The 71,491-nt window shown below is 48.7% G+C and overlaps 1 protein-coding gene across 1 annotated transcript; it reads right to left on the bottom strand.

Annotated features, from left to right (window-relative positions):
- Positions 1 to 23,633: 23,633 nt before the first annotated feature.
- psmb9a (proteasome 20S subunit beta 9a) lies at positions 23,634 to 48,549 on the bottom strand. Its single transcript, XM_043677902.2, has 6 exons — positions 48,228 to 48,549; positions 38,670 to 38,737; positions 34,551 to 34,682; positions 33,037 to 33,166; positions 27,985 to 28,126; positions 23,634 to 23,806 (listed from the first exon to the last, which is right to left on the bottom strand). The coding sequence occupies exons 1-6, from the start codon at positions 48,279 to 48,281 to the stop codon at positions 23,679 to 23,681; spliced, it is 654 nt and encodes a 217-aa protein (XP_043533837.2). The 5' UTR covers positions 48,282 to 48,549; the 3' UTR covers positions 23,634 to 23,678.
- Positions 48,550 to 71,491: the final 22,942 nt, after the last annotated feature.

The raw sequence follows: 71,491 nt of genomic DNA, 5'->3' as shown, positions 1-71,491 counted from the left end.
TCACAACATCTTTCCGATAGGAAGGAGACCAGAATTGCATGCAATATTCCAACAGTGGCCTAACCAATGTCCTGTACAGCCGCAACATGACCTCCCAACTCCTGTACTCAATACTCCGACCAATAAAAGAAAGCATACCAAACGCCTTCTTCACTATCCTATCTACCTGCGACTCCACTTTCAAGGAGCTATGAACCTGCACTCCAAGGTCATAAGTTTGGCAGGCACTGTCTGAGGATCTTTGGTGAGTTTCTGCAGTGCCTCTTGTAGATAGTATACACTGCTGCAATTGAATGTTGATGGTAGTGGGAGTGGATATTTGTAGATGTGTTACCAATCAGGCGGACTGCTTTGTAATGGATGGTGTAACATTGTTTTGAGTTTTGTTGGTGCTGCCCTCATCCAGGCAAGTGGGGAGTATTCCATCACACTCCTGACTTGTGCCTTGTACCTTGTATTGTGGACAGGCTTTGGAGATTCAGGAAAGGACCAATGCAGGATGTCTAGCCTCTTGTAGCGATGGTGTTTCTGTGCCAAATCCAGTTGACTTTCCATCAATAGTAATCCGAAGGATGTAATAGCGAGGGATTCCAATTAATGTCAAGGGGAATGGTTAGATTGTCTCTTCTTGGAGGTGGTCATAAGCTGACATTTCTGTAGTGTGAATGCTCCTTGCCATTTGTCAGTCCAAGCCTGGAGATTGTCCAGAGCTTGTTGCATTTGAGCATGGACTGCTTCAGTATCTGAGGAGTTGTGAATGGTGCTGAACACAGTGCAATCATCGGCAAACATCCCTTACTTCTGACCTTAGGATGGAGAGAAGGTCACTGATGAAGCAGCTGAAGATGCTTGCGCCTAGGACACTATCCTGTGGAACTCTTGCAGAGATGTCCTGAGGCTGAGATGACTGACCTCCTATAACCTTGACCACCTTTCTATGTGCCAGGTATGACTCCAAACACTGGAGAGTTTGCCTGTGATACCCATGGATCGCAGTTTTGATAGGGCTCTTTGATGCCACACTCTGTCAAATACAGCCTTGATGTTCAGGCCGTAACTCTCACCTCGCCTCTGGATTCAGCTCTTATGTCCATGTTTGAAGCAAGGCTGGAATGAGGTCAGGAGCTGAGTGGCACTGGCAGATCCCAAACTGGGTGTCACTGAGCAGATAACTTTCAGATGGCACACAGAGAGGCAGAAGGTAGTCTGGAAGAAGCGAGGGAGGCTGCAGATGGATTTGGACAGGCGAGGTAAATGGGCAAAAAAGTGGTGGATGGATTACAATGCAGGCAAGTGTAAGGTAGGAAGAACAGAAGCATTGACTGTTTTCTAAATGGGAAAAGGTTTTGGGAAATTGAAGCAAAAAGAGACTTGGAGTCCTTGTTCAGGATTCTCTTCAGGTTGACATGTAGGTTCAGTTGGCAGTTAAAAAGGCAAATGTAATGTTCACCTTCTTTTCAGGAGGGCTACAAGAGCAGGGACATACTGCTGAGGCTGTATAAGGCTATGCTCAGATTGTATTTGGGATACTGTGACCAGCTTTGGGCCCCAGATCTAAGGAAGGGTATGTTGGTGTTGGAAGGGGTCGAGAGGATATTTACAATAATGACCCTGGCAATGAAGGTCTTGTCACTTAAGGCGCGGTTGAGGATTGTGGGTCAGTGCGAGCTGGGGTTTAGAAGGATGGGGGCGATCGGATTGAAACTTACAGAGTACTGTGAGGCCTGGAATGGAGAAGATGGTTCCTCAAGTAGGAGAGACCAGGACCCGAGGGCACAGCCTCAGAATGAGGGGACAACCCTTTAGAACGGAGATGAGGAGGAATTTCTTCAGCCAGAGGGTGGTTCCTGTGTGGAAATCATTGCCGCAGACAGCTGTGGAGGGCAAGTCATTTAGTGTATTCAAGACAGAGTTAGATCAGGTGAGTAAGGGGATCAGGGGTTATGGGGAGAAGGCAGGATAATGGGGTTGAGAAACATCAGCCATGATCAAACAGTGGCACAATCTCGATGGGTTGATGTGTCTTATGGTCTTACGCTCTAACAGCTGTGTAGGTGTCTTTTGATAGTTGTAAGCAAAATTCGTTCCAACACTCGGCTTAGATTTTAATGAAAGTGATTAGATTAGATTAGATTAGATTACTTACAGTGTGGAAACAGGCCCTTCGGCCCAACAAGTCCACACCGCCCCGCCAAAGCGCAACCCACCCATACCCCTACATTTACCCCTTACCTAACACTACAGGCAATTTAGCATGGCCAATTCTAATATTGGTTCTATTATTGTTATTTCCTTGAGGAGTTAAGGAGATCTGAAGGATTGATAAAACTGGTTCAATTGAGATGTTGGGGAAGGTACCTGGAATCGGTTGATTTAAGGTCACTGAAGTGGTACTATGAGATATTTTTTAAAATAAAGACTCTTACTGGAAGTTGCCGGGTTGAAGCTAACATCTTCACCTACTGGAAGTCACATGTCTAAGCTGATAGTTGGCAGGAGTGTGGCACTCGTATTGTTTGGACTTGGGATGTAGCCCATGAAGAAATAAGAGCAGCAACCCTGCCTTTGCTAGCTCTCTGAGATTTGTGGAAGGCCTCCTCTCAGCGTCCTGATCAAACAGTGGCTAAACACATTCCAGAAGGACATCACATGTGACTGGTGTGTCTGGTGACCGACCTATGTGTGCAAGGACTCCATACGGAAAATAATAGAGTTGTAGAGACCTACAGCATGGAGACAGGCCCTTCAGCCCAAACTGCTCCATGCTAACCCCATTCCCCTGCCCTTGGCCAATATCCCTCTAAACCTTTCCTACCCGTGTATTTGTCCAAATGCCTTTTAAATGTTGCTAATGTACCCGCCACAACCACTTCCACTGGCTGCTTATTCCATACAGGTACCACCCTCTGTGTAAAAAGGTTGTCTCTCAGGTTCCTTTTTATTCTTTCCCCTCTAACATTAAACTGATGCCCTCTCGTCCTCAATTCTCCAATCCTGGGAAAAAGACTGAGTGCATTCACCCTATCAATGCCTCTCATGACCTCTCTAAGAACTCCCCTCAGTTTCCTACGCTGTAAAGGAAAACCCTCCTAGCTTGTCCAACCTCTCCCTATAACTCAGACCATTGACTCCTGGCAACATCTTTGTAAATTTCTTCTGCACTCTTTCCAGTTTAATAACATCCTTCCTATAGCAAGGTGACCAAAACTGAACACAATACCCTAAGTGCGGCCTCACCAACATTCTGTATAAGTGCAAAATGACTTCCCAATGTCTGTACTCAGTGCCCTGACTGATGAAGGCCAGTGTCCACTGTCTTCACTGCCCTGTCTACCCGTGACTCCACTTTCAGAGAACTGTGCACCTGAACTCCAAGGTCCCTCTGTTCCACCACACTCCTTAAGGCCCCACCCCATTCACCATGAAATTCCCACCTTGATTTGACTTTCCAAAATGTAAGGTCTCCCACTTTGCCATGTTAAACTCCCTTTGCCAATTCTCGGCCCACTTCCCCAGCTGATCAAGGTCCTGCTGTAATTTCTGATCACCTTCCTCACTGTTCATGATATCGTCTATTTTAGTGTCAGCTGCAAACTTACTAATCACACCTCTACATTCTCATTCAAATCATTGATATAGATAACAAACAGTAATGGGCCCAGTGCTGACCCCTGAGGCACTTTACTCGTCACAGGCCTCCAGTCTGACAAGCATCCTTCCATTATTACCCTCGGCTTCCTACCATCAAGCCAATTTGTATCTAATTTGCCAGCTCCCCCTGGATACCATGCGATCTAACCTTCAGAGCAGCCTGCCATGTGGAACCTTATCAAAGGCCTTACTGAAATCCATATAGACTATGTTTACTGCCCTGGCCTCAGCAACCTTCCTGGTCAGTTCATCAGAGAACTCTAACAAACTTGTGAGGCATGATCTCACAAAGCCATACTGACTAATTCTAATCAAACCCTGTCTTTCCAAATGCATTTATATCTTCTCAAGTCCCCCACCACAGATGTCTTACTGTCTCTAGTTCCCAGGTGTTTCTTTGCAGCCCTTCTTGAATAATGGCACAACATTATTCAATTATGTTACCTAGCATGGTGACGAAATGTCTGAAAACAAACCTTCAAGCACAACGAAATACCTTCTATTCTTATCATCAGGCTGAGCTACAGGTGGGCGGCACGGTGGCAGTGGGCGGCACGGTGGCACGGTGGTTAGCACTGCTGCCTCACAGCGCCAGAGACCCGGGTTCAATTCCTGCCTCAGGCGACTGACTGTGTGGAGTTTGCACGTTCTCCCCGTGTCTGCGTGGGTTTCCTCCGGGTGCTCCGGTTTCCTCCCACAGTCCAAAGATGTGCAGGTCAGGTGAATTGGCCATGCTAAATTGCCCATAGTGTTAGGTAAGGGGTAAATGTAGGGGTATGGGTGGGTTACGCTTCGGCGGGTCGGTGTGGACTTGTTGGGCCGAAGGGCCTGTTTCCACACTGTAAGTAATCTAATCTAATCTAATCTAATCTAATCTAATCTAATTCACTACCCTCCAACTTTCTGGGACCACACCCGTGGCTAATGATGATGCAAAACTATCAGCCAGGGCCTCCACAATTTCCTCTCTCACCTCTTGCAGTGTTCTCGGATATATCTGGTCAGGACTAGGAGATTTTTCCACCTTCATACATTCTAATAAATCCAACACCTCCTCCACTGTGATATTGACTGTCCCTAAGATATCACCACTAACTTCCCCAAGTTCCCAAGTCTTCATGTTTTTCTTCACAGTAAACATAGAGGAGAAATATTCATTAAGAACCTCATCCATCTCCTGCAGTTCATGTCCACTTTGGTCCTTGACAGGTCCTATTCTTTTCCCTTTAATTTACTTAAAGAACCTCTTTGGATTCACCCTAATTTTCTCAGATCTCGTGCCCCCTTTTCGTCCTTCTCATTTCCTTCTTCAGTAAACTCCTGTATTCCCTGTATACCCCCAGGGATTCCCTTGATCCCAGCTGCCTGTACCTGAGCCATCCCTCCTCCCTTTTTTTGGTCAAAGCCTCAATATCTCTTGTCATCCAGGGTTCCCTATTCCTGCCAATCGTGCCCTTCGCCCTCACAGAGCATATGGACACGACCCACTATAGTCCCCATACGTATAGACAAAGAAGGACACCAGAACTCCATCCGTAAACACATCAACTTAGATCCTATCTACCTTCCCTTGAAAAACCAAACCGGAAATGACATCACCCACCTTAGGAAACCAAGACCTATACAGAGAGACGTGGGACATACCACCAGCACTTCACCAGAGACTCTCACTGATTATGTTACCTAGCATGGTGACGAAATGTCTGAAAACAAACCTTCAAGCACAACGAAATACCTTCTATTCTTATCATCAGGCTGAGCTACAAATCTTCTCAAACATTGCTCACCTTGACCTCAAGCTAATTCACTTTTTAAGGCCTCCCACTTGCTGGAGGTCCCTTTACCTGCAAACAAACTACTCCAATCAACCCCTGCTGCCTAATTCCATCAAAATTCACCGTGCCCCAATTTAGAACATGGACCAGTTTTGTCCCTCTTCATAACTATTTTAAAATTAATACAGCTATGGTCACTGGTCCTAAAGTGCTCCCCCATTGTCACCCCTGTCACTTGTCCTGCTCTATTTCCCAAGAGTAGGTTGTGTTTTGCTCTGTCCTGAGTAGGACCCTCTATATACTGCTTGAGGAAACTTCCCTGAATGCACTGAACAAATTCCACCCTATCTAAGCCCTTAACGTTCTGGCAGTCCCAGTCTATTTTAGGAAAATTAAAATTAAAATCCCCTACTATGACAACCCTATTGCTCCTACAAGTCTCCCCAATCTCCCTGCATATTTCTTTCTCTAACTCCTGTTGACTATTTAGTACAATTCCAATAACGTCACATCACCTTCATATTTCTTAGCTCCACCCGCAAAGCTTCACTGGATGATTCTTCAGTTATTTCATCGTGATCACTGCTGTGACACTCGCCCTAATCAAACATGCAACGCCTCCTCCCCCTTCCACCACCTCTGTCCATTCGAAAGCACCTATACCCAGGCACATTAAGTTGCCAGACCTGTCCCTCCCTTAGTCATGTTTCTGTAATGGCTATAATATCCCAGTCCCACGTACCTATCCACACCCTGAGTTCATTGGTCTTACCTGTCAGCTCTCTTGCATTGAAGTTGATGTAGTTTTATCCGACAGGCATTTCTGGCTCCCTGGCATGTTCTAGCCTGACCTGTCGCTTCAGCTTACTATTTCTAATTACTGTATCAGCTTCGCACTTGCTTCCCTGCTGTTAAAGATCCCATACTCCTGTCAATCTTAAAGCAATTCATAGCTTGTCGTATAAGAACCAACAACTTTTTTTGTCCAAGTATTTAGTTTTTTCAATTAGCTCTGTAGAGAATTTTGTTTTTTTAAAAAACTTGCATGTATATACATTGGGGTTTTATAGAAGGGTAAATATTTATATCTTAATCCGGCAAACTGTTAGCTAACCCTGTGTTCTTGGTGAAGAAACCTTGTTATTAAAAAAAAGGTTTTGTTGTTTATTAAAGAAACCTGCCTGATAGATCTTTTTATTCGGAACTTGACAGAGAAAACACAGAGGAATATAGGGGCAGGTGTAAGCCTCTAGCTTGTTCTGTCATTCAATGAGATTTTGGTTAAGCTGCAGTCCAACTCCACATACCTGCTTCGGCCAATGTCCCTTAATACCTTCACTTAATTTTAAATCTGATATAGCACCAATTGCTGTTTGTAGAAGAAAGTTTCATCCCTCTCCCACCCTGTGTGTGTAGAAATGCTTCCTAACACCTCTCCTGAATGATAAGGCATATTCTCAGGCTTTGACCAAAGTAGTGGAATATATAACCAGTGGAAAAAGTTTATCTCTATCTACCCTGACTTTTATTGCTAAGATCTTGAAGACCTTTTAACCTTATAAATTCAAAAGCAAACAGGCTTTATTTGTAATTTCTGGTCATAACTTAACTCCTCAAGTCCAGTCACCATTCTCGTAAGCCAAAGTTGCACTCCCTTCAAAGCCAATATATCCTTCCTAAGGTGTGGTGCCCAGATCTCTCACAATTCCTGATGATGGACTTTTGCCTGGAACGTCGATTCTCCTGCTCCTCGGATGCTGCCTGCCCTGATGTGCTTTTCCAGCACCGCACTCTTCGACTCTCACAATGTGGTCTAACCAGGATGTTGTGTAACTAATTGGCTATATCAGTAAATGTGTGAAACCTTTAAATTGATGCAGTGACCAGTGGACGGGTAAGACCATAGGACCATGGGACAAGACAGACAGTGCATTCCAGATCTCCGTTGTAATATAGAACTGAGAATCAATAAGTGGCCCAGTTGGAGTTGTCCTTTTTTTTTGTGTACAGGACATACCTGGGCAATTTTCCCCATTGTCGGGTAGATCCAGTGTTGTAACTGCACTGGAAGGGCTTGGCTAGGGGAAGCAACGGGTTCTGGAGCACACATCTTCAGTACTGCTGCTGGAATGTTGTCAGGACCTTTGCATAATCCAGTGTCTCCAACAATTTATTGATATCATGTGGATTGAATTGAACGGGCTGCAGGGGACTACTGGAGGAGGCCAAGGTGGATCATCCACACAGCACCTCTGGCTGAAGACCTTTGCCAATGCTCAACCCATGTTTGGACGTGATGCCTATGTGATTTTACAGGGCTGGGAGCCAATGATGACCATATACCACTGGATGGTGAGTGGCTTGGAGGAACACTTGCGGGAGGTGGTATTCCTGTGTATCTGCTGTCCTCGTCCTTCTTGGTGGAAGTGGTCATTGGGTTTGGAAGATAGCCATGGAGAGTTCCCAAAGTGTAGACACAAAACTGCAGGCGAGTTTGAGCCATTGTTTTATACATATTTAAGATAACAAGCTTCAGCAATCTGGACCCCTCTCTATAAACACCAGCACCGTGGATGTTTATTAACCACTCTATTGACTTATCTCACCACCTTCAATGATTTCTACTTATATAGCCCCAGGTAACCATCCTAGATTTAGAATCAAGAGGGTTTTTGCTGTTTCTAGTTTCCCTCTCTCCCATTGTCAGTCATACTCTGTCCCCAACCTCACCCCAGCACCACTGGTAGGCCCAGTCCTGACCCAATCCCCTGAATGGGCTGCCCTATAAGGCCGAGTGTGTCAGGGTGAGAGTGAGCTGCTCACCCAGTGAGGGAGAAGGCAGTGTGTTGGGTTGGGAGAGAGATCCTGAATAAATTTGGTGCTGCTTAGAGATGAGGAAAGACAGTGTCTGGAGTGGGGCCAGGAGTTGTTTACAGATTGAGAGGAGTGTTACGATCCAAAAGCCAAACCAGTTTCAATTGGCAAGCCGTGTGAGCAGGGAGACAAAATGGGTGCCAGAGATGAGGGTTTGACAACGTTGGGAGTCAGCGCTGAGAACAGAAAGCTGCAGAATGCCGGGTTGAAAGACAAGGTGCTGGGGAGAATCACCTTTCCAGTGAAAATCCCACTCTCAATTTCAGATCGTAGTGTGGGCTCGTCTGTTGTTTCGGACTTTAGCCCTGCAACACTCCCTTTGGCACTGTATCCCTAACGCTTTGTCACTTGATCTCTGATCTTTTCAAGCATTATCTTTCATGCATGCATCCGCAAAATGAGTCACGGTCAGCTATTTGACTGCAGAAGCATCGCCAGGCAAGCCTGATCTTGTCCCCCTGAGCATCTCATAACTTTGTCTCCGGTTGAGCTAAACCAGAACACAAACCGGGTTCCTGGGAGCATTCCTATCCGGAGATTGGGACACAGCGATGCTGGATGAGAACATCTGGGTGGGGGGACACAACAGCAAATGGGTGTTTAAACAGAAGTGCAGTTGGGATGAATTATTTCTTCCAGTTGTACATCACAAACTTACTGCAACTGAGGTCACATTGTCAGATGTAAAAATTGTCAGGAGCCCTCAGAGAGTGAGGAGCACGAAGGATAATCTGGGAAAGTGATGGCGGAGGTGATCTTGAGAGAGGGAAAGAGAGACCAGGAGGGGGCAGATCTCAAAGAGTGGAGAGAGATCGGAGAGAGTGGAGGATGATCAATGAGAGTGGGGGTGATGTGTGAGATTGGGGGTGATGTGTGAGAGTGGGAGTGATGTGTGAGAGTGGGGGTGATGTGTGAGAGTGGGGGTGATGTGTGAGAGTGGGAGTGATGTGTGAAAGTGGGAGTAAGGTGTGTGAGTGGGATTGATGTGTGAGAGTGGGTGTGATGTGTAAGAGTGGGGGTGATGTGTGAGAGTGGAAGTGATGTGTGAGCGTGGGAGTGATGTGTGAGAGTGGGATTGAAGTGTGAGAGTGGGAGTGATGTGTGAGAGTGGGATTGATGTGTGAGAGTGGGGGGGAGGGGGGGGGATGTGGGAGAGTGGAAGTGATATGTGAGAGTGGGAGTGATGTGTGAGAGATGTGTGAGAGTGGGGGTGATGTGTGAGAGCGGAAGTGATGTGTGAGAGTGGGAGTGATGTGTGAGAGCGGAAGTGATGTGTGGGAGTGGGAGTGATGTGTGAGAGTCGGGTGATGTGTGAGAGTGGGGTTGATGTGTGAGAGTGGGGTTGATGTGTGAGAGGGGGGGTGATGTGTGAGAGTGGGAGTTATGTGTGAGAGTGGGAGTGATGTGTGAGAGAGGGATTGATGTGTGAGAGTGGGAGTGATGTGTGAGAGTGGGTGTGATGTGTGAGAGCGGAAGTGATGTGTGAGAGTGGGAGTGATGTGTGAGAGTGGGGTGATGTGTGAGAGTGAGATTGATGTGTGAGAGTGGGTGTGATGTGTGAGAGTGGGGGTGATGTGTGAGAGTGGAAGTGATGTGTGAGAGTGGGAGTGATGTGTGAGAGTGGGGTGATGTGTGAGAGTGGGATTGATGTGTGAGAGTGGGTGTGATGTGTGAGAATGGGGGTGATGTGTGAGAGTGGAAGTGATGTGTGAGAGTGGGATTGATGTGTGAGAGTGGGAGTGATGTGTGAGAGTGGGAGTGATGTGTGAGAGCGGAAGTGATGTGTGAGAGCGGAAGTGATGTGTGGGAGTGGGAGTGATGTGTGAGAGTGGGGTAATGTGTGAGAGTGGGATTGATGTGTGAGAGTGGGTGTGATGTGTGAGAGTGGGGGTGATGTGTGAGAGTGGAAGTGATGTGTGAGAGTGGGAGTGATGTGTGAGAGTGGGATTGATGTGTGAGAGTGGGAGTGATGTGTGAGAGTGGGATTGATGTGTGAGAGTGGGGGTGATGTGTGAGAGTGGAAGTGATGTGTGAGAGTGGGAGTGATGTGTGAGAGACGTGTGAGAGTGGGGGTGATGTGTGAGAGCGGAAGTGATGTGTGAGAGTGGGAGTGATGTGTGAGAGCGGGAGTGATGTGTGAGAGTGGGAGTGATGTGTGAGAGTGGGGTGATGTGTGAGAGTGGGATTGATGTGTGAGAGTGGGTGTGATGTGTGAGAGTGGGGGTGATGTGTGAGAGTGGAAGTGATGTGTGAGAGTGGGAGTGATGTGTGTGAGTGGGATTGATGTGTGAGAGTGGGAGTGATGTGTGAGAGTGGGATTGATGTGTGAGAGTGGCGGTGATGTGTGAAAGTGGCAGTGATGTTTGAGAGTGGGAGTGATGTGTGAGAGTGGGAGTGATGTGTGAGAGTGGGATTGATGTGTGAGAGTGGGGGTGATGTGTGAGAGTGGAAGTGATGTGTGAGAGTGGGAGTGATGTGTGAGAGCAGAAGTGATGTGTGGGAGTGGGAGTGATGTGTGAGAGTGGGGTGATGTGTGAGAGTGGGGGTGATGTGTGAGAGTGGGGGTGTTGTGTGCGAGTGGGGGTGATGTGTGGGAGTGGAAGTGATGTGTGAGAGTGGGGGTGATGTATGAGAGAGGGGGTGATGTGTGAGAGCGGAAGTGATGTGTGAGAGTGGGAGTGATGTGTGAGAGCGGAAGTGATGTGTGGGAGTGGGAGTGATGTGTGAGAGTGGGGTGATGTGTGAGAGTGTGGGTGATGTGTGAGAGTGGGGTTGATGTGTGAGAGAGGGGGTGATGTGTGAGAGTGGGAGTGATGTGTGAGAGTGGGAGTGATGTGTGAGAGAGGGATTGATGTGTGAGAGTGGGAGTGACGTGTGAGAGTGGGTGTGATGTGTGAGAGCGGAAGTGATGTGTGAGAGTGGGAGTGATGTGTGAGAGTGGGGGTGATGTGTGAGAGTGGGATTGATGTGTGAGAGTGGGTGTGATGTGTGAGAGTGGGGGTGATGTGTGAGAGTGGGAGTGATGTGTGAGAGTGGGAGTGATGTGTGAGAGTGGGATTGATGTGTGAGAGTGGGAGCGATGTGTGAGAGTGGGGGTGATGTGTGACAGTGGGAGTGTAGTGTGAGAGTGGGGGTGATGTGTGACAGTGGGAGTGATGTGTGAGAGTGGGGGTGATGTGTGAGAGTGGGGGTGATGTGTGACAGTGGGAGTGATGTGTGTGAGCGGGGGTGATGTGTGAGAGTGGGAGTAATGTGTGAGTGTGGGGATGATGTGTGAGAGTGGGAGTGATGTGTGAGAGTAGGGACGATGTGTGAGAGTGGGGGTGATGTGTGTGAGTGGGGGTGATGTGTGAGAGTGGGGATGATGTGCGATAGTGGAAGTGATGTGTGAGAGTGGGGGTGAAGTGCGAGAGTGGGAGTGATGTGTGAAAGTGGGAGTAAGGTGTGTGAGTGGGATTGATGTGTGAGAGTGGGTGTGATGTGTAAGAGTGGGGGTGATGTGTGAGAGTGGAAGTGATGTGTGAGCGTGGGAGTGATGTGTGAGAGTGGGATTGATGTGTGAGAGTGGGAGTGATGTGTGAGAGTGGGATTGATGTGTGAGAGTGGGGGTGATGTGTGAGAGTGGAAGTGATGTGTGAGAGTGTGAGTGATGTGTGAGAGATGTGTGAGAGTGGGGGTGATGTGTGAGAGCGGAAGAGATGTGTGAGAGTGGGAGTGATGTGTGAGAGCGGAAGTGATGTGTGGGAGTGGGAGTGATGTGTGAGAGTCGGGTGATGTGTGAGAGTGGGGGTGATGTGTGAGAGTGTGGTTGATGTGTGAGAGAGGGGGTGATGTGTGAGAGTGGGAGTGATGTGTGAGAGTGGGAGTGATGTGTGAGAGAGGGATTGATGTGTGAGAGTGGGAGTGATGTGTGAGAGTGGGTGTGATGTGTGAGAGCGGAAGTGATGTGTGAGAGTGGGAGTGATGTGTGAGAGTGGGGTGATGTGTGAGAGTGGGATTGATGTGTGAGAGTGGGTGTGATGTGTGAGAGTGGGGGTGATGTGTGAGAGTGGAAGTGATGTGTGAGAGTGGGAGTGATGTGTGAGAGTGGGATTGATGTGTGAGAGTGGGTGTGATGTGTGAGAGTGGGGGTGATGTGTGAGAGTGGAAGTGATGTGTGAGAGTGGGATTGATGTGTGAGAGTGGGAGTGATGTGTGAGAGCGGAAGTGATGTGTGGGAGTGGGAGTGATGTGTGAGAGTGGGGTGATGTGTGAGAGTGGGATTGATGTGTGAGAGTGGGTGTGATGTGTGAGAGCGGAAGTGATGTGTGAGAGCGGAAGTGATGTGTGGGAGTGGGAGTGATGTGTGAGAGTGGGGTGATGTGTGAGAGTGGGATTGATGTGTGAGAGTGGGTGTGATGTGTGAGAGTGGGGGTGATGTGTGAGAGTGGAAGTGATGTGTGAGCGTGGGAGTGATGTGTGAGAGTGGGATTGATGTGTGAGAGTGGGAGTGATGTGTGAGAGTGGGATTGATGTGTGAGAGTGGGGGTGATGTGTGAGAGTGGAAGTGATGTGTGAGAGTGGGAGTGATGTGTGTGAGTGGGATTGATGTGTGAGAGTGGGGGTGATGTGTGAGAGTGGGATTGATGTGTGAGAGTGGCGGTGATGTGTGAAAGTGGCAGTGATGTTTGAGAGTGGGAGTGATGTGTGAGAGTGGGAGTGATGTGTGAGAGTGGGATTGATGTGTGAGAGTGGGGGTGATGTGTGAGAGTGGAAGTGATGTGTGAGAGTGGGAGTGATGTGTGAGAGCAGAAGTGATGTGTGGGAGTGGGAGTGATGTGTGAGAGTGGGGTGATGTGTGAGAGTGGGGGTGATGTGTGAGAGTGGGGGTGTTGTGTGCGAGTGGGGGTGATGTGTGGGAGTGGAAGTGATGTGTGAGAGTGGGGGTGATGTATGAGAGAGGGGGTGATGTGTGAGAGCGGAAGTGATGTGTGAGAGTGGGAGTGATGTGTGAGAGCGGAAGTGATGTGTGGGAGTGGGAGTTATGTGTGAGAGTGGGGTGATGTGTGAGAGTGTGGGTGATGTGTGAGAGTGGGGTTGATGTGTGAGAGAGGGGGTGATGTGTGAGAGTGGGAGTGATGTGTGAGAGTGGGAGTGATGTGTGAGAGAGGGATTGATGTGTGAGAGTGGGAGTGACGTGTGAGAGTGGGTGTGATGTGTGAGAGCGGAAGTGATGTGTGAGAGTGGGAGTGATGTGTGAGAGTGGGGTGATGTGTGAGAGTGGGATTGATGTGTGAGAGTGGGTGTGATGTGTGAGAGTGGGGGTGATGTGTGAGAGTGGGAGTGATGTGTGAGAGTGGGAGTGATGTGTGAGAGTGGGATTGATGTGTGAGAGTGGGTGCGATGTGTGAGAGTGGGGGTGATGTGTGACAGTGGGAGTGATGTGTGAGAGTGGGGGTGATGTGTGACAGTGGGAGTGATGTGTGAGAGTGGGGGTGATGTGTGAGAGTGGGGGTGATGTGTGACAGTGGGAGTGATGTGTGTGAGTGGGGGTGATGTGTGAGAGTGGGAGTAATGTGTGAGTGTGGGGATGATGTGTGAGAGTGGGAGTGATGTGTGAGAGTAGGGGTGATGTGTGAGAGTGGGGGTGATGTGTGTGAGTGGGGGTGATGTGTGAGAGTGGGGATGATGTGCGATAGTGGAAGTGATGTGTGAGAGTGGGGGTGAAGTGCGAGAGTGGGAGTGATGTGTGAAAGTGGGAGTAAGGTGTGTGAGTGGGATTGATGTTTGAGAGTGGGTGTGATGTGTAAGAGTGGAAGTGATGTGTGAGCGTGGGAGTGATGTGTGAGAGTGGGATTGATGTGTGAGAGTGGGAGTGATGTGTGAGAGTGGGATTGATGTGTGAGAGTGGGGGTGATGTGTGAGAGTGGAAGTGATGTGTGAGAGTGTGAGTGATGTGTGAGAGATGTGTGAGAGTGGGGGTGATGTGTGAGAGCGGAAGTGATGTGTGAGAGTGGGAGTGATGTGTGAGAGCGGAAGTGATGTGTGGGAGTGGGAGTGATGTGTGAGAGTCGGGTGATGTGTGAGAGTGGGGGTGATGTGTGAGAGTGTGGTTGATGTGTGAGAGAGGGGGTGATGTGTGAGAGTGGGAGTGATGTGTGAGAGTGGGAGTGATGTGTGAGAGAGGGATTGATGTGTGAGAGTGGGAGTGATGTGTGAGAGTGGGTGTGATGTGTGAGAGCGGAAGTGATGTGTGAGAGTGGGAGTGATGTGTGAGAGTGGGGTGATGTGTGAGAGTGGGATTGATGTGTGAGAGTGGGTGTGATGTGTGAGAGTGGGGGTGATGTGTGAGAGTGGAAGTGATGTGTGAGAGTGGGAGTGATGTGTGAGAGTGGGATTGATGTGTGAGAGTGGGTGTGATGTGTGAGAGTGGGGGTGATGTGTGAGAGTGGAAGTGATGTGTGAGAGTGGGATTGATGTGTGAGAGTGGGAGTGATGTGTGAGAGCGGAAGTGATGTGTGGGAGTGGGAGTGATGTGTGAGAGTGGGGTGATGTGTGAGAGTGGGATTGATGTGTGAGAGTGGGTGTGATGTGTGAGAGCGGAAGTGATGTGTGAGAGCGGAAGTGATGTGTGGGAGTGGGAGTGATGTGTGAGAGTGGGGTGATGTGTGAGAGTGGGATTGATGTGTGAGAGTGGGTGTGATGTGTGAGAGTGGGGGTGATGTGTGAGAGTGGAAGTGATGTGTGAGCGTGGGAGTGATGTGTGAGAGTGGGATTGATGTGTGAGAGTGGGAGTGATGTGTGAGAGTGGGATTGATGTGTGAGAGTGGGGGTGATGTGTGAGAGTGGAAGTGATGTGTGAGAGTGGGAGTGATGTGTGAGAGACGTGTGAGAGTGGGGGTGATGTGTGAGAGCGGAAGTGATGTGTGAGAGTGGGAGTGATGTGTGAGAGCGGAAGTGATGTGTGAGAGTGGGAGTGATGTGTGAGAGTCGGGTGATGTGTGAGAGTGGGATTGATGTGTGAGAGTGGGTGTGATGTGTGAGAGTGGGGGTGATGTGTGAGAGTGGAAGTGATGTGTGAGAGTGGGAGTGATGTGTGAGCGTGGGATTGATGTGTGAGAGTGGGAGTGATGTGTGAGAGTGGGATTGATGTGTGAGAGTGGGGGTGATGTGTGAAAGTGGCAGTGATGTTTGAGAGTGGGAGTGATGTGTGAGAGTGGGAGTGATGTGTGAGAGTGGGATTGATGTGTGAGAGTGGGGGTGATGTGTGAGAGTGGAAGTGATGTGTGAGAGTGGGAGTGATGTGTGAGAGCAGAAGTGATGTGTGGGAGTGGGAGTGATGTGTGAGAGTGGGGTGATGTGTGAGAGTGGGGGTGATGTGTGAGAGTGGGGGTGTTGTGTGCGAGTGGGGGTGATGTGTGGGAGTGGAAGTGATGTGTGAGAGTGGGGGTGATGTATGAGAGAGGGGGTGATGTGTGAGAGCGGAAGTGATGTGTGAGAGTGGGAGTGATGTGTGAGAGCGGAAGTGATGTGTGGGAGTGGGAGTGATGTGTGAGAGTGGGGTGATGTGTGAGAGTGTGGGTGATGTGTGAGAGTGGGGTTGATGTGTGAGAGAGGGGGTGATGTGTGAGAGTGGGAGTGATGTGTGAGAGTGGGAGTGATGTGTGAGAGAGGGATTGATGTGTGAGAGTGGGAGTGACGTGTGAGAGTGGGTGTGATGTGTGAGAGCGGAAGTGATGTGTGAGAGTGGGAGTGATGTGTGAGAGTGGGGTGATGTGTGAGAGTGGGATTGATGTGTGAGAGTGGGTGTGATGTGTGAGAGTGGGGGTGATGTGTGAGAGTGGGAGTGATGTGTGAGAGTGGGAGTGATGTGTGAGAGTGGGATTGATGTGTGAGAGTGGGTGCGATGTGTGAGAGTGGGGGTGATGTGTGACAGTGGGAGTGATGTGTGAGAGTGGGGGTGATGTGTGACAGTGGGAGTGATGTGTGAGAGTGGGGGTGATGTGTGAGAGTGGGGGTGATGTGTGACAGTGGGAGTGATGTGTGTGAGTGGGGGTGATGTGTGAGAGTGGGAGTAATGTGTGAGTGTGGGGATGATGTGTGAGAGTGGGAGTGATGTGTGAGAGTAGGGGTGATGTGTGAGAGTGGGGGTGATGTGTGTGAGTGGGGGTGATGTGTGAGAGTGGGGATGATGTGCGATAGTGGAAGTGATGTGTGAGAGTGGGGGTGAAGTGCGAGAGTGGGAGTGATGTGTGAAAGTGGGAGTAAGGTGTGTGAGTGGGATTGATGTTTGAGAGTGGGTGTGATGTGTAAGAGTGGGGGTGATGTGTGAGAGTGGAAGTGATGTGTGAGCGTGGGAGTGATGTGTGAGAGTGGGAGTGATGTGTGAGAGTGGGATTGATGTGTGAGAGTGGGTGTGATGTGTGAGAGCGGAAGTGATGTGTGGGAGTGGGAGTGATGTGTGAGAGTCGGGTGATGTGTGAGAGTGGGGGTGATGTGTGAGAGTGTGGTTGATGTGTGAGAGTGGGATTGATGTGTGAGAGTGGGAGTGATGTGTGAGAGTGGGATTGATGTGTGAGAGTGGGAGTAAGGTGTGTGAGTGGGATTGATGTTTGAGAGTGGGTGTGATGTGTAAGAGTGGGGGTGATGTGTGAGAGTGGAAGTGATGTGTGAGCGTGGGAGTGATGTGTGAGAGTGGGATTGATGTGTGAGAGTGGGAGTGATGTGTGAGAGTGGGATTGATGTGTGAGAGTGGGGGTGATGTGTGAGAGTGGAAGTGATGTGTGAGAGTGTGAGTGATGTGTGAGAGATGTGTGAGAGTGGGGGTGATGTGTGAGAGCGGAAGTGATGTGTGAGAGTGGGAGTGATGTGTGAGAGCGGAAGTGATGTGTGGGAGTGGGAGTGATGTGTGAGAGTCGGGTGATGTGTGAGAGTGGGGGTGATGTGTGAGAGTGTGGTTGATGTGTGAGAGAGGGGGTGATGTGTGAGAGTGGGAGTGATGTGTGAGAGTGGGAGTGATGTGTGAGAGAGGGATTGATGTGTGAGAGTGGGAGTGATGTGTGAGAGTGGGTGTGATGTGTGAGAGCGGAAGTGATGTGTGAGAGTGGGAGTGATGTGTGAGAGTGGGGTGATGTGTGAGAGTGGGATTGATGTGTGAGAGTGGGTGTGATGTGTGAGAGTGGGGGTGATGTGTGAGAGTGGAAGTGATGTGTGAGAGTGGGAGTGATGTGTGAGAGTGGGATTGATGTGTGAGAGTGGGTGTGATGTGTGAGAGTGGGGGTGATGTGTGAGAGTGGAAGTGATGTGTGAGAGTGGGATTGATGTGTGAGAGTGGGAGTGATGTGTGAGAGCGGAAGTGATGTGTGGGAGTGGGAGTGATGTGTGAGAGTGGGGTGATGTGTGAGAGTGGGATTGATGTGTGAGAGTGGGTGTGATGTGTGAGAGCGGAAGTGATGTGTGAGAGCGGAAGTGATGTGTGAGAGCGGAAGTGATGTGTGGGAGTGGGAGTGATGTGTGAGAGTGGGGTGATGTGTGAGAGTGGGATTGATGTGTGAGAGTGGGTGTGATGTGTGAGAGTGGGGGTGATGTGTGAGAGTGGAAGTGATGTGTGAGCGTGGGAGTGATGTGTGAGAGTGGGATTGATGTGTGAGAGTGGGAGTGATGTGTGAGAGTGGGATTGATGTGTGAGAGTGGGGGTGATGTGTGAGAGTGGAAGTGATGTGTGAGAGTGGGAGTGATGTGTGAGAGACGTGTGAGAGTGGGGGTGATGTGTGAGAGCGGAAGTGATGTGTGAGAGTGGGAGTGATGTGTGAGAGCGGAAGTGATGTGTGAGAGTGGGAGTGATGTGTGAGAGTGGGGTGATGTGTGAGAGTGGGATTGATGTGTGAGAGTGGGTGTGATGTGTGAGAGTGGGGGTGATGTGTGAGAGTGGAAGTGATGTGTGAGAGTGGGAGTGATGTGTGAGCGTGGGATTGATGTGTGAGAGTGGGAGTGATGTGTGAGAGTGGGATTGATGTGTGAGAGTGGGGGTGATGTGTGAAAGTGGCAGTGATGTTTGAGAGTGGGAGTGATGTGTGAGAGTGGGAGTGATGTGTGAGAGTGGGATTGATGTGTGAGAGTGGGGGTGATGTGTGAGAGTGGAAGTGATGTGTGAGAGTGGGAGTGATGTGTGAGAGCAGAAGTGATGTGTGGGAGTGGGAGTGATGTGTGGGAGTGGGGTGATGTGTGAGAGTGGGGGTGATGTGTGAGAGTGGGGGTGTTGTGTGCGAGTGGGGGTGATGTGTGGGAGTGGAAGTGATGTGTGAGAGTGGGGGTGATGTGTGAGAGTGGGGGTGATGTGTGAGAGTGGGAGTTATGTGTGAGAGTGGGAGTGATGTGTGAGAGAGGGATTGATGTGTGAGAGTGGGAGTGATGTGTGAGAGTGGGGGTGATGTGTGAGAGCGGAAGTGATGTGTGAGAGTGGGAGTAAGGTGTGTGAGTGGGATTGATGTGTGAGAGTGGGTGTGGTGTGAAAGTGGGGGTGATGTGTGAGAGTGGAAGTGATGTGTGAGAGTGGGCGTGATGTGTGAGAGTGGGATTGATGTGTGTGAGTGGGAGTGATGTGTGAGAGTGGGATTGATGTGTGAGAGTGGGGGTAATGTGTGAGAGTGGGAGTGATGTGTGAGAGTGGGATTGATGTGTGAGAGTGGGGGTGATGTGTGAGAGCGGAAGTGATGTGTGAGAGTGGGAGTGATGTGTGAGAGAGGGGGTGATGTGTGAGAGCGGAAGTGATGTGTGAGAGTGGGAGTGATGTGTGAGAGTGGGATTGCTGTGTGAGAGTGGGGGTGATGTGTGAGAGCGGAAGTGATGTGTGAGAGTGGGAGTGATGTGTGAGAGAGGGGGTGATGTGTGAGAGCGGAAGTGATGTGTGAGAGTGGGAGTGATGTGTGAGAGTGGGATTGCTGTGTGAGAGTGGGAGTGATGTGTGAGAGTGGAAGTGATGTGTGAGAGTGGGAGTGATGTGTGAGAGTGGGGGTGATGTGTGAGAGCGGAAGTGATGTGTGAGCGTGGGGATGATGTGTGAGAGTGGGAGTGATGTGTGAGAGTGGGGGTGATGTGTGAGAGAGGGGGTGATGTGTGAGAGTGGGAGTGATGTGTGAGAGTGGGATTGATGTGTGAGAGTGGGAGTGATGTGTGAGAGTGGGATTGCTGTGTGAGAGTGGGAGTGATGTGTGAGAGTGGAAGTGATGTGTGAGAGTGGGAGTGATGTGTGAGAGTGGGAGTGATGTGTGAGAGTGGGATTGATGTGTGAGAGTGGGGGTGATGTGTGAGAGCGGAAGTGATGTGTGAGCGTGGGGATGATGTGTGAGAGTGGGAGTGATGTGTGAGAGTAGGGGTGATGTGTGAGAGTGGGGGTGATGTGTGAGAGCGGGGGTAATGTGTGAGAGTCGGTGTGATATGTGAGAGTGGGATGATGTGTGAGAGTGGGAGTGATGTGTGAGAGTGGGGATGATGTGTGAGAGTGGGGATGATGTGTGAGCGTGGGGGTGATGTGTGAGAGTGGGAGTGATGTGTGAGAGTGGGGGTGATGTGTGAGAGTGGGGTTGGTGTGTGAGAGTGAGGGTGATGTGTGAGAATGGAAGTGATGTGTGAGGGTGGGAGTGATGTGTGAGAATGGGGATGATGTGTGAGAGTGGGAGTGGTGTGTGAGCGTGGGGGTGATGTGTGAGAGTGGGAGTGATGTGTGAGAGTGGGGGTGATGTGTGAGAGTGGGGGTGATGTGTGAGAGTGAGGGTGATGTGTGAGAGTGGGAGTGATGTGTGAATGGCGGTGATGTGTGAGAGTGGGGCTGATGTGTGAGAGTGGGAGTGATGTGTGAGTGTGGGGGTGATGTGTGAGAGTGGGAGTGATGTGTGAGAGCGTGAGTGATGTGTGAGAGTGGGAGCGATGTGTGTGAATGGGAGTGATGTGTGAGAGTGAGGGTGATGTGCGATAGTGGGGGGTGATGTGTGAGAATGAGTGTGATGTGTGAGAGTGGGGGTGATGTGTGAAATTGAGGGTGATGTATGAGGGTGGAGTTGATGTGTGAGAGTGACGGTGATGTGTGAGAGTGGGTGTGAGGTGTGAGAGTGGGATTGATGTGTGAGAGTGAGAGTGATGTGTGAGAGTGGGGGGGATGTATGAGCGTGGAGTTGATGTGTGAGAGTGGGGGTGATGTGTGAGAGTGAGGGTGATGTGCGATAGTGGGGGGTGATGTGTGAGAATGAGTGTGATGTGTGAGAGTGGGGGTGATGTGTGAAATTGAGGGTGATGTATGAGGGTGGAGTTGATGTGTGAGAGTGAGGGTGATATGTGAGAGTGGGTGTGAGGTGTGAGAGTGGGGTTGATGTGTGAGAGTGAGAGTGATGTGTGAGAGTGGGGGGGATGTATGAGCGTGGAGTTGATGTGTGAGAGTGGGGGTGATGTGTGAGAGTGGGGGTGATGTGTGAGAGTGGAAGTGATGTGTGAGAGTGGGAGTGATGTGTGAGAGTGGGATTGATGTGTGAGAGTGGGAGGAATGTATGAGAATGAGTGTGATGTTTGAGAGTCGGGTGATGTGTGTGAGTGGGGGTGAGGTGTGAGAGTGGGAGTGATGTGTGAGAGTGGGAGTGATGTGTGAGAGTGGGATTGATGTGTGAGAGTGGGAGTGATGTGTGAGAGTGGGAGTGATGTGTGAGAGTAGGGGTGATGTGTGAGAGTGGGAGTGATGTGTGAGAGTGGTATGATGTGTGAGAGTGGGAGTGATGTGTGAGAGTGGGATGATGTGTGAGAGTGAGGTGATGTGTGAGAGTGGAAGTGATGTGTGAGAGTGGGGGTGATGTGTGAGAGTGGGATGATGTGTGAGAGTGGGATGATGTGTGAGAGTGGGATTGATGTGTGAGAGTGGGAGTGATGTGTGAGAGTGGGCGTGATGTGTGAGAGCGGAAGTGATGTGTGAGAGTGGGGGTGATGTGCGAGAGTGGAATGATGTGTGAGAGTGGGAGTGATATGTGAGAGTGGAAGTGATGTGTGAGAGTGGGAGTGATGTGTGAGAGTGGAAGTAATGTGTGAGAGTGGGGGTGATGTGTGAGAGTGGAAGTGATGTGTGAGAGTGGGGTGATGTGTGAGCGTGGGTGTGATGTGTGAGAGTGGGAGTGATGTCTGAGAGTGGGAGCGATGTGTGAGCGTGGGATGATGTGTGAGAGTGGGGTGATGTGTGAGAGTGGAAGTGATGTGGGAGAGTGGGAGTGATGTGTGGGCGTGGGGGTGATGTGTGAGAGTGGGGATGATGTGTGAGAGCGGGTGTAATGTGTGAGAGCGGGGCTGATGTGTGAGAGTGGGAGTGATGTGTGAGCGTGGGGGTGATGTGTGAGCGTGGGAGTGATGTGTGAGCGTGGGTGTGATGTGTGAGAGTGGGAGTGATGTGTGAGCGTGGGGGTGATGTGTGAGAGTGGGAGTGATGTGTGAGAGTGGGGGTGATGTGTGAACGTGGGGCTGATGTGTGAGCGTGGGGCTGATGTGTGAGCGTGGGAGTGATGTGTGAGATGGGAGCGATGTGTGAGCGTGGGAGTGATGTGTGAGATGGGAGCGATGTGTGAGCGTGGGAGTGATGTGTGAGCATGGGGGTGATGTGTGAGAGTGGGGGTGATGTGTGAACGTGGGGCTGATGTGTGAGCGTGGGGCTGATGTGTGAGCGTGGGAGTGATGTGTGAGATGGGAGCGATGTGTGAGCGTGGGAGTGATGTGTGAGATAGGAGCGATGTGTGAGCGTGGGAGTGATGTGTGAGCATGGGGGTGATGTGTGAGAGTGGGAGTGATGTGTGAACGTGGCGCTGATGTGTGAGAGCGGGATTTCCATTGGCTACCCCAGCTGTCACAACCCCACAGTTTCAGCTTGTGACCCCTGTTAGATACGAATCCACCCCCTCCCCAACCGAGGGAGCCTTTACCGTTGTGGATGGTGTGTGTTTGTAACTGAGGAGCCCAGAGGCCTGGGAGAGAGATCGGCGACAAACATGTGTTCATCGCTTCTCAGGAATAACCAAGCATGGTCTTACCGAATGGCCTCCTCTGCGCCTGATATTCACAGTCCTATCCCCTCTGGTGACTCCCTCCGCACCCTCTCCTGTACAATCCCATCTGGTGACTCCCTCTACACCCTCTCCTGTACAATCCCATCTGGTGACTCCCTCTACACCCTCTCCTGTACAATCCCATCTGGTGACTCCCTCTACACCCTCTCCCGTACAATCCGCTCTGGTGACTCCCTCTGCACCCTCTCCCGTACAATCCCCTCTGGTGACTCCCTCTACACCCTCTCCCGTACAATCCCCTCTGGTGACTCCCTCTACACCCTCTCCCGTACAATCCCCTCTGGTGACTCCCTCTACACCCTCTCCTGTACAATCCCATCTGGTGACTCCCTCTGCACCCTCTCCCGTACAATCCCCTCTGGTGACTCCCTCTACACCCTCTCCCGTACAATCCCCTCTGGTGACTCCCTCTACACCCTCTCCTGTACAATCCCATCTGGTGACTCCCTCTGCACCCTCTCCCGTACAATCCCATCTGGTGACTCCCTCTACACCCTCTCCCGTACAATCCCATCTGGTGACTCCCTCTACACCCTCTCCCGTACAATCCCAACTGGTGACTCCCTCTACACCCTCTCCTGTACATCCCATCTGGTGACTCCCTCTACACCCTTTCCTGTACAATTCCATCTGGTGACTCCCTCTACACCCTCTCCCGTACAATCCCATCTGGTGACTTCCTCTACACCCTCTTCTGTACAATCCCCTCTGGTGACTCCCTCTACACCCTTTCCTGTACAATTCCATCTGGTGACTCCCTCTACACCCTCTCCCGTACAATCCCATCTGGTGACTTCCTCTACACCCTCTTCTGTACAATCCCATCTGGTGACTCCCTCTACACCCTCTCCCGTACAATCCCATCTGGTGACTTCCTCTACACCCTCTTCTGTACAATCCCCTCTGGTGACTCCCTCTACACCCTTTCCTGTACAATTCCATCTGGTGACTCCCTCTACACCCTCTCCCGTACAATCCCATCTGGTGACTTCCTCTACACCCTTTCCTGTACAATCCCCTCTGGTGACTCCCTCTACACCCTCTCCCGTACAATCCCCTCTGGTGACTCCCTCTACACCCTCTTCTGTACAATCCCATCTGGTGACTCCCTCTACACCCTCTCCTGTACAATCCCCTCTGGTGACTCCCTCCGCACCCTCTCCTGTACAATCCCGTCCTTACTATTGTGTGGTGACCTGAAAGCACTGCAAGGCTCGATGGTCTGAATACTCGACTCCTGTTCCAATGAATGAGGATGCTGGGCTTCGAGAGCAGCAGGAATTTATTGAGGAGTGGAAGATACATAGTGTCATTCATCATGGAATGCTGGCAACTTGTTGCCAGGAATGATATTGTGTTCAGTGCCTTTCTCCGTGATCGTTGTAAGGTACACCACTCCTCCACTCGACCCGTCTCTCCCGATAGCCAGTGAAATTGCTGTAATACAGAGGGACAGTGTGGTCAGTGACAATCCCAGTGTAATCGCTGTAATACAGAGGGACAGTGCGGTCAGTGACAATCCCAGTGTAATCGCTGTAATACAGAGGGACAGTGCGGTCAGTGACAATCCCAGTGTAATCGCTGTAATACAGAGGGACAGTGCGGTCAGTGACAATCCCTGTGTAATCGCTGTAATACAGAGGGACAGTGCGGTCAGTGACAATCCCAGTGTAATCTCTGTAATACAGAGGGACAGTGTGTTCAGTGACAATCCCAGTGTAATCTCTGTAATACAGAGGGACAGTGTGTTCAGTGACAATCCCAGTGTAATCGCTGTAATACAGAGGGACAGTGTGGTCAGTGACAATCCCAGTGTAATCGCTGTGATACAGAGGGACAGTGTGGTCAGTGACAATCCCAGTGTAATCGCTGTAATAGAGGGACAGTGTGGTCAGTGACAATCCCAGTGTAATCGCTGTAATACAGAGGGACAGTGTGGTCAGTGACAATCCCTGTGTAATCTCTGTAATACAGAGGGACAGTGTGGTCAGTGACAATCCCAGTGTAATCGCTGTAATACAGAGGGACAGTGTGGTCAGTGACAATCCCAGGGTAATCGCTGTAATACAGAGGGACAGTGCGGTCAGTGACAATCCCAGTGTAATCGCTGTAATAGAGGGACAGTGTGGTCAGTGACAATCCCAGGGTAATCGCTGTAATACAGAGGGACAGTGTGGTCAGTGACAATCCCAGGGTAATCGCTGTAATACAGAGGGACAGTGCGGTCAGTGACAATCCCAGTGTAATCGCTGTAATACAGAGGGACAGTGCGGTCAGTGACAATCCCAGTGTAATCGCTGCAATACAGAGGGACAGTGTGGTCAGTGACAATCCCTGTGTAATCTCTGTAATGCAGAGGGACAGTGCGGTCAGTGACAATCCCAGTGTAATCGCTGTAATACAGAGGGACAGTGCGGTCAGTGACAATCCCAGTGTAATTGCTGCAATACAGAGGGACAGTGTGGTCAGTGACAATCCCAGTGTAATCGCTGTAATACAGAGGGACAGTGTGGTCAGTGACAATCCCAGTGTAATCTCTGTAATACAGAGGGACAGTGAGGTCAGTGACAATCCCAGTGTAATCGCTGTAATACAGAGGGACAGTGCGGTCAGTGACAATCCCAGTGTAATCGCTGTAATACAGAGGGACAGTGCGGTCAGTGACAATCCCTGTGTAATCGCTGTAATACAGAGGGACAGTGCGGTCAGTGACAATCCCAGTGTAATCGCTGTAATGCAGAGGGACAGTGCGGTCAGTGACAATCCCTGTGTAATCGCTGTAATACAGAGGGACAGTGCGGTCAGTGACAATCCCAGTGTAATCTCTGTAATGCAGAGGGACAGTGTGGTCAGTGACAATCCCAGTGTAATCGCTGTAATACAGAGGGACAGTGCGGTCAGTGACAATCCCAGTGTAATCACTGCAATACAGAGGGACAGTGCGGTCAGTGAGAATCCCAGTGTAATCGCTGTAATACAGAGGGACAGTGCGGTCAGTGACAATCCCAGTGTAATCGCTGTAATACAGAGGGACAGTGCGGTCAGTGACAATCCCAGTGTAATCTCTGTAATACAGAGGGACAGTGCGGTCAGTGACAATCCCAGTGTAATCGCTGTAATACAGAGGGACAGTGCAGTCAGTGACAATCCCTGTGTAATCGCTGTAATACAGAGGGACAGTGTGGTCAGTGACAATCCCAGTGTAATCGCTGTAATGCAGAGGGACAGTGTGGTCAGTGACAATCCCAGTGTAATCGCTGTAATACAGAGGGACAGTGTGGTCAGTGACAATCCCAGTGTAATCGCTGTAATACAGAGGGACAGTGCGGTCAGTGACAATCCCAGTGTAATCGCTGTAATACAGAGGGACAGTGCAGTCAGTGACAATCCCTGTGTAATCGCTGTAATACAGAGGGACAGTGCAGTCAGTGACAATCCCAGTGTAATCGCTGTAATACAGACGGACAGTGCGGTCAGTGAGAATCCCAGTGTAATCGCTGTAATACAGAGGGACAGTGCAGTCAGTGACAATCCCAGTGTAATCGCTGTAATACAGAGGGACAGTGCAGTCAGTGACAATCCCTGTGTAATAGCTGTAATACAGAGGGACAGTGCGGTCAGTGACAATCCCAGTGTAATCGCTGTAATACAGACGGACAGTGCGGTCAGTGACAATCCCAGTGTAATCGCTGTAATACAGACGGACAGTGCGGTCAGTGACAATCCCAGTGTAATCGCTGTAATACAGAGGGACAGTGTGATCAGTGACAATCCCTGTGTAATCGCTGTAATACAGAGGGACAGTGCGGTCAGTGACAATCCCAGTGTAATCGCTGTAATACAGAGGGACAGTGCAGTCAGTGACAATCCCTGTGTAATAGCTGTAATACAGAGGGACAGTGCGGTCAGTGACAATCCCAGTGTAATCGCTGTAATACAGACGGACAGTGCGGTCAGTGACAATCCCAGTGTAATCTCTGTAATACAGACGGACAGTGCGGTCAGTGACAATCCCAGTGTAATCGCTGTGATACAGTGAGACAGTGCAATCAGACCAGACCAGAGAGTGTGATACCCTGCATCATGCCCCTGAGGTTAGGAGCCTTTTGCTGAGAGACCGCCCTGTGGTTTGACAGGGAATGGATAGCTACCTGTTCCCTGCTTGTCCTGTCTCCTGTACGATATCCTGAGGAACTCCCCTGAGGCTCCGGGTCCCACCAGCTGTTCATTTGGCTCACAGAGCCAGAGGTGGATGGACAAGGTTTCCGAGAGTTCAACAGGATCCAGATCTGGGACATGGGGCCCCGTCGGTCTCCGTGAAGGTTAAGCCACGCACGGACGGTTTGAAATGAAGCTCCCAAAGGCTCCCCCGGGCCTCAAAAACCTTTGTTCCCTTATGTGAATCAAGCCCTTCCTTGAGTTGGAATGGCACATTGGGAGGTTGAATAGTGGAGCAGGGTGGGGAGCGATCTGTGGGATGTGGCAGGGTTTGCAATATTCCAATGCACTTTGTTCATCAAACGGAAAGAAACGAAAGCATTTGCATATTGCCTTGCCCAACCACAGCATGTTAAGCAGAGCGCTTTACCCCCAGTTAAATGGCTCTTGTTGGAAATATTGCAGTCACTGTGGGCACAGCCAGCTCGTCCTTCTGGCACTGTCAATCTGATTATAAAGGAGGTGGAAATCGTGGGCAAGGGATTGGAAATCTTGCCCTGGCATCCTTAACCTCCAGCTGAGAGGTAGTTGGGGGGAGGGGTCTTGGTTTAATATCTCAGCTCTTCAGACAGTGCAGCACTCCTTCAGCACTGGCAATCAGAGTTCAGCCCCTGAGGTGACTGCAGAGACAGCGGTGTTACCTACTGAGCAGCAGCTCAATCCAGGATCTGGATATCCCTTGGCTGCATCCGCCCCTTCCACAGTGAGGTCAACAGGAGCTTCGGAAACAGGGAGGTGACAGCAATTTATTGACAGCGTGTCATCGACAGGACGTGATAGAGACAGCTTTGAACGAGTGCTGAGAAAGGTACAGGAATTGACAGGGTCAAAGAGCAGATTAGGGATTGCACTGCGAGAAACCAGCCTCAGAGGGAAACTCTGTTCAGGTAATAAGGACAAAATATTCCAAAATGTTTTGAGTTTTACTCCAATCTGCAGCTTTGAAAATGGAGTGGGATTTATTCCCTAAAGCATGGGAACAGGCCATTCAGCCCAACCAACCCAGACCCATTCCCCTACACCTAACACTACGGGGCAATTTAGCGTGGCCAATTCACCTTTGGACTATGGGAGGAAGCCAGAGCACCCGGAGGAAACCCACGCAGACACGGGGAGAATGTGCAAACTCCACACAGACAGTCACCCGAGGCTGGAATTGAACCTGGGATACTGGTGCTGTGAGGCAGCAGTGCTAACCCCTGAGCCACCGTGCCGCCTGATACAAGCAATATTGACTATTGCTAAAACTATTCATGAAAGTCTTTTGTCATGCACTCATCTGGACAACTTGTGAGAAAATCCGATACTGAGAAAATATCTTTTACTTTAAGTGATACTCGATTTCTGTGCTACTAATCATTTTTGTTGTTAACCCCAGTCGCGCTGTGTGTTCTCACCGTTAGTTACAAACGCCAGGCACTCGTCCTTGCTCATCCCTTCTTTGTATGCAGCATCGACGTATCCATAAATGTAAATGCTCCCTGAGCCCCCGACAGAGAATGGCTGTCGGATAATCATCCCTCCAAGAGTCGCATAGACCTGGATTGGGAGTGGGGACAGCACAGCTCAGTAACACTTCAAAATAGTTGTTCAAGACAAAAATATGTTTTGTGAATTCCGATTTCTTTTGATGGACAGGCAGGAAAGGTGATGAGAGTAATGAAGTAAATGTATTATATTAATTTTTAAAAGGTATTTGAGGATAGAGGAGCAGCAACAGGCCATTCAGCCCATCCAGTCTGCTCTGCCATTCAGCGTGATCATGGCTGATTGGATCATCCTCCTTTTAGGAGAGAGTGAGGAATGCAGATGGTGGAGAGCAGAGCTAAAAAATGTGTTGCTGGAAAAGCTGAAAATAGCCTTTTAGAATCATAGAGGCATAGATATGTACAGCATGGAAACAGACCCTTCGGTCCAACCCGTCCATGCCGACCAGATATCCCAAACCAATCTAGTCCCTCCTGCCAGCACCAGGCCCATATCCCTCCAAACCCTTCCTATTCATATACCCATCCAAATGCCTCTTAAATGTTGCAATTGTACCAGCCTCCACCACTTCCTCTGGCAGCTCATTCCATACACGTACCACCCTCTGTGTGAAAAGGTTGCCCCTTAGCTCTCTTTTATATCTTTCCCCTCTCACCCTAAACCTATGTCCTAGTTCTGGACTCCCCAACACTAGGGAAAAGACTTTGCCTCTTTATCCTATCCAGCCCCTCATAATTTTGTAAACCTCTATAAGGTCACCCCTCAGCCTCCGACGCTCCAGGGAAAACAGCCCCAGCCTGTTCAAACTCTCCCTACAGCTCAAACCCTCCAGCCCTGGCAACATCCTTGTTAATCTTTTCTTAACCCTTTCAAGTTTCACAACATCTTTCCGATAGGAAGGCGACCAGAATTGCACACAATATTCCAACAGTGGCCTAACCAATGTCCTGTACAGCCGCAACATGACCTCCCAACTCCTGTACTCAATACTCTGACCAATAGAGGAAAGCATACCAAACACCTTCTACACTATCCTATCTACCTGCAACTCCACTTTCAAGGAGCTATGAACCTGCACTCCAAGTTGACCATGTTGACTATCCCTAATCAAATTATTCCTCTCTAGATGATTATAAATCCTACCTCTTATAATCCTTTCCAACACTTTACCTACAATCGAAGTAAGGCTGACTGGTCTATAATTTCCAGGGCTGTCTCTACTTCCCTTTTTGAACAAGGGAACAACAGTTGCTATCCTCCAGTCTCTGGCACTATTCCTGTAGATAATGACAACATGAAGATCAAAGCCAAAGGCTCTGCAATCTCCTCTCTGGCTTCCCAGAGAATCCTAGGATAAATCCCATCTGGCCCAGGAGCTTTCTCTATTTTCACACTTTCTAGAATTGCTCACACCTCCTCCTTATGCAGCTCAATCCCATCTGGTCCAATAGCCTGCATCTCAGTATTCTCCCCGGCAACAATACTGAGTAAAAATCTCTCTATCTCAGCCCTGAATATACTCACTGACCCACCCTCACAGAAGAGAATTCCACAGATTCACTCGTCTCTGGAGAGAAGTAATTTCTCCTCATTTCTATCATAAATGTGCGATCCCTTATTCTGAGATTATATGCTCTGGTCCTGGACTCTCCCACAAGGGGAAACAGTCTCTCCGTATCTCCCCTGTAAAGTCTTCGAAGATATTTCAAGTCATTTTGCCTGTCATTTTTGTAAATTCCAATGAGTACAGGTCTAGTCAACTCCACTTCTCCTGATGAGACAGTCCTTCCATACCTGGGATTAGCCGAGTGAATCATCTTGCCTTGGTGAAGGAGACCAAAACTGTTGACAGTATTCCCGCTGTGGTCTGTCTTGTAGCTTGTATAGTTTCAGCAAAACCTTCCTATTTTTATACACCATTCCTTAGATTAGATTCCCTACAGTGTGGAAACAAGCCCTTCAGCCCAACCAGTCCATACCCACCCAGACCCATTCCCCACACTTACCCATGACTAATGCACCTAATTTAGCATAGCCAATTCACCTGCCCTGTACATGTTTGGACTGTGGGAGGATACCAGAGCAAGCCCACGCAGACACAGGGAGAATATGCATACTCCACACAGACAGTCTTCCTGAAACTGGAATCGAACCTGGGACCTTGGTGCTGTCAGGCAGCAGTGCTAACCACCAAGCCACCATAGATTCCCTTAGAAACAAAAGCCAACATTACTTCTGCCTTCCCTGTCACCCGCTGAACCTGGATGCCTGCTTTTCCTTCAGATGAAAGGTGACACTTATTGATGGCAAGAACCTGCATGTGGAGTCTTCCACCATGAAGAGGCAGTGGTTCCCACCTGATTGCGGCTGAGTTTAAACTCTCCCGCTCTTTTCACCTTCCGTCGGTGTATCTGAGGGACTTACACATCGGTAATCCACCAGTTTCAGGCACACCTTCCATCCTCTTCCCGGCCTGAGCTTTTCTATGGCAGTGTGGATGTTGCTGGCATTGGAGGCCCATCCCGAACTGCCCTTGAACTGAAAGGCTGGCTGGACAGTTCAGCGGGCAGTTGAGGGTCAACCATGTCACTGGAGTCACGTGAAGGCTTGGGGCAGCAAACGTCCTTCCCTGGAGGACACGTGAGTTTTGGCAACCATCTAGCGATAGGTTCCTGGTCACCATCACTGCTTCGTGCGTGTTCCAAGTGGGTATTCATTTGAAATTAAATCCTACCCGCTGTCTGAAAACGTGGAAAACAGTCGGCCATTCAGCCCGCTCTGCCATTCAATACTATCACAATTGGGTATCCATTCAGGGAATCTGTTTCCACTTTCTCCCCATACCTTCGGCCTAAGGTCGAGATATAAAATGGCGGGATTTGAACCTGTGTCCACACACCATTAGCCTGGGTCTCTGGATGACCAATCCAGTGACAGCACCACAACATTGCTGACTTGCTCAAAACCTGGAGCTCAGAAACATTTCAGCATTGAACGCGTGTAGGCCGCTTGGCCACTTCAACCTGTTCTGCCATTCGATAAGATTGTGGCTGATCTGATTTTAACTTTAGCTCTACATTACTGCATCTTTCATCCCCTTCGTCATCGAGAATCGATCTACCTCTGCCATAACAAATAAGTAAAGATAACCCACTGCCTTTTGAGGAAGATAATTCCAAAGTCTCCCAACCCTCTGAGAGAGAAAATCTGTTTCCCCATCTCAGCGGGCGACCACTGAGTTTTAAAACTCCCTCTCTACAACATAAGGCAAAAGTCAGCTGGGTTTCATCAAGGGGAGGTCATGCCTGACAAGTCTACGAGAATTCTTTGAGGAAGTAATGAGCATGACCAAGGAGAGCCAATGGATGGTATCTACCTGGACTTCAAGAAAGCCTTTGACAATGTGCTGCACAGGAAGCTACTGAGTAAGATAAGGGCCCATGGTGTTAGAGGCTAGGTGCTAGCATGGATGGACGCTTGGCTGTCTGGCAGAAAGTGTCGAGTGGGGATTAAAGAGTCCTTCTCAGGATGGCAGCTGCTGACGAGTGGTGTTCTGCAAGGGTCAATGTTGGGGCCATAACTTTTCACTTTATACATTAATGATCTAGATGAAGGAACTGAGGGCATTAGAGGGACAGGTAGCATTGAGGAGGCGGGGAGGCTGCTGAAGGATTTGGACAGGTTAGGAGAGTGGGCAAAGAAGTGGCAGATGGAGCACAACATGGGAAAGTGTGAGGTTATGCGCTTTGGTAGGAAGAATAGAGACATGGACTGTTTTCTAAATAGGGAGAAGATTCAGAAATCTGAAGTGCAAAGGAAGTTCTAGTCCAGGATACTCTCAAGATAAACTTACAGGTTAAGTTTGTAGTTAGGGAGGTAAATGCAATGATGGCATTTATTTTGAAAGGATTTGAATACAAATGCAGGGATGTACTTCTGAGGCTCTATAAGACTCTGGTCAGACCACATTTGGAATATTGTGTGCAGTTTTGGGCCCCATATCTCAGGAAGGATATACTGGCCCTGGAGCGTGTTCAGAGTAGGTTCATGAGAAGGGTCCCAGGACTGAAAAGCTTAACATACGAGGAAGGTTTGAGGACTCTGGGTCTATACTCAATGGCGTTGAGAAGGCTGAGAGGGGATCTAATAGAAACATGCAGAATACTGAATGGCCTTGACAGAGTGGATGTTGGGAAGATGTTCCCATTGGTAGGAGAGACTAGTAACCAAGGGCACAGCCTTAGAGTAAAGGGAAGACATTTTAAAAAGGAGATAAGGAGAAACGTCTTCAGCCAGAGAGTGGGGAGTCTATGGAATTAATTGCCACAGAAGGCTGTAAAGGCCAGGTCATTGAGTATATTTAGGACTGAGACAGATAGGTTCTTGAGTATCAACGGGATTCAAAGGTTATGAGGAGAAGGTGGGAGAATGGGGTTGCGAAACCTATCAGGTCAGGCAGCATCCAAGGAGCAGGAGAATCGATGTTTCGGGCATGAGCCCTTTTTCAGGAAAGATAAAGCTCACGCCCGAAACGTCGATTCTCCTGCTCCTTGGATGCTGCCTGACCTGCTGTGCTTTTCTAGCAACACATTTTCAGCTCTGATCTCCAGCATCTGCAGTCCTCACTTTCTCCTCTGCGAAACCTATCAGCCAAGATTGAATGGTGGAGCAGAGTCGATGGGCTGATTGGCCTAATTTCTGCTCCAATGTCTTATGGTCTTAGGGTCAAAGAAAAGCAGGATTAGTGGGAAATGAACCGGAGTGCGGATCTGAGCTATACAGTTGAAGCCAGACCAGAATGTGTCGTTCAGAAATTGTACTGCATTTTCTCTGGGATTTTCAAATGGAGGATGGAGCACTTCCTTGTTTATTAATTACGAGATCGAAACCACTGTGGCTTGTCCAAAGGAGAAAGGCTGGTGGCAGTGGGAGACCCGTAAGTGTGGTTCATGCCCAGGTACCTGTCCCTTCTTCTTCCTGTCCCAACCAGCGACGATCAGGTGAGCTGACAGCTCCTCCTTGTACTTGTAGCTGATGTTCTTAACGATGGAGGCTGCAGCTCGCACCAATGGGGCATCTCCAGTCTCAATGCTGAAGGACAGAAAGGAGCACATCTTGTTCAGCCAAGGCATAGAGAGCTGCTTGCTGTGTCTGCTGTGAGAGTTACACTAGGAATCACAGCCCCCCACCCCCATCCCGCCTTGTTCACACCAGCCCGGGGCCAAGGACTCACCCTTATACCCGCAACCCCCCCACCCTGTAAACATACAGGAGCCTACTGGATGCTGGTCAGTGAGAAATGTTTGCTGGTCCCTGTGGAGGGTCTCTGCTGGTCCCAGTGGGAAATCTTTGGTCCCAGTGGGGAATATCTGCTGGTGGTAGAGAGAAATCCTTGGGCTCAGCGGAGAATTTCTGCTGGTCCCAGTGGAAAGTCGCTGCCAGTTCCAGTCGGGAATCTCTGCAGGTGCCTGTGGGAATCCCTGCTGGTCCCAGTGGGGAATCCTTGGTCATAGTGGGGAGTCTCTGCTGGTCCCACTAGGGAGCCTTTGGGGGTACCAGTAGAAATCTCTGCTGGTCCTAGAGTGGAATTTTTGCGAGTCCTGGTGGTAAATCTCTGGTCTCACTGGGCTGTCTCTGGGACCACTGGGGAGTCTCTGGTCTCACTGGGGAGTCTCTGGTCCCAGTGGGGAGCCTCTGGTCTCACTGGGGAGTCTCTGGTCTCACTGGGGAGTCTCTGGTCCCAGTGGGGAGTCTCTGGTCTCACTGGGGAGTCCCTGGTCCCAGTGGGGAGTCTCTGGTCTCACTGGGGAGTCTCTGGCCCCAGTGGGGAGTCTCTGGTCTCACTGGGGAGTCTCTGGTCCCAGTGGGGAGTCTCTGGTCTCACTGGGGAGTCCCTGGTCCCAGTGGGGAGTCTCTGGTCTCACTGGGGAGTCCCTGGTCCCAGTGGGGAGTCTCTGGTCTCACTGGGGAGTCCCTGGTCCCAGTGGGGAGTCTCTGGTCTCACTGGGGAGTCCCTGGTCCCAGTGTGGAGTCTCTGGTCTCACTGGGGAGTCTCTGGCCCCAGTGGGGAGTCTCTGGTCTCATTGGGGAGTCTCTGGCCCCAGTGGGGAGTCTCTGGTCTCACTGGGGAGTCTCTGGTCTCACTGGGGAGTCTCTGGCCCCAGTGGGGAGTCTCTGGTCTCACTGGGGAGTCTCTGGTCTCACTGGGGAGTCTCTGGCCCCAGTGGGGAGTCTCTGGTCTCATTGGGGAGTCTCTGGTCTAACTGGGGAGTCCCTGGTCCCAGTGGTGAGTCTCCCGTTCCAATGGGGAGTGTCTACTGGTCCCTGTGGGAATCTCTGCTGGTACCAGTGGGGATGTTTAGGAAGTTGTAATTGCATTGCTGTAGCAGTCTCTGTCAAAATATAAAAACCATGTTTGACCTGGAGCTGAATGTGTGAGCAGTCGGTTCGATGAAGAAACGGCAGAGATCGCTACCTGTGTAATTCCAGCTGGTAGTTGACGGAATCGGCGATAGCCTGGGCATCAGCAGCTGAACCTGACAGGGCACAGTAAATCCGATCGTGCAGCGGGGAGAGCTTATTCATCACACGGTTACAGATCGCCTCTCTGTGGGCACACAGGAAACATCGTCAACCTCCTCTAACCCCCAGGGCAGTGCCTGACTTCCCCCACCCCCTCAACTACCCAACAGCAAGGAGACTGTGTGAGCAGATGGCACAGGCTGGCACAGACTCGCACTGAAACCCAGCCACTTGTTCGATTGCAATCTCGGAGCTCAGTATAAAAGCTGACCCTGGATCGTTGTCTGGGGACTGCATGGTGAGGGCAGATTTCGACCCACCCTGGCCACTTCCCCCAAAGCATGGCAGTGCCCCCAAGCCTCACCCTACCCCCAGAATAGTTAACGGGGAGAAAGCAGGAACAGGGGATTGAGTTGGATGATCAGATTCAAAGGACTGACTTTTATTTTACAGGATGCAGATATCTCTGGCTGGGCCAGCATTTATTACCCAGAGGGCAGTTAAGAGTTAACCACATTGCTGTGGGTCTGGAGTCACATGTAGGCCAGACCAGATAAGGAAGGCAGATTCCTTTCCTAAAGGATATTAGTGAACCAGATGGGCTTTTTTCCAGCAATTGACATTGGGTTCATCTTTATTATTAGACTTTTAATTCCAGATTTTTTTTTTCCTTGAATTAAAACTCCACCATCTGCCACAGTGGGATTTGGACCTGGGTCCTCAGGATATAACAAAGGCTCTAGATTAATAGTCAAGTGATAATCCCACAAGGCCATATTCCAGCTCCTGAGCTTACCCTGTTCCTGTTTTCTATGCTTCTGTGAATGTAGTCCAGAGTTAATACTGTTTCAGGCCTCTCCCTCAGAGAGGGTGTTTTTACAGTCTCCACCATCATAGACAGCCAGCCAGGAATCCCTTCCCACTTCCCCTCGAGTCACGGCAAACAAGGAACTGCCAATCAGACCATCAAACCTGCTCCTGTGGTCCAGCTGCTCCGATGTCAAGGTTAAAGCGAGGACTGCAGATGCTGGGGATTCGAGATGAGTGTGTGGTACTGGAAAAGCACAGCAGGTCAGGCAGCATCCGAGCAGCAGGAAAAATCGACGTTTCGGGGCAAAAGCCCCTTCATCGGGAATGCAGAATGCATCAGAATTCCTGATGAAGGGCTTTTGCCTGAAGCATCGATTCTCCTGCTCCTCGGATGCTGTGCTTTTCTAGCACCAGACTCTTTGCTCTGATTGTCAACTCCAATCCACATTCCCACCTATTCCCGATACCCTTTCAACCCCCTTGTTTAACACGAATCCAACCAGCTGTACCTTAAAGATATTCAAGGGCTTCAACTTCCACCCCGCTTTTTTATTGCAGGAAGAGAGATCCAAAACCTCTCAACCACTGGAGAAAAAGGCCCCTTCTCATTGTGTTAAATGGTATTTGTGGTTAAACAGTGAGCCCCCCCAGGGAAACATCCTCTCCACCGTGTCCCTGTCAAAACCCCATGAGGGTCTTCGATGTTTCAAACAAGTCATTGCAGAGTCAGCAAAGCAAAGCAGGATCTCCCCCAGGCTGAGGGACCAAGCTTAGACTCCGAGGGAGAGAAAGAGAAAGAGAGAGAGAGAGAGAGAGAGGGGGGCTGGCCATCCTGTGTATCAGGCCTGCGTTGCCTCTTTGACATATTGTTCCTGTCAAGCCCTTTCCCCTGCCCTTCTCCTGTAGCCCTGGGCATGATAAATAGCAGTTGTATTTTAAATAAGGCTTTGGAAAAGGGTCTGTAGAGAGAGAAAAAAAAACGAGGTGAATGTTTCAGGACCGTAACGTAGCATCGTGAGGCTTCTGAGCAGGAGTAGGCCACTCGGCCCTTCGAACCCATTCTGTAGTTCTATAAGACCGTAGCTGATTAGATTGGGTCTCAGTTCCACGCCCTCCTTAACCTTTAGTTTCCTTGTCAGGCAAGAGTCGACCTAACCTGGTCTCGAAGGGCATGTTGAAATCCCAGCCATCATTATTTTTAAGCGGACGACATTCTCCAAGAGATAAAAGTTCTCCTCTTCTTTGTGTTATCGGGGAGATCTCTTGTTTTTAAACAATGTCTCCTCGTCCTCCCCTCAACCATGGGGAAATATCCAGTTCCCACAAGATCTCCCACATTTCAATAAGATCACCTCTGATGCTTTCAGTTGCCAATGGATATCAGCCTAAGCTGTTCCAAAATTCTTCATAAAGTAAGTGCGTCATCCAGGAATGATGGGATGGTGGGAATCTGGAACTCACAGTCTGTAAGGGTGCTAGAGGGAGAAACCTTCATAACATTTAAAAACTTGTGCACTTGTGATACCAAGGCAATGGGCAAAGTGCTGCGAAATGGTCAGGTGCAGACTTGATGGGCCGAAGGGTCTTTTCCTGTGCTGCAGACCTGGAAGGCTGTGTGAACCTGCTCTGGAAAACAGGATACCAAATCCATTCGGAGCGATCTTTCATCAGAACTGATGGAAATGGGAAAGGTTTTGAGACAAGGGATGGAGGAGGGGGTGTTATGGGGGAAAGGAGACAGGATGGAGCCAAGGAGAGGATCAGTGATGGAGGGATGGAGGGCAGGCGAGGTTAAGTAACACAGGACTTCACAATGTAGCAGCCCAGGAGGTTGCTGATGGACAATGTAAAGGGACAGCAGATATACCCAGCCGAGGTGTAAGCTGGGCACAGACAGCCATGGAAGGGATAAGGTGAGAAATTGGATGACAGTGATCTAACGGTTCAGTTAGTTGTTTTGTGTGCGTATGTGTTGCCGTATAAATGTCTCCTTTCTCAGTATTTATCCAACTACCTTCGAAAGAGTTCACTCCCACATCCCAGTGAGTTGTCCCTCTGCCTGAGAGTTTTGTACCCCTCTGTTTTCCCACCTCCCACTCTCTGGAACACTTTCCTCCCTCACTCCGTCAAACCTGTTGCTGATGTTGAGCAGCTCAGTGGAACCGCTCCTTCCCCAGCTCGCTGCACTGTGCGTGTCGTCCCCATCGTGCCAGTCTCCTCACCGCTCTGTGTCAGGCCCTGGACTGAGACCCGCCCTGTCACTCACCAAGTGGGGCCTGAGCCCATCATCGAACGGGAGGGAAAAAGAAAGGCAGCGTGAGGGGCGGGGGGGGGATATGAGGGAAAGAGAGAGGAATGTGAGGGAAAGATGAAAAGGGTAAGTAAGGGAATGAATGAGGGAACATGAGGGAAAGGGAGAGAACACAGGGTAATGAGGAAGGGAACGTGAGGGAAAGAGGGAGGAAGGTGCTAGAAAGGTGGAGGGAAAATGAGAGAACTGTGGAGGGAATGAGGGAGGGAATATTAGGGAAAGGCAGAGGCAATGTGAAAGGTGACCATGAATTGTAAAGTCTGATCTGGTTCACTCATGTCCTTTAAGGAAGTTAATTTCAGTCCTTGCCTGGACTGGTCTACATGTGACTCCAGACCCACAGCAATGTGGGTGACTCTCAGTCTGAAATGGCTGAGCTCTCAGTTCGAGGGCAGTCAGGGGTGGGCAGGTAGTTAGGCCCAGCCAGAGCCTCCCACACTCTGTGAAAAATTTGAGTTGACCTGCAGTGAGGGACTGGGAGTGGGGGAGAGGTTGGGTGCAGAGTGCCAACACTGTCAGAGATACTGATCTTTGGCTGGGACTCCATACTGCACCCTCTCAGTTGGAGCCCAATTCAGAACAGGCCATTTGGCCCATCAAGCCTTCTCCACCATTTAATACTATCAGGGCTAATCGGATTTTCCACACTCCTTGATAACCGTTGAGCTCGTCCTCTTGGCATCTCTCAGGGAATTGTACGGCAGTGGAACATCAGGGCCTGACCTGAGATTCAGGATGAAATTTAATCCCTCAGCTAAAACTGACCACCTCGCAATTTGTCGGAGCTTACTGCACCCAGTGCCATGTTCCCACACCAGAGCACACCGTTGGTTGTGAAGTCATTTGGGAGAATCCGGTGCTATGCAGATGCCCGGTTATCTGACTAGAAGAGGAGGACACCGACAGAGGTGGTGGTGGGGGGGAACGAGAGTATCGATGTGAAGTACTTACCCAGTAGAGACACGGGAATCAGAACCAATCACCACCCCGCCATCGAACTCCACTGCCATTATCGTGGTCTGGAACAAGAGGAATCAACTGGTCTGCACCAACAACAACACCCGAGCTTCTCAACTGATAATACCAATGTGCATTTATATAGTGGCTTTACTGCAGTAAACTATCTTAAAGGATGTTATCAAACACCACTTAAAGAGATGCAACAGTGACCAAAATCTGAATCATAATCTCATAGAAATTCATTGAACAGAAGGAGGCCATTCAGCCCATCATATGCTGAATAGGTCCTTATCCCAGTTTCTAACTCTTCAACCGCTGGAAGTGCATTCCTGAGTGGGTTTGAATTGTAGCTGAAAGCTGTGTGGGCAGCACCAGCTAACAAGCAGCACAGCCAGTGGCACTGCGTACAGACTGGCACCATAACAGAACTGGGTCCAAAACCAGTGCTACTGGTGGAAAGAACATTTATTTTAGAGGATTAATATATGGTTTGAAAAACAATAACCTGACTCTCATGGTAAACATTGTATAAGGAGCTCCTTGAACAAGCAGTGTAGGGTGCAGACAAACTGGAGTCCAGGGACTTTGTATTCAGATTGGTCTATGGACTGGTGACCAGGCCTTTAAAGGCCTTTGCCTGTCAATATCCACGTGATTTGTTCTCAAGCAACTGAACAGCTTGGGCCAGTGAACTAGATATCAAGAGAAGTGATCAGATCTCTAACAAGCTGAGGAGCTCTCTCTCTCTCTCTTTTCTGTACTAAGCCACTTCAGATGTGTAGAAAAACAGTTTATGTTTCCTTCAGCAGTTGCTGCAAGCTTGACTTTTAATTGATAAGTCCAAGAGCATTTGCATGTGAACCAGCCACCCTGTGTCTCCTGCAAACCAGTGGAAAATGAAGGCTGTGAAGAAACCTTCAAAGGCTTCAGGGCAAGAACGAACTCAACAGGTCTTGTGAGCAAAGGCAACGGACTAGTTTTCCCATCATTCGTGACTTGTTTGTATCCTGTCCGCGTGTGTGTAATGGGGAGTTTAGAAGGGGATTAGAGTTTTAATTTATGGCAATTACAGGCTGACAGTTTCTAACCATTTACCTGAAGCTAGAGTTTACTTATCATAAATAACTATTCTTGTTCATGACCGAAATCTGGTTTTCTCCCGGCCTGAACTTAAAAATCAGATAAATTGCAGAACATTGCATACGTTATAAAACCTTTAACTGTTGTGATGATCCCTGGAACAGTGGGTGCTGGTGTCTAGCGCACTAGCCCAGTGATGGCTGACACTAGCCCCACAATCAGAACTGCGTTTGAAGTGTTAATGATGTCAGGACTTGTATTCCAGGTCCCTTCACCAGCTTTACTTGCTGGCCTTAAATTCCACCCTATACTGGTCAATCACGGGTATCAGTACAAAACCCCCTCTCCCCCCACCACTCCCCCTCCCAGGGACATATGTGCCTGTGGTGGGTAGCCTGCCAACCTTCTAGGTGGGGGGGCGGGGGGTGACCATGGGTGGGTGCACACCTTATTTTACATGCACCCCTCCGCCTCATGCCCCACCATTATCCCCAATGAAAACACACACGCGAGGAGTAGTCTGTTTGGATTCTAGCCCCCACCTCATCTCCCACTCCAGCAGCTCCAGATGTGCACTTATAGAGTTATAGAGATGTACATCACGGAAACAGACCCTTCGGTCCAACCCGTCCATGCCGACCAGATATCCCAACCCAATCTAGTCCCACCTGCCAGCACCCGGCCCATATCCCTCCAAACCCTTTCTATTCATATACCCATCCAAATGCCTCTTAAATGTTGTAATTGTACCAGCCTCCACCACTTCCTCTGGCAGCTCATTCCATACATGTATCTATCTCCCACCTTCTATTGTGTACTGCGTTGTCTTGTTGTACCTGCCATTACTTCTATCCATCTGACCAGCCCATTAAAATCTCCCTGCAGTCCATGGCTTCCCTCCCCAGTATAAAACATATGGTCAATACCTCACTGAGGGCCCGAACATTACTGATTAAATTACTGCACTCCCTGGGGTTTAGAGGAATGAGTGTGATCAGGGGTCAGTGCTGAGCCCTCTACTGTTTGTTATCCATATCAATGATTTGGATAAGAATGCACAAGACATGATAAGTAAGCTTGCAGATGACACTAAAGTAGGAGATATTGTGAACAGTGAGGAAGGTTATCAGAAATTACAGCAGGACCTTGATCAGCTGGGGAAGTGGGCCGAGAAATGGCAAAGGGAGTTTAATGTAGATAAGTGTGAGGTCTTCCATGTTGGAAAGTCAAATCAAGGTAGGAGTTTCATGGTGAATGGTAGGGCCTTGAGGAGTGTTGTGGAACAAAGGAATCTTGGAATTCAGCTTCATGGTTCTGTGAAATTGGAGTCACAGGTAGACAGGTCAGTGAAGAAGGATTTTAGCACACTGGCCTTCATCAGTCAGGGCACTGAGTATAGAGGTTGGGAAGTTATGTTGCAGTTATACAGGACATTGGTGAGGGTGCACTTGGAGTATTGTGTTCAGTTTTGGTCACCTTGCTGTAGGAAGTGTATTATTAAACTGGAAAGAGTGCAGAAGAAAATTACAAGGATGTTGCCAGGACTCAATGGTCTGAGTCACAGGGAGAGGTTGGACAAGCTAGGATTTTTTTTTTGAGAGCATAGACTGAGAGGGGGATTTGATAGGAGTGTATTAGATCAGGAGAGGCATGGATAGGGCAAATGCACTCAGTCTTTTTCCCACGATTGGGGAATCGGGGACTAGAGGGCATCAGTTAAAGGTTAGAGGGGAAAGAGTACAAGGGAACCTGAGGAGCAACTTTGTTACACAGAGGGTGGTACACATATGGAATGAGCTGCCAATGGAAGTGGTTGACATTTAAAAGGCATTTGGACGAATGCATGGATAAGAAAGGTTTAGAAGGATATGGGCCAAGTGCAGGGAAATGGGTTAGTGTGCATGGACATTTTTGGTCAGTATGGACCAGTTTGGGCTGAAGGGCCTGTGTCTGTGCTGTAGGACTCTATAACTCTACTACAGGTAACCTGATTGAAACATGTAGGGGCAGCTTAATGTTGAAATGGTGTTTACAAAGGCATCTGCAATATTGGCATCCATTTCAAGAAGGTTAGTGCACAAGTGCAGGGATGTACTGCTGAGGTTGTATAAGGCTCTGGTCAGACTGCATTTGGAATATGGTGAGCAGCTTTCTGTCCAGCATCTCAGGAAGGATGTGCTAGTATTGGAAGGGGTCCAGAGAGGTTTACAAGAATGATCCCAGGGACGTAGGACTTGTTATATGAGGAGTGGTTGAAGACTCTAGGTCTGTTAACGATAGAGTTTAAAAGGATGGGGGCAGGGGGTTCTGATTGAAACTTACCGACTACAGAGAGGCCTGCATGAGTGGACATGGAAGAGCTGTTTCCACTAGTAGGAGAGATGAGGACCCCAGGACACAGCCTCAGAGTGAGGCAGAAGCTACGATCGTTGAGAACTGGAATGAAGGGGAGACTTTCTTCAGCCAAAGAGTGGGGGGTGTGAATCTATGGAACTCATTGCCACAGAAGGCTGTGAAGGCCAAGCCTTGAGTGTACTTAAGGCGGAGAGAGATAGGTTCTTGATTAGCTCGTGGATTGAGGGCTATGGAGAGAAGGTTTTTTTTTAGATTAGATTAGATTACTTACAGTGTGGAAACAGGCCCTTCGGCCCAACAAGTCCACACCGCCCCGCCGAAGCGCAACCCACCCATACCCCTACATTTACCCCTTACCTAACACTACGGGCAATTTAGCATGGCCGATTCACCTGACCTGCACATCTTTGGACTGTGGGAGGAAACCGGAGCACCCGGAGGAAACCCACGCAGACAATGTGCAAACTCCACACAGTCAGTCGCCTGAGGCGGGAATTGAACTCAGGTCTCTGGTGCTGTGAGGCAGCAGTGCTAACCACTGTGCCACCGTGCCGCCCAAAGGTGAATGGTAGAACAGACTCCTTGGGCTGAATGACCTAATTCTGCTCCTCCATCTTACAGTCTTATACTTTGTCCAAGGAAGCAGTCTTCCGTTAAAGACAGAGCTGAGGGGGTATTTCTCCCTGGCTATTACAGCAATTCATTGCTATTCCAATGTCACCAGCCGTCACAGTGGGATCTGACTCCATGCCCCAGGAACATTAGCTTGGGCATCTGAGATCGCCAGCTCAGTAATCCCACTACCTGTCCCTCCACTGATCTCAGATTTAGTTTGAGGACATTTCTGCTGATGCCCCACTGGGTGGCAAGTAAACAGCGTGACAGTGGTGAGGTCGAACTGGGTCTCATCAGTGTATAGTCCCACATGAGAGGCAATGGTGAGTTTAACTTGTGAGTTCCACACCTCAGATAGGGAGGGAGAGTGAGAAGGCATCACAGCCACACTGTTGGTATTACTCTTCATTGCAAACCAGCCTTCCAGCCAACTGAGCGAACCAACCTAGCCATTGGTGTATGTGTGAAAACCAATGCTCAGAGGATGTCACCAATGGGTGGGCACTGTGATGACAGATGGGAAGATGCCAACAATAGGGAATACTATAGGTCATGGTGCAGGGGAACACAGGACAGTTACATCAATACTTTCTGTTTGTTACTGTGTATTCCAGCATTATTGATACATTGCAGTTTGTAACGAATATCACAGTAACCTGTTCATTTTGCTACTGTATTCCTCCGATGAGCTGGAAACACTGGATTCCAGCCTGAGCAATAGCCAGCCTAATCTATAGCATAAATAAGGCCCTTCGGCCCATCGACAGGACACCAGTCAAAGAAACCACCAAACTGTTTGAATCCCATTTTCCATTACTTATCCTGTACTCCTATGTGCCTTGGCTATGTAATTGCCTGTTTAAATACTTCCTCAATGTCTTAAAGGTTTTAGGACTGGAGGGGACAGACCTCTGGACTGTCCAACTGGGTGCGATCTACCAGCCCCTGGTCTGATAGAACACCCTGCTCCTTTCTTATAACCACTTGTGCCATTTGGGCATTGCTGGTGGGCCAGTGTTTATTGCCCCTTGTGAAGGTGGTGGGGAGCTGCCTTCTTGAACCGCTGCAGTCCGCCTGCTGGGGGCTGACCCACAATGCCATTTGGGAGAGAAGTTCAGGACTTTGATCCAGCGACACTAAAGGAATGGCAATGTATTTCTAAGTCAGGGTGGTGAGTGCCTTCCTGGGGAACTTGCATGGGATAGCATTCCCAAGCACCTGCTTCCCTTGTCCCTCTGGATGGAAGTGGTCGTGGCTTTGGAAGGTGCTGTCTAAGGATCTTTGGTGAATTTCTGCAGTGCATCTTGTAGATAGTACACACTGCTGCTACTGAGCGCCGGTGGGGGAGGGATTGAATGTTTGTATATGTGGTGCCAATCGAGCTTTGTCCTGGATGGTGTCAGGCTTCTCGAGCTGCACTCATCTAGGCAAGAGGGGAGTACTCCCTCACACTCCTGACTTGTGCCTTGGAGATGGTAGATAGATGTTGTGGAGTTAGGAGGTGACTCTAGGCTGTCACTTCAGAGCAGGAGAATTGCCATCATTTCCTAAGGTTTATTGACTTATTTGTTCATGAATCATGGGAGACGCTGGCTGGGCAAGCATTCTTTGCCCGTCCCTAGTTGTCCTGGAGAAGGTGTCTTCCTGAACCACTCTGGTATATGAAGTATGGGGATTAGAAGATCATATTGAAAGCAGAACAGGCTCGAAGGGCTGATTGGCCTTTCAGTTTCTATGTAGGAACACTGCCACTATTTTTAGGAAGGGAGTCCCAAGATTTCAATACACCAGTGATATATTTCTAAGTGAGGGCAACTGGCTCCAGTATTGTACCCGGGTCACCAGCTCTGCGGTGGGACAGGACCTATCCAGAGATGGTGATGTCTGGGATATTGTCGGTGAGGGCTGGTTCCATGAGCATGACTATGTCAGGATGCTGCTTGCCTCGTCTGTGAGACAGCTCTCCCAATCTTGGCAATAGGAGCAGCACTACGCCCTGGGCCTTGAGCATGCTGTGTCAGTGCCTCAATATTTCTGCTTACATCTCATAGTCCTCAACTCTGCTGTGGACCAGAATCCTGTCGAACTCAGCCTCAGATATCCTCAAAGGCCCAGCTTCCTCTCCTCACTGGGGGAGAGAGTTCCAAACACTAACGCTTTAGGGCAGCACAATGGCTGAGTGGTTAACACTGCTGCCTCACAGCAGGGACACGGGTTCAATTGCAGCCTTGGGTGACTGCATGTGGAGTTTGCACATTCTCCCCGTGTCTGCATGGGTTTCCTCCCACAGTCCAAAGATGTGCAGGCCTGGTGAATTGTTGAAACTTTATTGCTGGAACAGCACAGCAGGTCAGGCAGCATCCAGGGAACAGGAGATTCGACGTTTCGGGCACAGGCCCTTCTTCAGGAATGAGCAGAGAGTGTTCAGCAGGAGAAGATAAAAGGTAGGGAGGAGGGACTTGGAGGAGGGGAGTTGGAAATGTGATAGGTGGAAAGAGGTCAAGGTGAGGGTGATAGGTCGGAGTAGGGTGGAGGCGGAGAGGTCAAGAAGAAGACTGCAGGTCAGGAAGGCGGTGCCGGGCTGGAAGGATCCGGCTGAGACAAGGTGGGGGGAGGGGGGATGAAGAAACTGGTGAAGTCCAAGTTCATCCCCTGCGGTTGGAGGGTTCCCAGTCGGAAGATAAGACGCTCCTCCTCCGACCGTCGGGTTGTTGTGGTTTGGCGGTGGATGAGTCCAATGACCTGCATATCCTCGGTGGAGTGGGAGGGGGAGTTGAAATGCTGTGCCACAGGTTGGTTGGGTTGGTTCGTCCGGGTGGCCCAGAGGTGCTCCCTGAATCGCTCCGCAAGTAGGCGGCCTGTCTCCCCAATATAGAGGAGGCCACACCGGCTGCAGCGGATGCAGTAGATGATGTGGGTGGAGGTGCAGGTGAATCTGTGGCGGATATGGAAGTTTCCCCTGGGGCCTTGGAGAGAAGTGAGGGGGGAGGTGTGGGCGCAAGTGTTGCACCTCCTGCGGTTGCAAGGGAAGGTGCCGGGAGTGGTGGTTGGGTCGGTGGGGGGTGTGGATCTGACAAGGGAGTCGCGGAGGGAGTGGTCTCTACGGAAAGCTGATAGGGGAGGGGAGGGAAATATATCCTTGGTGCTGGGGTCTGTTTGGAGGTGGCGGAAGTGACGGCGGATGATGCGCTGTACATGGAGATTGGTGGGGTGGTAGGTGAGGACCAGTGGGGTTCTGTCCTGGTGGCGGTTGGAGGGGCGGGGCTCAAGGGCGGAGGAGCGGGAAGTGGAGGAGATGCGGTGGAGGGCACCGTCGACCACGTCGGGGGGGAAATTGCGGTCCTTGCGCCCACACCTCCCCCCTCATTAAAAAGTCTAACAGGATTGGACAGGGCAAATATAGGGAGGATGTTCCTGATGACCAGGGAGTCCAGAACCAGCGGTCACAGTCAAAGGAGAACAGTAGGCCATTTTGGACTGAAATAAGGAGAAATGTCTTCTCCCAGAGGATGGAGAGCCTGTGGAATTCTCTACCACAATAAGCAAATGGGGCCAAAATATTGAATGTTTTCACAAATGAGTCACGATAATTCAGAGGGTGAAAGGGTGTGAGAGAGAAATTAGGAACAGGGGACTGAGTTGGATGATCAGCTTTGATTATCTCGAACGGGGGAGGAGACTTGAAGGACCAAATGAACGTCTCCTATTTTAGAATGAGAATTCCTACAGTTTGGAAACAGGCCCTTTGGCCCAACAAGTCCACACTGAGCCTCCAAAGAGTAACCCAGACCCATATTACTCTATATTTCCCCTAAATAATGCACCTAGCCTGCACATCCCTGGATACTATGGGGCAATTTAGCATGGCCAATTCACCTGACCTGCACATCTTTGGATGGTGGGAGGAAACCGGAGCACCTGGAGAAAATCCACAGAGACACGGGGAGAATGTGCAAACTCCACACAGACAGTCGCCCGAGGTTGGAATTGAACCGGGATCTCTGGTGCGGTGAGGCTGCAGTGCTAACCACTGAGCCACCATGATGCCCCTGCATATGTGTCTAACCTCCAACAGTTTAAAAGACATTTGGATAAGTACATGAACAGGAAAGGTTTGTAGGGATATGTGTTGCTGGAAAAGCGCAGCAGGTCAGGCAGCATCAAAGGAGCAGGAGAATCGACGTTTCGGGCATAAGCTCTCCTTCAGGAATTCCTGAAGAAGGGCTTATGCCCGAAACGTCGATTCTTCTGCTCCTTGGATGCTGCCTGACCTGCTGCGTTTTTCCAGCAACACATTTTTAAGCTCTGATCCCCAGCATCTGCAGTCCTCACTTTCTCCTTGTATAGATATACGGTAGGACGGGAGGGACTAGTTTAGTTTGAGATTATGTTCGGCAAGGACTGGTTGGACCAAGGGGTCTGTTTCCCTGCTGTAAGATTCTATGACTCTGTGACTCTATTGGCCTAGCATTCTCAGTCTTTCCTCATAAGACAAACCCCCTCATCAAGATTCTTAGTGGAGTTGACGAGGTGGATGTGGAAACGTTGATTCCCTTTGTGGGAGAGTCAAAGAGCAGGAGGCTTCATTTCAGAATAAGGGATCGCACATTTAAGACAGAGATAAGGGAGGATTTTTTTCTCTCAGAGGGGAGTGTATCTGTGGAATTCCTTGCCACAGAGTTGTGTGTTAAGTAGATTCTCAGGGCTGAGACGGACAGATTTTTAATCAGGACGAGAATTAAAGATTACAGAGAGAAGGCAGGAAAGTGGAGTTGAAGATGATCAGATCAGCCGTGATCTCATTGACCGGGAAAGCAGACTCAGTGGGCTGAATGGCCTGTTTCTGCTCCTCTGTCTGATGGTCTTAAGGATACTTACTCACAGCAAAACCATTCAGTAACATCATAGGAAAATTGAAAAATAAAATTGCATTTTAACCATTTCAAATGTTGCAGATGACTAGGAGTAACCAGAGGTTGTTTCAGTTCGAATGAAGGTGACACCAGTTGGTTAATAGTCGACCTCCTCAGCCATGGAGGATGCGCCAGGGTGGGGTGAGGGGCAGGGGTGGCACTGAGGTGGCAGCTCACATGGTCAGGCCTCCAGGGCAGTGTCAACGTGGAGTTGGTAACCTTCAGTGTCACTGAGTCCAATTCCCTCCCAACAGCACACACCCGTGGACTGCAATGGCTGAATATGGCCATCTTCCGCCATCTTTACAAGGGGCAATTAGGGAATAGCAAGACATACTGGGCCATGGATGCCAACATTAATTCAAAAAGCTCCCTCCCCGGCCACAGTCATTGCTTAGTAAAGGGTTCAGTGAACAGCAACAGGGTTTCCTCTCAGCCAGCATTCCCGTTTCCTCCCTCCAGGGGCACTGGCTGGCACTGGGAAGGCTGCACTGACCTTGGAGCTGGGGAGGGGGGTTTCAACTCTCTCGGTTCCTCGGTGTCTGCAACAGTCTGAGGCAGAGCTCCTGCCTCAACTCTCACTCACCCCTGTCTTGACTTCCGACGAGGTACATCCCGGATTCCTGGAATGCTGGAGCATCCTCTCGATTCCCGTCCACGTTTCGCCCTCCTGAACCTGGAGTGTTCTCTCCTGGACAGGGAGACTGCTTTTTCAGAGAGTGAATGGGAACCTGCTGGCTTCGAGTCTCTCAGGAACTGCTTCCTGCTCAGAGTGAAACAGAAACTAAAGCTGCAAGACTTTCAACAGAAAGATATTCCTAAAAGCACAGCGCCCATACAACTGGTCAAGAAACAACTGGATAGTTTTCAATCCTTATCAACTTTCAGGAGATTTTTCTCTAACTGTGCTGAACTCAGAAGTGATTTACACCCCCACAGAATTTTATCACAAAAACCATCAAGTGTTACATTCAGAATTGCAATTTGAAACTACCTCTCCATCTTGTGGTCAAAACTAGGAATTGAAATATTTCAAATATGAATTGTATTTGGCATCAAAGAGAAAAAAAAAATGCCTTGATGTCAAATGCCACACTTAATATGTTTCTGTTTATAAACGGAAATGTGTATTGAAACCTCCAGGTTAAAATAATAAAGCCTCCTAGAATAAACTAAGACTGACAGATGAGAAAAGGCAATGAGCTGCCCCCTGTGCCGTGGCAGAGATTGAGACACAATCGCCTCAGACTGCTCACACAGAGACAGGCTGCTTGTTCCAACAGCCCAACAGACACAAGCCAAATGCAAAGGTGGATCGAGAAAGTTACCGGTGTCTCAGCTTCGAAGCCTTTGTTATTGCCGAGATCGAAACACGTCAAACAATTTAGTATAGGGGTTAGGGCGCCATTTTGTGGCTGTACAGTACACTGGTGAGGCCATTTTTGGAGTACTGTGTACAATTCTGGTCGCCCTGCTACAGGAAGGATGTTATTAAACTAGAAAAGGGGCTGAAAAATTTTGCAAGGATTAGATTAGATTCCCTACAGTGTGGAAACAGGCCCTTCAGCCCAACTAGTCCACACCCACCCTCCGAAGAGTAACCCACCCAGACCCATTTCCCTCTGACTAATGCACCTAACACTAGGGGCAATTCAACATGGCCAATCCACCTGACCTGCACATCTTTGGACTGTGGGAGGAAACCGGAGCACCCGGAGGAAACCCATGCAGACACAGGGAGAATGTGCAAACTCCACACAGACAGTCGCCCGAGGCTGGAATCGAACCTGGGGTTCTGGTGCTATGAGGCAGCAGTGCTAACCCAACCTTAGCGGGACTGTAGCATTTGAGTTATAAGGAGAAGCAGGATCTTTTTTCTTGTGGGGCATAGGAGGTTGGCGGGGGGGTGACTTTATCGAAGTTTATAAAATCATGAGGGGCATGGATAAGGTGAATACCAAATGTCTTTTCCCCAGGGTAGGGGAGTTCAAAACTGGAGGGGTAGGTTTAAGGTGAGATGGGAAAGATTTATAAGGGACTCAACGGGCAGCATTTTCACACAGACGTAGTTTGTATGTGGAATTGCCAGACGAAGTGGGAAACATGGGTAGAGTTACAACCATTGAAAAGACATTTGACTGGTAGATGAATAAGAAAGGTTCGGAGGGATATGAGCCCAATGTAGGCAGATGGGATTCGTTTAGTTTGGGACGCTCAGTCGGCATGGACAAATTGGATCAAAGTGTCTGTTTCTGTGCTCTATGGTTCTATGACTAAAGATGCTTTGGGGAGAAATTTGTTCACAGCGCCAGGGACCCAGGTTCGATTCCAGCCTTGGGCCACTGTCTGTGTGGAGTTTGCTCATTCTCCCCGTGTCTGCGTGGGTTTCCTCCCACAATCCAAAGATGTGCTGGTTAGGGTGAATTGGCCCTGCTAAATTGCCCTTGGTGTTCAGGGATGTGTAAGTGCATTAGTCAGGGATAGGGGAAGGGGTTTGGGTGGGTTGCTCTTCGGGGGGGTCAGTGTGGACTTGTTGGGCCAAGGGCCTGTTCCCACACTGTAGGGAATCTGTGAAGATGTCAGGATCAGGAGGCTGAGGAGAGCATTACAATATCAGGAAGGAGGATGCTGGAGGGGTCATGTCACTGGACCAGGGGTCCAGGTCAGAGAAAGTGAGGACTGCAGATGCTGGAGGTCAGAGCTGAAAAATGTGTTGCTGGAAAAGCGCAGCAGGTCAGGCAGCAGGAGAATCGACGTTTCGGGAATAAGCCCTTCTTCAGGAATCCAGGGGTCCAGGATAGTGCTCGGGATCACAGCGTTGTTAGGGCTCAGAGGGAGGCCATTCAGCCCATCATGCCTGCACTCCGTTCCCCAGTACCAGTGTCCTTTTCTATCCAAATAGTTGTCCAGTTCCTTTTGAATGTCCCTATTGAACCATTGTCCAGCACATTTCCAGGCAAGGCATTCCCTACCCGAACAATTCCCTGTGTGAAAAACCTTTTCTTAAATCACACTTACTTCATTTGTATATCCCTTAAAATCTCTGTCCCTCTTGTTCATGTTCCTTTTACGAACAGGAACACCTTCTCCCTCTCTGCCCTGTCCAGCCCACTCATGGGCTTCTATCAAACCTTTTTGTTTCAGTGGAGAGCAGACCCAACTTCTTCACCCTCTCCTCATTACTGAAGTGAATGTTCCTAGATTTTTCGTAAATCGTTTCTGCACTCTCTCCATTGCTTTCACAATGTATTAACTCGGGGTTCAAACAGGACCAGGTGGAGATTAAATTCAATGGATAAATCTGGAATGTCAATCTCATTGGTGAGGCCATTGTTGGAATATTGCGTGCAATTCTGGTCTCCTTCCTATCGGAAAGATGTTGTGAAACTTGAAAAAGTTCAGAAAAGATTTACAAGGATATTGCCAGGGCTGGAGGCTTTGAGCTATAGGGAGAGGCTGAACAGGCTGGGACTGTTTTCCCTGGAGTGTCGGAGGCTGAGGGGTGACCTTCTAGAGGTTTACAAAATTATGAGGGGCATGGATAGGGTAAATAGGCAAAGTCTTTTCCCTGGGGTGGGGGAGTCCAGAACTAGAGGACATAGGTTTAGGGTGAGAGGGGAAAGATATAAAAGAGAACTAAGGGGCAACTTTTTCACGCAGAGGGTGGTACGTATATGGAATGAGCTGCCAGAGGTTGTGGTGGAGGCTGGTACAATTGCAAGATTTAAGATGCATTTGGATGGGTATATGAATAGGAAGGATTTGGAGGGATATGGGCCAGATGCTGGCAGGTGGGACTAGCTTGGGTTGGGATATCTGGTCGGCATGGACAAGTTGGACTGAAGGGTCTGTTTCCGTGCTGTACATCTCTATGACTCTATGACTACTGCAGTATAATACACACAGGGAGAGACAGGGAGTGTAATATACCGAGAGACTACTGCAGTATAATATACACAGGGAGAGACAGGGAGTGTAATATACCGAGAGACTACTGCAGTATAATATACACAGGGAGAGACAGGGAGTGTAATATACCGAGAGACTACTGCAGTATAATATACACAGGGAGAGACATGGAGTGTAATATACCGAGAGACTACTGCAGTATAATATACACAGGGAGAGACATGGAGTGTAATATACTGAGAGACTACTGCAGTATAATATACACAGGGAGAGACAGGGAGTGTAATATACCGAGGGACTACTGCAGTGTAGTACACACAGGGAGAGACAGGGAGTGTAATATACCGAGAGACTACTGCAGTATAGTACACACAGGGAGAGACAGGGAGTGTAATATACCGAGGGACTACTGCAGTATAGTATACACAGGGAGAGACAGGGACTGTAATATACCGAGAGACTACTACAGTATAATATACACAGGGAGAGACAGGGAGTGTAATATACCGATTCACCACTGCAGTATAGTACACACAGGGAGAGACAGGGAGTGTAATATACTGAGAGACTACTGCAGTGTAGTACACACAGGGAGAGACAGGGAGTGTAATATACCGAGAGACTACTGCAGTATAATATACACAGGGAGAGACAGGGAATGTAATATACCGAGAGGCTACTGCAGTATAATATACACAGGGAGAGACAGGGAGTGTAATATACCGAGAGACTACTGCAGTATATTATACACAGGGAGAGACAGGGAGTGTAATATACCGAGAGACTACTGCAGTATAATATACACAGGGAGAGACAGGGAGTGTAATATACCGAGAGGCTACTGCAGTATAATATACACAGGGAGAGACAGGGAGTGTAATATACCGAGAGACTACTGCAGTATAATATACACAGGGAGAGACAGGGAGTGTAATATACCGAGAGGCTACTGCAGTATAATATACACAGGGAGAGACAGGGACTGTAATATACCGAGGGACTACTACAGTATAATATACACAGGGAGAGACAGGGAGTGTAATATACCGAGAGACTACTGCAGTATAATATACACAGGGAGAGACAGGGACTGTAATATACCGAGGGACTACTACAGTATAATATACACAGGGAGAGACAGGGAGTGTAATATACCGAGGGACTACTACAGTATAATATACACAGGGAGAGACAGGGAGTGTAATATACCGAGAGACTACTGCAGTATATCATACACAGGGAGAGACAGGGAGTGTAATATACCGAGAGGCTACTGCAGTATAATACACACAGGGAGAGACAGGGAGTGTAATATACCGAGAGACTACTGCAGTATATTATACACAGGGAGAGACAGGGACTGTAATATACCGAGGGACTACTACAGTATAATATACACAGGGAGAGACAGGGAGTGTAATATACCGAGAGACTACTGCAGTATAGTACACACAGGGAGAGACAGGGAGTGTAATATACCGAGAGACTACTGCAGTGTAGTACACACAGGGAGAGACAAGGGTAATATAATGTGTCATATGATGCATTCAGGGAGGGTCAGACAGGGCAATATCCCGAGAGGCTTGACTGCAGTTTAATGTACAGAGCGATGAGTAGGGAGGGTAATCTAACCAGAGGCACTATTGCAGTGTGATATCCACAGGGTGAAACAGAGTGTATAATTAAGATAGAGACATTGGGGGAGAGTGAAGTTTTGTTAACTCCTCGCTATTTCTGCTGTAAAGTTGAAGAATGTGCATCACTTTATCTCTCTCTGTTTTGCTGTTTCTTGTGGTTAGAATTACCATTCACAGTGACTGCACTGTATGTTGTAAAACCTTCCCAGTCACAGAGTGGGAGACGGTGATTGCTGAGGGAACCCGCAGTCAATGTTAATGGTGGTCTCTTAGACAGTGTCCGGTTTAAACAGGGAGATTCTGCATCTCAGGTTCCAGTTCCCAATCCAACACCACTAACATTAACATCAAATGGGCTGCAAGCATAAAGGACACACGGGTGTTTCTCACAACCACAAATCTCTCATAATATGTTGGTTTCACTTTCTCTGGTTTGTTTGTTGGATAGGGATGAGTCACGGAGCTCAGGTCATCACATGCCCCATTGCTGGGAACAGGAGACTTGGGGACATTTCGATCACTGTGTTGTGTTTCTGTGTTCACGGTTTACTGCAAGGTCATGTTAGTGTCCTGTGCTGTCCTCATCACTCGGTGGGACCTGGCTGAGCTCTCAGCTTCAGCTGAGCCTGCCTTCCCCACTTTAGAACAGACGCTGTCGGAGATCCCACTCCAGAGGAGCTCAGATCTCTTGAAGGACAACAGCCTGACAGAGCCACACAAGTGGACAGTCTTGACACTGCCCGTTAGGCTTTTGTTGCCTCAGCTTCACTTTCTGAAGACAGTAAGACCATAAAATATAGAAGTAGAATTAAACCATTTGGCCCATTGAGTCTGATCCCTTCACCCAGAGAGTGGTGGGTGTATGGAATGCTCTGCCCCAGAAGGCAGTGGAGGCCAGGTCTCAGGATACTCTCAAGAAAGAGTTGGATAGAGGTCCTAAAGATAGTGGAATCAAGGGTTCTGGGGATAAGGCAGGAACGGGATACTGATTGTGGATGATCAGCCATGATCATAATGAATGGTGGTGCTGGCTTGAAGGGCCGAATGGCCTACTTCTGCACCTATTGTCTATTACTCCAAAATCTGATCATGGCTGATGTGTTTCTCCACCCTCTTTTCCTGCTTTCTCCCCATAACCTTAAGGGGATTAAGAACCTGTCTATCTCAGATACACTCCACTGATTCCCCACCCTCCTGGCTAAAGAAATTCCTCCTCAGCTCAGTTCTAAAGGGTCGCCCCTTCACTCTGAGTTCCATGTACCTCCTGCTAGTGGAAACATCTTCTCCACAACCATCCTATCCAGATCTTTCAGTATTCTGTAGGTCTCAGTACGATCCCCCGCAGTCCTTGAAAACTCCATCAAGACTCACTCACTGTCCCTCCCACACCCACAGCTAGGACAGCAGGCCCTGCTCACTTCGCTCCTCCATTCACCCGGCTCACACACACACGCTGTCCCCACTGCCATCTCTTCCCCACTTCTATGGCACGGGGCTTATTCCAGAGCTCACCCGAGCCCGAACCTCTGGACAAGCTGCCACTTTCCGGCCGCTGTCCCTTGCCTGTGCCGTGGAGGTAAACCGGGATAACGGCTGACCCTTTATTGGTCAGACTATTGAGTACAGGAGTTGGGAGGTCATGCTGAGGCCGTACAGGACATTGGTGAGGCCACTGTTGGAATATTGCGTGCAGTTCTGGTCTCCTTCCTATCGGAAAGATGTTGTGAAACTTGAAAGGGTTCAGAAAAGATTTACAAGGATGTTGCCAGGGTTGGAGAATCTGAGCTATAGTGAGAGGCTGAACAGGCTGGGGCTGTTTTCCCTGGAGTGTCGGAGGCTGCGGGGTGACCTTCTAGAGGTTTACAGAATCATGAGGGGCATGGATAGGGTAAATAGACAAAGTCTCTTCCCTGGGTTGGGGGAGTCCAGACCTAGAGGGCATAGGTTTAGTGTAAAAGAGAGCTAAGGGGCAACTTTTTCACAGAGGGTGGTGCGTATATGGAATGAGCTGCCAGAGGATGTGGTGGAGGCTGGTACAATTGCAACATTTAAGAGGCATTTGGATGGGTATGGATGAATAGGAAGGGTTTGGAGGGATATGGGCCAGGTGCTGACAAATGGGACTAGATTGGTTTGGGATATCTGGTTGGCATAGATGAGTTGGACCGAAAGGTCAGTTTCCATGCTGTACATCTCTATGACTCTATCGCTATGATCTTCGCAGTGAGGAAACTGAAGCAATCCCCCTTTAAATAAACAGCAGCCAACAAACACCTAGCTTCTGAAACAACTGTGGGGAGACTGAAACACTGCTTCCTGTCTTCAGGGGTCAGCCCACAGGCTGTGTTTCCCAGTCCTGTGTGTTCAGTAAAACTCCCCTCATGGAATATAATACACCCAGAAAGTGGGGAATAGAGAGTAATACACCCAGGGGAGAGAGGTGGACTCTAATATATCCAGAGAGAGAGATAGAGAGTGATATACCCAAGGGGAGAGAGAGAGAGAGAGAGAGAGATAGAGTTAATTTACCCAGGGAGAAAGATAGAGTTTAATATACCCAGGGGGTTAGAAAGAGAGAGAGTAATATACCCAGGGAGAGAGAGAGAGATAGAGTATACCCAGGGGGAGAGATAGAGTGTAATATACCCAGGGAGAAAGATAGAGTTTAATATACCCAGGGGGTTAGAGAGAGAGAGTAATATACCCAGGGAGAGAGAGAGAGAGATAGAGTATACCCAGGGGGAGAGATAGAGTGTAATGTACCCAGGGAGAGAGTTGAAGTGTAATCTCCCCAGAGAGGGAGATATGGATTGTAATATCCGGTGAAATGGTAAGTACACGGGTGAGCTCACCTCCCCTTTGAAAGTTGCTGGCTGTGTTTCAACAGTGTAAATGAAGGCAGCTCCCTGCCTGTCCCACAGCCGGTGTGCAGTCTGACAGACTGTGCTGACTGACTGTGTAAAGAGAGCTTCCTCCTACCTCCCAGAACCCCGGCTTTCGGGATGGCCTGGTCCATTTGCAATCTCTAGGGCAGGACAGAATACCCACAGAACAGGCTGGCACTGATCAGAATTATTCTGGTCCTCCACACGCATGCTCACACACCACACACACACGTTCTCTAACACACATAAACACTCCAACCCACACATACATACTCTGTAACATAGATGTACACTCCAACACACACGTACAAACAGAGACACACACGCACACTCTAACACACACACACTCACACATACACACTCTGTAACATACACGTGCACTCCCACATAGATACACACACAGACATACACAAACACACACACACACGTACAACCACACTGGGAGGAAGTTTGGTTCCTGATTTGGTGGTGAGGAGGTGGTTATATTTTTCAGAGCCAGGCCAGTCCCTGGAGACTGGAATGCAGTCAGACAGAGAGTTGATAGGTGGTTCAGTGTAATGACTCTGTTACTGCCCACACAAAGAGTGAACCAGGCTGTGTGATTCTCCTCAAACCTTCTCCTGCAGCAGAGATAATATTTCACAATGCGCTGGCCATTTCAAACAATGTTACTCCTCAGTGCACAGTGATCCCCCTCACTAGTCATTGTCCTCAAACTGTTGTTTAGTTGGATCCTGGTACACAAGTTCAAAGTTGAGATAGAGTGTAATATGTGCAAGGAGAGAGATTGTGTGTAATATACTCAGGGAGAGAGATAGAGTGTAATATGTTCAAGGAGCTAGATTGAGTGTAATATATCCAGAGAGAGGGATAGAGTGTAATATGATCAAGGAGAGAGATAGAGTGTAATATACCCAGGAGAAAGTGAGGACTGCAGATGATGGAGAGAGGATCGAGAGAGTGGTGCTGGAAAAGCGCTGCAGACCAGGCAGCACCTGAAGAGCAGGAGAATCGATGTTTCGGGCATAAGCCCTTCATCACTCTGACCTGCTGTGCTTTTCCAGCACCACAATATTGACTGTAATATATCCAGGGAGAGAGAGAGAGTGTAATATACCCACAGAGAGAGAGTGTAATATACCCACAGAGAGAGAGAGTGTAATATACCCACAGAGAGAGAGACAGAGGGTAATATACCCAGGGAGAGAGATAGAGAGAGAGAGTGTGTAATACACCCAGTAGGAGAGAGAGTGTGTGTAATATACCCAGGGAGTGAGAGAGAGAGTGTAATATACCCAGGGGGAGAGAGAGAGTGTGTGTAATATACCCAGGGAAACAGAATGGTTAGAAAAGTCTCTGCTCTCAATGAGTCATACAGTGTGGAAACAACAGCAGGCGACCAGAACACAGTCTTCTCAAAGTGGCCCCATCGATGTCTTGTACAGCTTAACAGAACATCCCAAGCCCTATGCTCAATGTTCTGACCAATGAAGGCAAGCATGTCAAAGGCCTTCTTCACCATCCTGACTACCTGTAACGCCATTTTCAAGGAGCTATGTACCTGCACCCCTCGGTCTCTCTGTTCAACAATGATCTCCAGGACCTTACTATTAACTCTATAAGTCCTGTCCTGTATAAGGCAGTAAGTACCTGAAAGAGTTAACTGACATCACAGGATAGACTCCACCCATCAGGATAAAGGATTGTTCCTGGATGGTGCTAAGCAGTTTAGTGAGTTCATAGATTCCCTATAATGTGGAAGCAGGCCATTCAGCCCAATGGGTTCATACTAACTCTCCAAAAAGCATCTCACCAAGACCCACACCTCCACCCACCTGTAACCCTGCTTTTCCCATAGCTAATCCACCTAGCCTGCACATCCCTGGACACGACAGACAATTTAGCACGGCTAATCCACCTAACTCACACAGACAGTCGCCCGAGGGTGGAATTGGACCCAGGTCCCTGGCCCTATGAGACAGAAGTGCTAACCACTGAGTCACCGTGCTGACTCTGTTGTCCATTAATTGTAAATTGCAAAGTTTCAGTTTGGCAGCAATGTGTACTTGTAATGAGGTTGTCTTCCCAAGGACTCTCCTGTGACTCAGATGTAACTGGAAGTGAAGTACGATGTAAGAAAGACAATGTGCCGCTGTTCCTTCACTGTCACTGGGTCACTGTCACTGTCCTGGCATTCCCTCCCTAACAGCATCGTGGGTCAACCCACAGCAGGTGGACTGCACTTGTTGTTCAAGGCAACTCACCATCACCTTCTCAAAGGGCAACTAGGGACAGACGCAAGTGCTGGCCCAGCCAGTCATGCTCAAATCCCATGAATGAACAAAAAGAGACAGAGAATTCTAAATGGCCTGTTCCTGTGCAATATGCTGAAGTGGGTAAATTGGCTTCCTACTGTTTCTTGTAACAGATTGAAGAGGTTGAATGGTCTCTCCCTGTGTAACAGGTTGGATGGGCTGAATGGTCTCTCCCTGTGTAACAGGTTGGATGGGCTGAATAGTCTCTCGCTGTGCAACAGTTTGGATGGGCTGAATAGTCTCGCCCTCTATAACAGGTTGGATGGGCTGAATGGTCTCTCCCTGTGTAACAGTTTGGATGGGCTGAATAGTCTCGCCCTCTATAACAGGTTGGATGGGCTGAATGGTCTCTCCCTGTGTAACAGTTTGGATGGGCTGAATGGTCTCTCCTTGTGTAACAGGTTGGATGGGCTGAATAGTCTCTCGCTGTGCAACAGTTTGGATGGGCTGAATAGTCTCGCCCTCTATAACAGGTTGGATGGGCTGAATGGTCTCTCCCTGTGTAACAGTTTGGATGGGCTGAATAGTCTCGCCCTCTATAACAGGTTGGATGGGCTGAATGGTCTCTCCCTGTGTAACAGTTTGGATGGGCTGAATGGTCTCTCCTTGTGTAACAGGTTGGATGGGCTGAATGGTCTCTCCCTGTGTAACAGGTTGGATGGGCTGAATGGTCTCTCCCTGTGTAACAGTTTGGATGGGCTGAATAGTCTCGCCCTCTATAACAGGTTGGATGGGCTGAATGGTCTCTCACTGTGCCACAGTTTGGATGGGCTGAATGGTCTCTCCCTGTGTAACAGTTTGGATGGGCTGAATGGTCTCTCCCTGTGTAACAGGTTGGATGGGCTGAATGGTCTCTCCCTGTGTAACAGTTTGGATGGGCTGAATGGTCTCTCCCTGTGTAACAGTTTGGATGGGCTGAATGGTCTTTCCCTGTGTAACAGGTTGGATGGGCTGAATGGTCTCTCCCTGTGTAACAGGTTGGATGGGCTGAATGGTCTCTCCCTGTGTAACAGTTTGGATGGGCTGAATGGTCTCTCCCTGTGTAACAGGTTGGATGGGCTGAAAGGCCTCCTGGTATGTAATAGTTGCTGGGATCTGAATGGGGTAGACCTAGTCCCTGTTTTTCTGAGGAGTGAGGATTAGCGGATGACAAAACTGTTACAGTGGGCAGGGAAGACCATTCAGGCCATCGTCTCCTCACCATCCCTCTGAGGGAGCATACTGCCCTGTGCCATGCTCCCGCACTCTCCCCATAACTCAGCAGGTTCTCTCATTCCACATTATAGTCCCATTCTCTACGGGATGCTACAAGTGGACCAGCCTCCTTCACACTGTCAGGAAGTATGTTCCAGACTGTAACAAATCACTCTGTGAACACATATTTGCCCTGAACACTTCGCTTCTTGTATTGTGACCGTAAATTGGTGCTCGCTCATTCTCCTTCCCGGGGACAGAGCCCCCTGAGAACTGGAACTACTTGTGATTATTTTACAGACACTAGCATTTCAGAAACAGGTTCAAACCACAGCTCAGGAGCTTCCTATCCTTCATTTCATTCCTGCTCTCTCCCAGCGAGATCTCAACAACAGCTTTGTCATTGTAAAATATCCCAACTCAGCCTTCATTAACCAAGGCATAGATCAGGGAGGCGATGCTGGAACGGTATAAGACATTGGGTGAGTCCACAGCGAATGTTTTGTGTGCAGCTCTGAAATCCACATTAAAGGAGTGATGTGATAGTGCTGGAGAGGGTGCAGAGGAGATTGACCAGGATGTTGCCTGGGCTGGAGAGTTATGAAGAGAGATTGGAAGTTGAGATGTATCAAATAATGGGGTGCATAAACTGAGTAGAGAGGAAGGAATGTTTTCCACTTGGTGGAGGCATCGATGAGAAAAGGCCATAGATCTAAGGAAAGCGGCACAGGGTTTCTAAGGGATGTGAGGAAACATGTTTTTACCCAGAGAGTGGTGGGGATCTGGAACTCACTGCCTGTAAGGGTGGGAGAGGCAGAAACTGTCACAACTTTTAACAAGTATTTAGGTATGTACTTGCAATGCCTCGACATATAGATAAAAGTCACACTACACCAGGTAGCTACCTGATGAGGGAGTGGCGCTCTGAAAGCTAGTGCTTCCAAATAAACCTGTTGGACTATAACCTGGTGTTGTGTGATTTTTAATCTTGTCCAACTCAGTCCAAAACCGGCACCTCTAAATCATGGCTAGACACACAAGACAGTGGGCCAGATTCTGGACGGTAAGGTTAGAATAGTTAGATAGGTTTTTTGACCAGTACAAACATGATGGGCCGAAGGACCTTCTTCTGTTCTGTTCACCTCTACAACTCTATGAACCCTTTTCTCAGGGGGTAGTAACGAACAATGGTTGAGACTGAATCTCAGGAGATTAGCATGTGGATAATCCAAACTTGGACAAAGGTAGCAGTCTCAAGGCTTAAAGAACAAAGAGAGGTTGAGGTGGTGAGATGCAGGTATTGAGGAATGAATACCAGGGACTGGGGACTCAGCAGCTGAAGGGACAGCTACCGATGATGGGGTGAATAAAACTGGAGACGTTCAAGAAATGGGAATTGGAAGAGGTCTCAGAGTATTGTGAGGCTGGAGGAGCGGGAGAGAGAGAGCGTGAGTGGCGAGGAATTTAAGAATGAAGGAGGAGAATTTTCAACTCCGGGCCCCGTCAGTTCAAGCTGTGTTTCGAATTGTTGGTGTGGAGCAGTATACCGCACTCCGCATTGCACTGTCACATGTAGCTAAGAACAGAAAATCAGTGAAAAATACAAAAGTCGCCACTCTCCGGCGCTATCTTAGAATTCAAAATAAAAAGCAGAAATTAAACAATAGTAATAGAAATGTCCAGTTCTGACCAGCCCTTCACCGACTCGGGGCTGAGATCTCACTGGCTCTCCCTCCTCATGCTGGAAGTCGGCTGGGCCTGGAACCCCCATCACCTCTGGGAGCCCCCAGCAGGGTCCTGGTTCAGGGCTGCACTGCTGCTGCCAGGACTCCCCAGGTTGGATCCAGCCTGGCCACTGCCACTGCCTTCCTGCGCTTTCGCTGCCAAACCAGCAAAAAGATGAAGATCAAAAAGACACAAAAAAAAACATGTGGCCAGGAGCCTGAACAGAGCTTTCTCTGCCACCGCCACCTTGGATCTGTGTGGGTGACTCCTGCTGTTGGTAAATGACACACACACACACGCACACAGACAGACACACACACCCACATACACACACACACACAGACAGACAGACACACACAGACACACACACCCACACACACACGCACACAGACACACACATACAGACAGACAGATACACACGCACACAGACACACGCACACACACACAGACACACACAGAGACACATACACCCACACACACATACACACACGCACACAGACAGACACATACATACAGACAGACAGACACACGCAAACACACATCCAGACAGACACACGCACACACACATCCAGACAGACACAGACACGTACTCACACACACAGGGACACACACACAGACACAGACATACACACAGACACAGACACACAGACACATACACTGACACACATACAGACACACGCGCACACAGACACGCAAACACACAGACAGACTCAGAACACACACACAGAACTGGAGACAATCACACACTGATTGCATTGTGGGGTGAGTTTAGTTGCTATGCACATAAATGTTCTGGAGATAGTCTGATGAGCAAGTTTGCAGATGACACTAAGATTGATGGAATAGCAGAGAGTGAAGGGGTCTGTCAGAGAATACAGCAGAATATAGATAGATTGGAGAAGTGGACGGAGAAAGGGCAGATGGAGTTCAATCTGGGCAAATGCGAGGTAATGCATTTTGGAAGATCCAGTTCAAGAACAAATGATACAGTAGATGGGAAAATTCCTGGGGAAAATTGATGTACGGACAGATCTGGGTGTTCAGGTCCATTGTTGCCTGAAGGTGACAAGGCAGGTGGATAGAGTGGTCAAGAAGACATACAGCATGCTTTCCTTCATCATACAGAGTATTGAGTACAAGAGCTGGCAGGTTACGTTACAGTTGTATAGGACTTTGGTACAGCCACATTTGGAATACTGCGTACAGTTCTGGTTACCACATTACCAAAAGGGTGTGGATGCTTTGGAGAGGGAGCAGAGGAGGTTCACCAGGATGTTGCCTGGTATGGAGGGTGCTAGCTATGAGGAGAGGTTGAGTAAATTAGGATTATTTTCATTGGAAAGAAGGAGGTTGTGGGGGGACCTGATTGAGGCCTACAAAATCATGGGAGGTGTAGACAGGGTGGATAGCAAGAAGCGTTTTCCCAGAGTGGGAGACTCGATTACTAGGGGTCACGAGTTCAAGGTGAGAGGGAAAAGTTTAAGGGAGATATGTGTGGAAAGGTTTTTATGGGTGCCTGGAACACATTGGCAGTGGAGGTGGCAGAGGCGGGCACAATAGCGTAATTTAAGATGTATCTGGACGGAAACATGAATGGTCAGGGAGCAGAGGGTTACAGACTCTTAGAAAATAGGTGACAGGTTTAAATAGAGGATCTGGATCAGCACAGGCTTGGAGGGCCGAAGGGCCTGTTCCTGTGCTGGAATGTTCTTTGTTCTTTGTATGGTGTCCAGCAGTTTGTCCTTTGTGTTCACTCAGTCTGTGAGAGTGTCTGAGCTGATCTCCAGGGTTGTCTGCTCAAAGCTGCTAGGAAGCAGGGAGCTGGGAAGCCCTTTGTGGCTGTGCACAGACTTTGCTATTTTCTTAGCAATCTGTTTGCAGTCTCCCTGTCCCATCCCAGGCAGGTAGGCTGCAGACCTTGAATTTTTTTTATTTCAAAAATGTACGTTATTCAGAACAATATTTTTATATACACACAGTCACTAAAACATTTCCTTCCTGTACAGTAGCATATGAAAGAACAAATAAACACTGAATTTGATTCTCTCGTTCAAAACAAACCAAAGCCATTTCTTTCTTGTACAGGATTAAATTTACATATACAATACTTGAGGCACTGGGAGGTTGCTATAACTGAACAGCCTGCCATTTAACTTCAGCAGAAAGACCTTTGGCACACCTCAAGATGTGTTTACACAGCAGCTTGTAAAATGTCAGTACCCACATCCACTGCTCTCTGTCTCTGTAACTCCACAATGTGCAGCAGATGACACACCCTTACTGTTTAACCCTTTGCATCCTTTCTCCCTTCAATGAGGCTGTTATCAATCCACTTTCCTCTTTCCTGTCTGTGACACTATTACATTGAATCAATGTGCTCGCTGTTTTTCTTTGCCTTGGTCTCGTGAGGAGCCCAGCACAGCCATTTCCTCTCCTTGTCTAACACAAACTTTGCTCTCTGATACAGGGTCTCAGTCTCTCAAACCTTATTTCACTCTCTCTGTGTGCCTCTTCTCATCCTGCCCCCGTAACTGCTCTTAGTTTTATGGCAATCTTGTGAAATGCCGAAATTTGACACTACTCTGGATGGTGGGAAGAGTTGGGAAGGGGATAATCACCTACCCTTTAAGTATAATATAAATACATCCCCTAAGACAACAGTGCACTCAGTAAGTCTCCCTCCCAGTAATCTATCACTGCCCTTTGACCTTTGGCCTAGGAATTCCCAGGGTCATGGCGGGGCAGAACTTCCCATTGGTTGAAGGATTGATTTGGGGGCTCAGTTCCTCAAAGGAGGTACAGCACAGGAGAAGGCCATTCGGCCCTTTGTGGCTATTCTAATGAGCTTTGCTGGCATTCTGGCCTTTCGAATTCCACCTGCATGGGTTGGGGTTGAATTTTCTTAGCACCCCTACCCTTCCAACAGCCATCCTGGGTATTGTCTTTGTCACAAAAAGGAAGAGAGGTCTAGCTCTCACTGTACAGTGAGACTGTTCCATTGGTAAATAGCGCACAGTGTTGGTCTCTTTTCTCTAGGAGGGACAAACAGCAAAGAGTTGACCTTGACCAAGGACTGCAGACTGGCACATTCCAAGGTCCAGGAGTCTGTGCTGAAGGACACACTAAAGCTTAAGGTAGTCACTTTAGAAATTCACTGAGAAGAGGTCATTGTCTAAGGCCTTTCAGCCAGAGTACACTGAGAACTGGAAAACTCTGTGCCTCACAAGAAATCAAGAACTTCAAAAATGGACCGAAATACCTCAGAATGGAACGTGCTGAATAGTGAAATCATGTTAGGTCAATTGCACCATTTGTAATTTGAATTAATCTTGCCCTTGGACTGCTTGTTGATGTGGAATGGATTTGCTAAATAAAAAGACTGTTATATTTGCACAAGTCGAATTTTGTTGCAAGATATTGCAACCTCAGAAATGTTACAGGAAGAGGTCATTCAGTCTGCACCTTTTCTTTCTCACACTAATCTTCTGCCTTTTCCCCATTTCCCTCCACACCATTCCTATTCAAATAAACACCCAATGTCTTCTCGAATGCATAGATTGAACCAGCCTCCATTGCATTTCCAGCCAGATTCTCCTTGTCTCCCTGTCTCTCAGACACACAACCTTAGTTATCTCTCAACTCAAACATCCTCCCTCCCTCTCTGATCATTGTCTTTCCCTCCCTATCTCTCTGTGCTCCTCTATCTCTCACTTGCTTTCTCTCTCACACATACTAATCTCTCTTTCGATCAGGACCTTTCTCATTCTGTCACTGCTGACCCTCTTGCACACTCTCTCTCTCTCCTGGGCATATATCTTCTTCCCTGGTCATTCAGTAAACAGCCCCTGTCCCAGCTCCAAACACAGTTTCCCTTCCTCTGATAGCAGCCAGGGGTTTATTTAGCTTCCCCTTCCCCTCACAGGGACAGTGGTCTGGTGCGGCCAATTGGAATAAAGAGCTGAGCCCTGACGCCATCTGTTGCTGGGTAGAGTCTGTGAATTCAGGTTGCGTGTCGGTCTGCGAACAGACAGACAGCCTCTGCCGCCCCCTGTGGAGGGTTGGAGAAGTACAGCACGTTCTTTCTCAGATGAAAGCAAATTACTGTGGATGCTGGAATCTGAAACCAAAAGAGAAAATGCTGGGAAATCTCAGCAGGTCTGGCAGCATCTGTAAGGAGAGAAAAGAGCTGACGTTTCGAGTCTAACTGACCCTTTCTCAGGGCTTCCTTCGTGGGGATGATCTGGGATAGCAGTGAGTGAGCTGCATCGAGATCTCCGCCTTTAACACCACCTGAAAGAAAAAGCTGCATATTTGTTTTTCTTTGTCCACAAAAATTACATCGTTCATGAAATTTTAGAAAGCATGCATTCCGAAACATTCCAACTTGAATTCTTGGAGAACTGGCAACAAAGTTCAACATATCCCCACCCGAATGTTGCACTCAGTAGGATCACAACATTCTTAATACCTGTGAAATACTGTGTCATATTGGAAATGACAGAAAATGCAGTAGATAGAAAATGTTTCTCTACAGTCCATGGTTCACCTTGGAGCACCTCAGTAGAGTTTCAATCCAATTGTTTCTGTATTCACTTGAGCTTAGAAGAATGAGGGGGAGATCACAGTGAAATATATAAAATTCAGACAGGGCTGACAGACTGACCATGAAGGGTCAGAACAAGAGGTCATGGCATCAGAATACAGTGTAGGCCATTTCAGACTGAGCTGAGGAGAAATTCCTACACTTGGAGGCTAGAGAACTTGCAGGGTAGGAATTCGCTACCACAAAAGTCTGTGGAGGCCAACTCACTGAATATATTCATGAAAGAGATAGACTCCCAAGTTTAAAGATGTCAAAGGGTATGAAGAGAGAGTGGGAGTGTGTCCCATAATCCCAGAGGTATTATAATTCCCAGTCGCTCAGATTGGTCTGGTTAACAGGCCTCAGTGCATCTCTTGATGTTAAACTCCCACTCTCTCTTCATACCCTTTGACATCTTTAAACTTGGGAGTCTATCTCTTTCATGAATATATTCAGTGAGTTGGCCTCCACAGACTTTTGTGGTAGCGAATTCCTACCCTGCAAGTTCTCTAGCCTCCAAGTGTAGGAATTTCTCCTCAGCTCAGTCTGAAATGGCCTACACTGTATTCTGATGCCATGACCTCTTGTTCTGACCCTTCATGGTCAGTCTGTCAGCCCTGTCTGAATTTTATATATTTCACTGTGATCTCCCCCTCATTCTTCTAAGCTCAAGTGAATACAGAAACAATTGATTCAATCTCTCCTCTTCGGACAAATCTGCCATCCCAGACATCATGGTATGCTGCCTGAACTGCTGTGCTCTTCCAGCACCACTAATCCAGAATCTGGTTTCCAGCATCTGCAGTCATTGTTTTTACCTCCATCCCAGACGTCAGTCTGATAAACCATTGTTGCACTCCCTCTGTAGCAAGGACGTCCAAATCTGCACACAATACTTCAGGTGTGGTCTCACCAGGCCCCCATACAATTGCAGCAAGACTTCCCTGCTCCTGTATTCATATCCTGTCACTATGAAAGCTAACATACCAATCGCCTTCTTTCTTTCAGTACAAGGGACACCCCAGGTCTCATTATGCATCCACATTGTCCAATCTATCATCATTTAAATAACAATCTGCCTTTCTGTTTTTCCTACCAAAGTGGGTAAACTCACATTTATCCACAGTATACTGCATCTGCCACATATTTGTAACTCAGTCAACTTTGAGAGTGTGTTGCGAGATCTTAAGCATCTGCAGTCCTCACTTTCTCCCTCTCACTCAACATGTATAAATCAAACCTGAAGCCTTTTTACATCCTTTTTTTAAAAAATGACTCAATGAAGGTGAGTATATTTGTCTCAACCAGTAATTATTGCTCATCTCTAATTACCCAGAGGGCAGTTGAGAGTCAGTCACATTGCTGCAGGTCTGGAATTATATGTAAACCAGACCAGGCAAGGATTAGAGTACACCTGAAACATCGACTTTTGACGCTCCTGATGCTGCCTGCCTTGCAGTTCTTCCGGCCTCCTGCCTGTCTACCTCAGACCAGGTAAGGATGGCAGATTTCCTTCCCTATGGGACGTTAGTGAAGCAAATGGTATTTCCCTGACAGTCAACAATCAACCCTTAGTTCCAAATTTTTTTTAACAATTGCTGAATTCGGATCCGCCATGGCGAGATTTGAACCAGGGTCCCCAGAGCATGAGCTGAGTTTCGGGATTAATAGTCCACTGGTAATACCACCAGGCCATTGCCTCGTCACCACTCACATTCACGCCTCATTTTCGGCTATCTTGGAAGTATTTTGCTTGATTCCCTCTCACTCTCATTTTATATTTGTGGACAGTCACATATATCCAAAGTGATAAAATAAAACAAAATTACATCATTTTGAGGACATCAAAAGCATTTTTTTTCAGGTTCTGAAAGAAGGTCATATTGAACTCGAAATGTTAACTACGTTTCTGTCCTCCCAATCTGTCTGGTGTTGAGGGAAGGAAATCTGCCGTCCTCATCTGCTCTGGTCTGTTTGTGACTCCAGACACACAAAGCAATGTGGTTAACTCTTAACTGCTCTCTGGGCAATAACGTCTGTAGATGCAGAAACCCTCCTAACATTGAAGAAGTATTTAGATGTGCAGTTGGAATGCTGAGGCAGATGAGGCATTGGGCTTGGTGCTGGAAAATAGGATTAGAATAGTTTGGTGGTGGTTTTTGACTGGTATGGGCATGATGGGCCAAAGGGCCTTGGTTTGTGCATGAATGAACATAGAACATCTACAACATAGGAACAGGCTGTTTGGCCCAACAAGTCCACACCGACAGTCTGAAGAGTATCCCTCCAAGACCCATCCCGTTGCTGTACATTTCCCATGACCAATGTACCCACCCTGCACATTGGTGAATACCACGGGCAATTTAGCATGGCTATCTTTGGACTGTCGGGTAAAGCAGAGCAAACCCCTGCAGACACATGGAGAATGCGCAAACTCCGTGCACACCGTCACCTGAGGTTGGAATTGAACCTGGGACCCTGGCGCTGTGAGGCAGCAGTGCTAATCGCTGAGCCACCGTGCTACCCAGATGGCTCTAACACTCTAATTACTGGGCTCAGCTAGCGACGGCCACATTCCACAAACAAGAAAGTGCTACCAGACCTGCCTGAGGTTCTCCAGCATTTTGTGTATTTTTCAGACCAGAAGACCATCTATTCATTTAGCCTATCAAGACTGCTCTAGACTGCCTCCAATACCAGAGTATCTTTCCTTAGTTGGGGAGGCCGAAACTGTTCACAATATTCCAGCTGTAGACTGACCTTTGCCTTGTATCGTTTCCGTAAAACCCTCCCTATTTTTAGACACCATTCCCTTTGAACTAAAGGCCAACATTCCACTTGCCTTCCCCATTACCCGCTGACGTTAGCATTTTGTGATTCATGGACGAGGATTCCCAAATCCCCCTGTTCCATAGCTTTCTGCAGATTTTCTCCGTTTAAATGATATTCAGCTCCTTAAGTCCTCCTGTCAAAAGTTCAGAACCTCACATTCCGTTTGTGTATCTGTATTTCAGCTGCTGCCTTGATCTACCCTCGAGTTTTTCTTTTTGTTTTTTTTTGGGAATTGAAACAGCAAGTGAAACAGGGGAGGGGAATTTTGTGGTTTTCACTTTGTAGTTTCGCTGTGCGTGATCAGTTCAATGTGATTGATTGATTAATACTGTACGACAAGAGTCCCCCAGGTCAGGATATCAGGTTTAAACTGCCCTTGGAAAAGGGGAAATCCAAATCACGGAGAGTGTCAGCTAATTGGGGGCAACAAATATGCTCATGGTCAGCAGGGAAAGTCCCTCCTTTAATTCTGACGGAAATATCCAAGTTACTGAGTCACAATAAACCACCAATTGGGCTGGGTATATGTGTAAAGTGCTTTCGGTATATTTGACCTTGGGCGATATGACCTCTCTCTCAATTATGTGATAGACCATAAAGTCATAGGGGAGTTATACATCATGGAAACAACATTCGGCCCAACTTGTCCCATTAGCCAGCATTTGACCCATTTCCCTTTTAGTCCTTCCTATTCACATACCCATCCAAATGCCTTTAAATGTTGTAATTGTACCAGCCTCCACCACTTCCTCTGGCAGCTCATTCCATACACACATCACCCTTTGTGGAAAACATTGCCCCTTAGGTCCCTTCTAAACCTTTCCCCTCTCACCAATGCCCTTTAGTTTTGGAATCCTCTACCTTGGGAAAAGGACCTTGATTGTTTACCCTCTCCAAGCCTGTCATGATTTTATAAAACTCTGTGTAGAGTTATGTGGAAGTCAGTAAACTGTCAATGATAAACTGCCACCAATGGGGATTGCTACACAGTGTTTAGTGTGCCTGAATTTTAAGCAAACACAGAAAATGCTGATCTCGCAGCTTCTGTGGACAGAGAAACAGAGTGAATGTTTCACTCCTGATGAAGGGCTTTTGCCCGAAACGTCGATTTTCCTGCTCCTCGGATGCTGCCTGACCTGCTGTGCTTTTCCAGCACCACTCTAAACTTGACATGTCCACTGTGATTTTTGATTTTGATTTGATGAGGTTTATTATTGTCACATCTACCAAGATACAGCAAAAAGTGTTATTCAGACAAATCATACCTCTGAAACGTACTCCACTTCAGAACGATTGCTGTACTTTTCTTGTATTTGATGATGTTGTCAAACTTTAACCTGCCCTTAAACCTTTAAAAGCACACATGAAACTTGGGCGATATGACTGTAATAGTCTTAACAATTACAAAATACATTCCACACCAGGTACACAGCCCATGGCAAATTCCAGAAAACATAATGGATGCAAAATGTTTCTCTTTATGCCATGAGATGCCTCATTACATTTTAATTGCTCTGCATTTAGCCCACAGTGGCTCAGTGGTTAGCACTGCTGCCTCACAACACTAGGGACCCAAGTTCAATTCCAGCCTCAGGTAACTGTCTGTGTGGAGTTTGTGCATTCTCCCTGTGTCTGTGTGGGTTTCCTCCCACAATCCAAAGGTGTGCAGGTTAGGTGTATTAACCATGCTAAATTGCCCGTCGTGTTCAGGGATGTGTAGGTTAGGTGCACTGGTAAATATAGAGTAGGGGAATGGGTCTGGGTGGATCTTCAGAGGGTCGGTGCAGACCTGTTGTGTGAAATGGCCTGTTTCGACACTGTCGGGATTCTATGATTAACAATGTGCATTCTTTGAGAGACACACATTCCGAGGGGTTCCACAGTTTTCGGTCCCTGGCCTGAAGGACTTTAGAGAGCGACCTTCCCCCGCTGTCCCTATCTTTAACGTGTGAAGCAGCGAGAGGCAGGAGCCACGAGGAGGTGACGCTGGTGCGAGGTGAATGTCGGGAAGGCCAGTAAGTAGGTTTGAACTTCTTACCTTCAGGCCAGTGAGGGAGGAGCAAGCAAAGGACGTCTGTGAAGGGTAAGTGAAACAGTTCATAGCTACTTGGGTCGTGTCTCCCACCCACCCTCCTCCTCTAACCTAAAAAAAAGTTGTGAGAGCCAGATTGACAAGGTAAGGTAACCTTGTAATTTCATAATCTTATTTTTTAGTAATTACTTCAGGAGTTAGAATAGTGGGAATGGAGTGCAGGGCAGTGGAATGTTCCTCCTGCAGAATGTGGAAAGTGAGGGTCACCACTAGTGTCCCTGCTGACGACATCTGTGGGAAGTGCACCCAACACCAGCTCCTCGAAAACCGCGTTAGGGAACTGGAGCTGGAGTTGGATGAACTTCGGATCATTCGGGAGGCAGAGGGGGTTATTGACAGGACTTACAGAGAGGTAGTCACTCCCCAGATAAAAGAAAAAGACAGATGGGTGACAGTTCGGGGACAGAAAGGGAACTGGTAGGCAGTGCAGGGATCCCCTGTGGCCATTCCCCTCAACAATAAGTATACCGTTTTGGATAGTGTTGGAGGGATGACTTAGCAGGGGAAAGCAGTGGGGTACCTGCTGCTCAGAAGGGAAGGGGGAAGAGGAGCAGAGCAGTAGTCATTGGGGACTCGATAGTTAGGGGGACAGATAGGTGGTTCTGTGTGAGTGAGAGAGACTCACAGTTGGTGTGTTGCCTCACAGGTGCCAGGGTCCGTGATGTCTCTGATCGTGTTT

This window comes from Chiloscyllium plagiosum, unplaced genomic scaffold (genome assembly GCF_037043375.1).
Source record: "Chiloscyllium plagiosum isolate Xiang-an unplaced genomic scaffold, Cpla_swu_hap1 HiC_scaffold_35, whole genome shotgun sequence".
In the NCBI taxonomy this organism is placed as follows: Eukaryota; Metazoa; Chordata; class Chondrichthyes; order Orectolobiformes; family Hemiscylliidae; genus Chiloscyllium; species Chiloscyllium plagiosum.
This window is presented reverse-complemented; position numbering and strand designations above follow the sequence as displayed.

What these genes read in the sequence shown, in the direction of transcription:
- psmb9a (XM_043677902.2), bottom strand. Translation starts at nt 48,281, where the DNA reads ATGCTCCAGCATTCCAGGAATCCGGGATGTACCTCGTCGGAAGTCAAG. An exon ending in TACCAGCTGGAATTACACAG is followed by an intron (nt 33,167 to 34,550) that starts GTAGCGATCTCT and finishes TCTGTCCTTCAG; the next exon opens with CATTGAGACTGGAGATGCCC. An exon ending in CCTGGCGTTTGTAACTAACG is followed by an intron (nt 23,807 to 27,984) that starts GTGAGAACACAC and finishes TCTGTATTACAG; the next exon opens with CAATTTCACTGGCTATCGGG.